This window comes from Merops nubicus, unplaced genomic scaffold (assembly GCF_000691845.1).
Source record: "Merops nubicus isolate BGI_N331 unplaced genomic scaffold, ASM69184v1 scaffold10915, whole genome shotgun sequence".
NCBI lineage: Eukaryota > Metazoa > Chordata > Aves > Coraciiformes > Meropidae > Merops > Merops nubicus.
In genome coordinates this window covers 1-59226 of record NW_008611534.1, presented here as the reverse complement: position 1 = coordinate 59226, position 59226 = coordinate 1, and the positions used below count along the sequence as shown (strand labels likewise).

The following is a 59226-nucleotide window of genomic DNA, read 5'->3' as shown; positions in this document are numbered from 1 at the left end:
AGGGAAGCATATGTGCCCTGCAAGCACCTGCAGCTCCTGCTGCTGCCAGCCCCTAGCAGCCATCGTGCAACCAGGCAGTCATCTAACGTGCTAAATGAGGGAGCCAGGGAGAAGGGCTCATGGGACCAGGGCCTGTACTCCTGTCACGCTGACCTTCCCTCTGCCTCCCCAGCGCAGCCTAGAAATCAAGAACCGAAGGCAGAGCAACCCAAGACCACAAGAAAATCAGCAGCATTTGGTCCTAGAATGGGATCTGCCCAGGGCGACACTAGGTTCACTGACCAAATGAGTGACAGCATCCACTGCCAAGCGAGAAAAGCAAAAGACCATTTGGCCTTTCTCAGCTATAGATTGCATTTTTGTATTTTTTTTTTCTTATTTAACAATACGACGTAGGGTATGAGACTGAAATACGTCAGTGTGACTAAGTCAAAACTCCTCGTACTAACCCACTCATCTGCAAGCTATTCATGTGAAACAGAACAACTGACTGACTGCTGGCCAGCTGCATCTGCACTGCAGGAACTCTGAATGTGGAGGTGGTGAACAAATTGGACGTTTCCACACAAAATAATAAGGCATAGCAACACTTCAACGCTTTCAGTTAAACTCAACTAATATAACCTTACTATTAGCAAACGCTTCCATTGGTTTATGTAGCAACTTCTTTTGTTCTAGTCTTCTATTTTTATAAATCTTTTCAGCCTCCCTCTTCCTCTCTGGCTCCCTGTTTTACTTATTTTCGATGCAATCATCACCTCTTTCTGAAAACCAGGTTACTGGTTTGCTGAAAGGGCAACACCTTCCCTTAGCAAGGACAAGAGATGTGGTGCCCTTTGAGATTACAGTAACTGGCTGGTATGGCCCAATATATGTGGATCCACAGAATATCAATTATCACGCTAAAATCAACATCCTCCCTAGCAGACAAATATGTATTATAAATATTTGTCACTATGAAAATTTCAATTTCCTATTTCCATAGCTTTCCTCTGGAGTAAGTCCTGTATGCGTTTTAGGTACTTCAGTTACTATGGCCTCCATGCAACATCATCAGAGGCAACATGCAATCACAAAGCTGAAAAACTGAGGACTCTGCAATCAAAGACTTTTAGTTATTTTCCAGAAATGCTTTTTTATTTAAGAAATCTGCTTTATAACTTGTTCTGACAAATGTCACGGCTGGAGAAATTCTTCCTCTAAGGGAAGATTTATAGGATAGTTTTCTTTCTCTGCATTTTTCAGGACACTGGATTCATCAAATACAAACTGCTCTTTGATTTGTGTGTCTGCATGTTCAGCACAAAGAAATGAAATACAAGAACAGGAAAAATGACAATAGTCTTTAACTATAGTAACTTTTTGGCATACAAATATCATCTGGTGTGATCACCTGGAAAGTGCTGAGGTACTAGCACAGAATGATGGGGTAGGAACAGGATTTCCCACAGAGAAAATTATGCTTATTCTGTTCTTCATGCTGGCCACCATGTTGGCAGGCACATCAATACCCCAGCAGATGGTTTTGAGTAGGGACTGCCAAAACACTGTACCCAGAAGGTTGCTCTTCAGGGGAGGATTTCAGCCGAGGAACGTCCGTCTCTTGGGAGGTCAGGGTACCAGCTGAAACGTTGCAGGACGTAGCCCAGAGCAGAAGTAAATGTGAGGATAACCTATTTCAGGACTTGTCATGAGAACATAACTCTTGCTCCTTGGGAGTCTTCTCCAAGGAACCAGCAGCAACCAAAACCTGTGACACAGCTCAGTTTTCCTCTGACTGGGTTAGAGATGCCTAGGTAGCTAATAGGCCCATGACTCAAGGCTCAGATTGGCCAAGGGCCACAATACAGATATTCCGAACTTATACTGGCGAGGACTGAGGCCATTTGCACTTTCAAGTGGAGTTTCCAGAGGATAAGCTTGGCCAGCCTGGGAAGGGCAAATACAACTATGACACCTGAGCAAGAACAGTCAATACGGTCTTGAATACAAGAAAGCCTCTGATTAACATTTGTGCTTAAAGCTAAAGGGTTGATAAAGTTCTTCCCTGAATCAGGACTGAATGCCAAAAATACAGACTTAAGAGAATGATGAGGGGTTGTCAGCTGACTTCACTGGCATATGGTACCACCTTTTGCAAGCTGCTTTTTTATTCATTAATACACTGATAGACCCAGAAAGAAGATGAAGGCTACACTGGAAAACATTTAAACATTCTGATCTCTGGGAATCCGTAGTAACCAGCTGGAACCTCCTTCTGAGATGGACCCGATGCCACAGCTATCCTAACTCTAGGTGCCATATTTTTGTCACCTTTTGCTATTCTGGGTGAAGTATCCTCAAACAGCCCAGCCACCCAACTCAAATTAAGGGCACTCAGCATTTTTAAATCCCCGAATGAAACATGGTCTTTGTGTTTTGCACATGAAAAATACAGCTCCTACCACTCAAGGATGATGCTTCAGGTAATGGCATACTCTGCTCTGAAGTCAGATTGCTGCTGCTGCATTACAGTTAGCCCCATAAGTACATGGAACATTTTAAATCATAAAACTGTACTTTACACAGTAGAGATTAAGTAATTTTGAACAATATGTGTGACAAAGGCATAAAGTATTATTTGTTGACTTACAGTTTTAAAATGCCCTAGATAACATTCAAATGTAATCTGATATTCACAGTCTCTGTGCTCATCTCTTTGGTTAGGCTGAATATCATTATTACTGGTAAACAATATGATTTTTTTTTTGTTTTTAAAGACAGTCTTTACGCAATCTAATTGAAAACAAATCTGTGATGTTTTCATATTTGGTGTGTATTTCTTCTCCCACTTATGAGTGTTCCTGATTCATTCTTTTTTAAAAAAATCAAAATTATAATTTGCTGGTAAAAAAGGCAATTGTAGCACATTTCTGGTGCATACAGTATGTAAGACCAGGTAAATCAGCTATAAATTAGTGTGTTTCACATATAAAAATGCTCTTCATGTTTACATTTTAGGCCACAAACTAGCCTCAAACTGTTCAAAAGTAGGCACTTAACCTGCACTTGGCCAAAAATAATAGCCATCCTTTTCTGGTTACTCAATAACTCCGACAGCACTTCTCTTTGCAGCATGCTTATCAGTCCAAGATGCACAGGTGACGTTGGGTGTTAGCAGCCTGAAGTGGAAACTGCAGACAGCTTCAGGCTTCCTTGCTCTTCCTCACTCCGCTCCTTCCAAGGGAAGGCGCAACACACCCCGTTGAAGACAGCGGCTGGGGGCGGTCCCCCAGAACAAGCCCCAGCAGCTGCCTCCTGTGCTTTCCACACCGCCTGTTGCTCCCTCTGCACCACTCGCACCTCCTCAGGCGGGGAGACCCCCGCCCCCGGGCGCAGCCTCGGGCCCTGACGCTGAGCCCTGCTCCGCGGGCACCAACCGCCAGGAGCTGCTGCTCTGCTCACAGGCTGTGCCACCACAGCCCGCCACGGCCTGGAGCGGGCAGCGCTTCTCCTCAGCCTGAGCCACGGCAACCCCCCAGGGGATTTCAACACCTGGCCACGTGCGCCGATGCAGACCCCGTCCAATCTGTCCCTGAGCCAACAGTATCTGTCCCAGCGGCGCCGGCGGGTTCAACAGGCAGCTAACAGCCGCGTGAAGGCACGCAATTATTTCCCTGAATATCCGGGGTACGGGGGGGGCGGGAGACACTGCATCGCAGCCTGTGGGGTGGGAGTGTAGGGCGGGGGTAGGTCAGCTGGGCACTCCATTTCGTATTCATAGCTGTACGGTGGCGGAGCCGCTGAAATGGGAGAGAAAAGAAGACACAGTTAAAAATCTTTTTTTCAGATGCAGGCCCTCAAGTATTTTCTAGCTGACATTCAGACTTCCATACATCAGAGGTAAAGTTTCCTCTCAGTGTGCTCACATTTTTTTCAGGCTGTCATTATACAGTCACTTTATGCCAGTGCAGGTCCCTGCTTACTGCCCTTCCCTTCATTGCTTCCTTCTGTGCTTACCGACCTGTTGTGGTGGTAGTGGCCATATGGCAGATGATTCCAGGCTGATGTGGCAGAGCTAAACCATTTCAGGGAATGAAGGCTCAGTTTTTACCAGATCCATTCCCTTCCACCCTCTTCAGCAGCAACATGGATTTATGTCATCTCAAAATGCCAGGGTAGCCAGGGCTGTTGCTGATCTCCACAGACCTCTGGAACACCCCCTGCATCCCCAGGAGATGTGTAACATGACATGTTGTGTCAAACACAGCAGCATCACAGCTCCCAGGGCAAAAGCCAGACATCTGCCCAGGATGTTCCCAGGGCTCAGGCTGAAGAAGAACAAAGCTTTTGCCTCACTCACCCTAACGGAGACATCTGAGGAAAGACTAATATTTATAAAATGAAAACTGAAACCAACAAAAATATTCACAAACAGATGAAAACATTTTCTCAACTACTTTTATTAACCTTAGAGAAGAGCATTAATTCAGTGATCAAAAAGACAGGAGATGCTGCAGGATGATAGCATGGTAGGAACTGAAACACTCCATATCAAGACCCCATTAGAGCAGTTTCTACAAATTCTAAGGGCCAAAGTCTGCCCGTGCCACCATGTTACTGCTAAAGTCCAGAGTCTGCTCATATCTGTTTTATGCCACCACAGCTGCTTTCTTATCCCCCCCTCCCACCAGGTGTTTCAAGTAGCGTGGCAGTGAAACAGCCCTTGAATAGAGAGAAAAGAGAAACCTACGATGTCTGTGATGGGGGGAAGAGACTCACACCCCAGTGTGCCATGGAAAGCACTCCCTGCTCTCAGAAAACCCAGCCTTTGCTGTGTCTGAGACTGAAGGAAGGACATCCCCTTGCTTTCTGTTCCTTTCCAAAACAGGTAAAGGCAGGGGGGAGGGTGAGTCACAAACCCCGCAGCCAAAGCCAGGTCAGTCATTACAGCAGAAACGTTCATGGCAGCAGGGAACACAGAAATCATTTCAGAGCTCCCCCATCCTCCCAAAACTGCTGCTGCTGAGAGGAAGAACTGCTTGAACTGATGTTTGCACCAGGAATCAGGAGCGTGCAGAGCAGAACTGCCTGGAGGTGGAGAGACAGGGGTGAGTCATTGCAGGAGCAGACTTGGGGAGGGAAAGGCTACAGCCCCGGAGTCTTCATTTTGCTCTTGTTTTTACAGCTTGCAGTGACTATTAGATTCTGAAGTAGCTCTTCAGCGATTCATGGCTGAGCATATTGCAGTTTTCTTTCATTACTCATCTCTCTATGCAAAACAATGTTGCAATGATAAGGATGATTATACAAGGTTTTAGTTTAACTGGAAAGTAAGAGCATGAGGGAGAAAACAGACACTGAGAGCAGTGAATGTGATAAAGGAACACATAGTAAGTATTGCATAGCTTGCCTATAAGTATATATAATGCACCTGGGGTTTGCTGCAGCCTTTGCAACAGGAGGGAATATAAAGGTGGAGGATCTCTAAGGGTGGGATGTGGGGACTTCATCCATGAAAACAACACTGCCTTTTATCACAGTGAACTCTCAAGCTATCCCAAGGTAATCGCTCCTGGATTTGTCATCAACAATGTCCCTGAAGCAGAGACATAGCTGCATTGCATAAGCACCGTTAGGCTGCTTCCAGGGGCAGCTCTCTCTTCAGCAACATGGCCATGTTCATGTGGTAGGGAGTCCAGACAAATAAGCCTTGCAGATCCCAGTTGGCTTGGTGCAGGTACCTCTTTGGTGCTCCTGTACCCCAGCCTTAGACTGGTGTGAGTTGAGAAGCGTGGTGCAGAGAGCGGCTCCACACAGAGCTAGCTCAGGTGCAGCCTGATGCATCAGCTCCCATCCACTATGGGCACAACTGCACTGGAGGGGGGATCCCTACTGTCCCCTGGGGTGCACCAGAGCCTGTGACAGTTTGTTAGCTCAGTGCCAGATCTGACTAAGGCTCTGTGCCTTCCCTGGTGCTGCCCTCCACCTAAAAAAAGATCACATCAAAACCACGTTAAGCCACAGAGAAGCCTGCACTGAGCACGTCCACCACTCGGCTAACTTTGACCAAGGCACAACGGGCATCTCTGCACCATGCTCCAGGCTCCTGTCAGTTCAGGCACAGTGCCAGTGGATGCAGAGAGCTAGCTTAGATCTAGCACTGCATGCCAGCCAGCAGTTCCTCTTGGGACACACAGCCAGAGAACACTCTGCAAAGACCTCCATGTGCCTTTGTAGAGGTCATCTGGGATCCTGCGGCACCCAGCAGGGTTTGTGAACTCTGGCTGAGTACCAGCCAGCTTGGGCTGCGTTAGACTTCACCCGGCACCACGCGAAGCCTTTGTGCTATGATCTACAGACCTTATTGCCCAAGTTCTCCCTCTCTGCGGTATGCCGGGCCCCCATTATCTGAGACAATGAAAGGGAGCAGACTGCGCGTGAACAAGAGCAAATACAAGAACGAGAACACAAAAGAAGAACAACTGATGCACCGCCAGGGAGCCTCTGGCCCAGGGAGAAGGTCTGTCCTCCGCAGCGCAGCAGCACTGGGCGCCAGGTGCCAGCACGCTCCCGCGGGCACCGCCAATCTGGCAGCTGGCCGCATCTCATCAGCCCACTGAGCAGCTGAAGAAACCCACCCCGTGACCAGCGGGGCTCACGCTGAGCTCCCTGCCTCCCTCAGCAGGGAGCCACGCCGCTCCCCTCCGGGCTGAGGAGAGCCTCCTCCTTCAGGCACATTCCCCACCCAGTGCCCAGCCACAGCTGCCCAAAGACCGTCGCCCAGCAGGAAGGCGGGCGGCCGTGCCGGGCTGACGGGGGCTCCTCACCTGGGTACGTGCTGATGGCGTTGATGTGCGTCGTTCGGATGACCCCCACGCGGGTCCCGCGGGTGCTCTTCATGCACATGCAGATGCAGATGGCAATCCCAGCAATCACCCCCATTATGAACACTATGCCGAAAACAATCCCAGCTATCGCCGTGCCTCTGCGAAGGGAATGGAAACACCTGGTCAGTCCAAGCCAAGTGCTTAGAAAACAAAATTCTTTCCTCAGGAGTGGGCCCCATTTGAGAAAAAAAAAGTGCACATTTGTTACTGAAAACGCTGCAAATTTTGATCCAGCTAGGCACCTGAAGAGAAGAAATGCAAGATCTCCAACACCAAACCAAGAAACTCTTTCAAAGTTGCCTTGGCAATCGTGACGGATCACTCTGCTGATTTACCGTACGTTAAACCATCCCATTCCAGGGCCATTTGAATTTAACAACTTTTAAATATTACCAAGAATAATGGCTTCCCTTTCCCCTCATCACACAGTGCATACTTTTTCCTAAAGCATTGGTATGATTTTCTTTTGAAAAGAAAGAGGTTATCCCCAGTAATATATTCCAGAAGAATCCTGATGCACTTGCATGCTGTGCTTCCACAGGAATGGTTTTGCCATTGTTTTATCTTAGATCAAAGTCTCACTTCTGCTGTGCTTCTGCACCCACAGATTAAGGAGAACCTCTCTTCTTGAGGATGAGCAGCAAGAAGCCAAGCGAATGCCCACTCTTTCACACATCTGCTGCTCCAGCCAGCACAAGTATTTGAGGCTTAAACAATCTCTTTTAAGATGGTCCAGAGGAAAGGATTTAGCTCAGCCCCTTAAGCAATGAATCAGACTTTCCCTGACATTACACAGAGAAAGGAAAGGCAGTCTTATTACGCAGACATATGGGAGAAGAACCTCAGCAAGAGGAACTGAATAGCTCCCAACAATATTGAGGGCAAAATCAGCCTTTCTGATGAACCCGAGTTCACTCAGGTTTGTTCTCAGGCGCAGTGAGGGAAGCATATGTTATATGAAAGATGGTATTTATAGTCTACCCTTTTATGAAAAAAAAAACTACAACAAACCAAACAAGCAGCGACTTGCCAGCAATATTCTTACCCTGTGCATCTCTTCATCTTCCAGCAAAGATTTCAAATAGCAACCTTGCTGGCAACTTTTTTACTGGACATTTTAATCAATCCAAACTGATAGTTTGTCAACATGAATAAGCTCCACTAGGAATTATTGCAATGTAGGGAACAAAACAGGCACTGCAATACTACAAAGGCAAATATTAAAAGGAGTCCAAACCACAGTTTAGCTTCCACATACAAGAGTGGGAACACAAAGCAGGCCTAATTTTCAAAATGTGGATAGCCTATTGGCTTCCAAAAAGTCAGCTAGAGTCGGGATGGACTCAATATTTGAAAAATCAGACTTTCTATTAAGGAACTTAAATATGAATTTAAGAGCTTGGTTTTAGGCCCTAACTATTCATGAACTTGGCCAAAATTTGCAGTACAATTACTAAATTGTATAGGATAAGTAAACACAGACAATTTGCTGTCTTACTAAAATACGCTGCCAGGGAGCTAAATTGCTCTCTACTGTTATGTAGCAATGAATGTAGAGTGTGCAGGGAGGGAAAACCTGTTAACATTTTGCAGAATATACAAAGGCCTAATTTAGAAAACCCTAACTCGTGGCAGCAAGCACCTGGCCATAAAACCAGTAGCTCAAAACACTGACGTGATCAGGCGCTTTGGTATTAACCATCATGAGCAACTGAGAAAAACCTCCTTCATCCCTCCACATCCCTGATATGTTGCATCTAACAAAAAGAAAGTCTGATGCTCTTGGAAGAGGTGACCAAGAGACCTCCATTTTTGCCATCTTGCTCTCTCTGGAAATACTGTCACTACCCTGAGAGAAACTACTGTATGAGAAAATACTTTTGTTCAGGAAACACTTTAACACAACATTATTTTAAATTCAGAAAGTTTTCTTATAATATCACAAACAAAAAAAAAAATGGGCATAATACACAGTATCCCCTTTATAAACAACAGGGCATCTCTATTATTTTTGCTGGGGGCACGGCATCCAAGAGTCACAGGGAATTCTGTTATGCTGAAATAATCCCTTTCCCAGGTGGAAGAAGCAGAACCAGCCACTGCTGACCACCAGCCTCAGGTCCTGCATTGCATTTGTGCTTTGCAACGTGGTCCACTGCTGCCCAGCTCCCATAATCCAGGCACACTCTGCCTGGCTGATCCACTCAAATCCCAGAAACCACAACAGCTTCTTGCACTTCTAACCACCCGCACCAAGGAAAACCCAACCTCCAACCCGAAGGCTGACAGAAGAAAACACAGTGCACACGTTACCTTCCCAGTGCTGAAGTAAAGGTTCTAAATGAATAAAGTCCATTTAAAACTAAATAGAGTTTGTCTCATCTGTCTCCAAAGGCAAAGGTGTCCCATTTGTTCCAGAAGTGGTCAGCCAGATGCCATTAGGTCATCTGCCCTGAGCGACGGGTTGCACCCTCCCCGTGCCAGTGACTGCCGGACTCCCCAGCCTCACACCCAAAGCCCACTCTCCCCTCCTACATCAACAGCAGCTGCCCCAAAGCAGCACTGCTCTGCTAATGTAAATGAGGAGGCTGTGAGACTTTACGTAATAACTATCATGAGGGAAAGGGAAGGGAAGGGAAGGGAAGGGAAGGGAAGGGAAGGGAAGGGAAGGGAAGGGAAGGGAAGGAAAGGAAAGGAAAGGAAAGGAAAGGAAAGGAAAGGAAAGGAAAGGAAAGGAAAGGAAAGGAAAGGAAAGGAAAGGAAAGGAAAGGAAAGGAAAGGAAAGGAAAGGAAAGGAAAGGAAAGGAAAGGAAAGGAAAGGAAAGGAAAGGAAAGGAAAGGAAAGGAAAGGAAAGGAAAGGAAAGGAAAGGAAAGGAAAGGAAAGGAAAGGAAAGGAAAGGAAAGGAAAGGAAAGGAAAGGAAAGGAAAGGAAAGGAAAGGAAAGGAAAGGAAAGGAAAGGTCTGATACCATCTTCAAAAGGAGTTTCCACCTTTCCTGAGATATTAAGCAGACACACACCTGCCACCTTGCTCTGGGTGACAGAGCTGTGATCTGAAGACTCACTTGCAGTCCTATAGCTTTTCCTAGTGACCTTTTGGTGGTGTTGGTTAACAGGTGCTATCTTGCCTCTGCAAAGAAACAGCATCGGGGCAAGACACAAGTGTAGAAAGCCCCCCTGTATCTGCCTGCACCTGAAATTCAAAAAAAGCTGCAGTCCCCTGGCAGAACTTCCAAGCTGGAAAACACCTCTCAGTTTAAACACAACTATAGTCTAAAGCAAAAATCATTTCTACCACGATAGCAAACCCAGGTCAGTAGGCACAGTGAGGAATATCCTCTAAAGGACTCTTTTCCTGGTCCCCACCATAGCTCCTGCTGGCATAGCCATGAACCTGAAACAAAAATGGCCACCAAAAAACACAGTCACCAGCTTAGCTTTGCTGACAAAATTGGTAACTGCAAATTTTGCTCACAGTTCTGAAATCAGGACAAAAAGTGGTTTGAATAGCTATCTCCACCGCTGCTTGTGGATTCAGGTTTTCACACTGCAGTGGTAAATTTAGACCACCTATGGATGGTTACGCAAAGAGAACCCGAGATATGGAACAAAAGATGTAGGTCACTTTTTAAATCCAGTTACAGCCTGACTGAGTACCAGCAGAAAGGCACTCACTGGTGTTGGTGGGCTTCAGATCAGATCCAGTGCCACACACATGAAACTGTTTAAGGAATCAAGTGTCTGAGTTGAAAAGGATCTGTTTGCAAGGACAACAGGAGATGCACTCCCCAATACGTGTAACAGCATCTATACAATGCCACACCACTCTCATGCAGTGAGTCGGTGTAAACCTGCCCTGATTCAGACGCCTGCAGTCCAGGCCACTCACAAAAGCTCCCAGTAAAACTAGGAGCACTCTGCCTCTAAACATCTGGCTGCACCTTCTGAGCACTAAATCCTGGCAGGGTGAAGGTCGTGCAATAGCTGTTTTGGGCACACAGCACAAGAAAAAATGCTGCTTCTTTTTGTGAAAAAGCCTGTGGTATGACTAAAATGTATGAAGAATACTAAGCATGATTTTTTATAACATGGCAGTTTCTCTTTGTGCTACTGGGGAATTTTTAAAAATAAATATAAGTAAATATCCCTTATTTTGTAATAAAAAATGCTTGCTTTGTCTCTCTCTCACTAATATTTTAGACTTCTGTATAGATACACAGAGGGTTACGGTGATTTTTCACACTGTCATCACCGTAGAGCCCTTCAAGGGAAAGTGCCTAAGAGAAAATGGACACTAAAGCAAAAGAAGACATAGAAACCACACAGCAGAGTCACATAGCAACTAGGAAATGTGAAATAAAGGGAAAACTTTGAAATGGAACAATTTGAAGGAAAACATTATGCAAAGTCCTTTACAGAAGCAAAGCAAATGAAGAGAAAAAGACTGCCACAGAAAAACCATGCACAGAAAAGTAAAGATGGAGAGGAGGAAAAGTAATTTTAAAGCTGTGGAAATGTCAAGAGACACTGTCAGGGTAAAAATCAGCTATTCAAAGCAGCTTTCCATCTGCCTTTACCAACATCCTGTTGGAAAGAATATAAATCTCATTCAGAGCCTAACACTTCTGGCCCAACAGAACCCTGTGCAGAAGATCAGGCCTTTTGCTCAATGCACCAAGGCTCTGGCAATGCTGAAGCTCCTGCAGCTGGTATGACTGAGGTGCCAGGGGTGAGAGAACCATCTCCTAGGGGAAGCAGCATCTTGGGTGTTTTACACAAGCAGCAAAGTCATCACCAGAGGTTGCTCCAGCCTGTGATAGCTAGGGTAGAGATGACTGCAGAAAAGAAGAGAGGCTGAAGAGCAGTCCTGCTCCTTCAGGTCTTAACGAGTGGGAATGGAGTTTATTTAGTGCCCCTTCTCCCTCCAGAAGGCTACTACTTTGGGAGCTGGGCAAGCAAAGCAGATAACAAACCTACTCAAGATGCATACTGCCTCTGTGGTGCTCTCCACCTTGGGGACTGTGGATCTTGGAGGCCTAAAAATGTTATAGTTCAATAGGCTAGTGTTCCCTCAAGCAAGAATGATTACTGAACAGGCATCAGTTTTTAAATGCATTGAGAAAATCTGGGAGCCAGGTATACATGGCTTGCACTGCTCTATGGCAGAGATTTTGTAGTCCATTGACCTCTGTGTTTCCTTCGTAGGTTGTGCCCTGACTTCATACGTGGTATGGCGTGAAATGTAAAACTCTGCTGGGGAGCCTGTTTTATTAGTAAAGAAAAGAAAAAAAAAAAAGGAAAGTCCCTTTCAGTCTGCTATTCTAGAAACCCTACACACTGCAAGGCAGAATGTTTTAACCCTGCTGAGCCAGTCCCTCCCAAGCCCGTCCCCTCCAGCCCTGCTTCCCACGCCCAGGGATCCCCCGCAGAGGGCACACCCCAGAAGCCGCCCGCTCCGCTGCGGCGGAGGGGTGCCGCACAGCGCGGCCCCCGGGCCTCCTCCTGCCTCTGAGGTGTCCTCAGCCTGGGGGCACGCGCACGTCTAGCCGCGCTTACGCGTCGGGGCAACCCAGGTGAGGCATGGTGGGGCTGGAACACCTCCCTGCAACACCTTTAAAGGCATTCTTAAACTGGAGAAGCCACTAGGGGCAAGTGACCAAAAAGACACTTTGAGAAGAGCATGAGCAAAAGCAGAAAACTTTCCTCCTAGCCTCCAGTGATCCACAGCTCAGCAACTTTCTGATCTAATCAGGGTGGTTGGTTTTTTAACTGTATCACTCAGTGGATTTCTCCCCTTCAAACCTGTCGAGCCTCATCCTGGGCTCATGTAAATTTTAGCACCCACGGCCTCATATGGCAAAAAGCTTCCCAGCTTAATTACGTATCTGAAGAACTGTCTCCTCTGGTCTGCTCTGAACTGAACGCCCCGTAATTTCACCCGAGCCTCCCAGCCCTCAGCTCATCAGCCACCAGCTACCCCTCCTGCACTGCTTTACAGTGGTACAGAGCTTTAGCATCACGCTGGGCAGCCAACTCGCCCCCAGCCCACAGAAGCCCCATCCTACTCGGCCGTTCTGCATACAGGGCTCGCTCCATGCCTTTGGTCACCCCCGACACCCCTCCTTGGCTTTTCCTCACCCTCTTTTCTGAGAGCTGCAGCAGATGCACGTAGGATACAGAGGCACAATAACGTTTGCTGTTTTCTTCTGTTTTCTTCTTAAATACTCCATGGTATTAGGTCTGTTTTTTTTTCCTTGACTGTCAAAGAGTTGGGAACTAATGTTTTATGGCACTATTTACCATAATACCAAGTGTCATTCCTGAGACATAATGTCAGCCCAGAGCCCATCAATGCATGTGGGAGTTTGGGCTGGTTTTCCCTGTATGCATAACATGGTCTTTATGGGCCCTGGATATCCTTCCCTGGTGCCTGGCCTTGTGTCCTTTCCTGGAGGACACAGGCTAAAGCTAGCACAGGTGAACTTAAGCCACTGAGTCTTCCAAAGCCTGGCATGCTCTGTAATGCCGTATCAGTTCAGAACTGATCACAGCAGAAGTGACAGAACTCTGCACTAGAGATGCATTTAAATTGGCATAAAGGTATTTTCATCCTCCAATAGCTCACATCAGCAATTTTACAGTTATTTGGCCAAATGTGGCAAGTTGTTAGAAGTATGTGAAGATCAGTATTCCCACTCTGCTTTTTCTGTATTTCATTACTGTATTAGTGCAAGAAAGATGTGCCATTCTCAGTCTCCACTTTGTTCAGCTGATCTCCTCCATCTCATCATCGTTCCTAATTTCCAGAACATTTTTAGTTCACCAATTAATTTATTGCCAAGTCTCTATGATTTGCTGGCACTGCATCTCTAGAATCATTTTAATAATGATGCACTCAATGCATTTTGGAATACTACTGCTAATACTAATAAATAACCTTTAATTTTTTTCCCCTTTCAGGCATTCAAAAATAAGCTGAGAAGGGATTTTGAAAAACTCATTCTCTGAGATAAAATAAAATTTAAAAAAAATCAATGATCTTTGATCTTCTGATCCAGCCATTGATGTTTTGAGAAAAGTACTCTTTGGATTCTTAATCAGACTTGATGTTCCTCAGAGGGTGGAGGTGCTGGGCAGTTTGGCAAACCCTGGGTTACCTGGACCGACAGCAGAAGCACAGGGAGGTTGCACGCTGTCTCCTCCAGCCTCCATTCGAGCAGGCAGACCCCTTCTAGGGGCCTGCCCCTCTCCACAGCTGTCCCACTGTTTTCGTAAGGGCAAAACCACTTAGTAAGTGACACTCTAAAAGAATGGCTTTGCTGTCCAGGGAATTTTGGATTTATGGCTGGGGTCCCTGGAGAACCCCATGGCAGAAGCTGATGGAGGAGTGACTGAATGAGCCGGGGTACTGCATGGCTTAGCCAGCAGCCTTCTCAATATGGAGTTTTATTGCCCTGGAATGCAGACGCCAGGGTAGCACAGACTGAAAAGCCATCCAGTTTGGGAATCAGTTAAATAGTCAGCTGGCTGCTGCCTCCTGTTTTAAATGCAATAATTAGTTCACAGAGTAGCAACTCAAATGGACCAAGCTTGCCTTTGAGGCTTTACTTTGCAAGTTGTACTTAGACAAAATTAATGACTAGTGCTTCCTTTCAATACACGTATTAATGCATGCAGGAAAGAGATGATTGTCTGCTTCTGTACACAAATCCCGCCTGCCTGTTAAAACTGGGTACAGGCTGTACTTGGACAGCATTTCCCTTCTTTTGCTCCTACTTGGTTGTTATTTAAGTTGTGTTGTTAATGTTTAATTCCATCCAAATAGCTTCCTCTGTGCCATTCCCTCTCTACCTTGTTATGCTGGCAAGATTATTAACTCAAGCATCAAAATATCCCAAGTAGCAGCTGCACAATGAAAAGGAATTAGGTAATCATCCCATTCCTGACCTCCCTCCTCTCAGCAACTTGTGGACAGGTCATCACTTTGAGCCTGCTACATAATCTTGCAGAGGGTTAAAGGACAGCATGTTCAGTCTCCCAGCGTGGCCAGGGTACCTTCTACAGCTTGTTCAAAGGCTGCTGAGCCACTGAGGCGTAACTGCAGCACACTTGCAAAACCAGAGAGAAAATCAGATAAACTGCAAACCAAAGGGATATGTAATTGCAGTTTGTTCTGGTTGGGGCTATAGTCAGACAGACTTTTCAGAAAAGCTGCTTTTTGAGATATAAGTAGACATTTAATGCCTCCTTCCTTCATGCCAAACCATACGCTTTTCTCCCCACCACACTGCTGGAGGTGCTCCTTGGCTGCAGAGCACTCTGAATAAGCGATCCTGGCAAGGCCAACATAGCTGCTACCATAAAGGCAGAGTAGAGAAAGGGAGCTGTTCCTCTAACTGACGCCCAAACTGCTTCTCCTGCCCGTGTATTACAGGCCTGAGATGCTCCCGCTGCCCGAGGCGGAGGGGCTGGGAGGCGGGATGGCATCGCTTCCACCCTCCTTGGTGCTCAGTGCAGGGCTGGCTCAGAAGTCATTTTATGGACAGAGGGAATGAGGCATGAAATCCAGCTGGGCAGGGCATGCTGCAATATAGGCAGCACAATACTTAATCCACAGCGGTGTTATTAACTGAACACTGCTAAGCAAATACGTTCTGATCAGCCTCAGCCTGCCCAGCATTTTCATCAGCCTAACACGTGCATGTATGAAGATGCCGGTTGTGAAACACTGTTTCTGTCCGTCTGGCAGTTCAAAAATTTCAGAACGTTGCAAGAATGTGAAGAAAAACCTCAACATGCATGTTTAAATTAAAACAAGAGATTTAAAAAAGTCAGAAAGACAGAAGTAATTCAAGGGGGAAGCTTTGGTTTTGACCTTTTATGTGAACAAATTCTAATTAAGATACTGGAAGGTTTCCAGTTACTACTTTTCACCCTCATGCTCTCCTGCTGCTTCTCTGGCCTTGTTTTGCAGCACCTCTTGTCGCCCCACCTTTCCCTCTCAGACATCCCGTGCTGTTCCCTGCAGTCATGACCTTCCCTTGCTCTGCACTGTGCTTCACATGCTTCCCTGGAAAGGAAACAGAAGCCATAATGCAATTTCCACTTTTCAAAATGTTCCTCACTGTGCTTACGAATCCAAGGCCCAACCTGATGTCGACTTAAGTAGAAAATTATGATACAATTGTACCTAATTTGGTTTAATTTAGGGATTTTAATTCTTTTTATGCCTGCAGTTTGCATGGCTGGTTGAGCCTGCCATTTAAAATGCTTTCTGAATCAATAGCAATGGGAGAGGCTGAAATTGCTGCCCAACTTCCAGCCCTTTGAGCATCAAAGTGCATAAGGTCAGTGCGCTTTGACGCTCAAAGTACGGTGGTACTGTGTGCTTACAAGGAGACCACAAAGTTAGTAACCCCCAGTACCAGCTCACTTCTGGCAGTCAGGCTATTTGGTATAAACACTTAGAAGAATCACAGGAATACTATCTTTCTGGTAATTCTTAACATACTCTTTCTGACAGTGATTTTATTTACACTTGACTTTGCACTCTCCATGAGCTCAGTGCAGGAGAAGCCTACAGCTCCCCTCCTGGGAAGCTCTTGCTGTTAGGAGCCTGACAGGACCTCTTGCCTGTCAGATCTTGACATATCTATCAACAGTCAAACCTATCTAGTTTTACCCAGGCATGCATCTAGAGTGTATTCTTACATGGCCTGAAGCCAAACCTGTGAAGTCATGGTTGCCATAAAGGTTGATAGCTTGGCACCTTTTAACTTGCTCTTTTGCTGACTGCTTGCCAACAAAGATATTGTCATTAATGGGCAAAACAATAGCCACATCCCTCCCTCTGGTCTTAAATCATACACAAGAGATCCAAGGTGGCCAGTCACTGGAGGAATGAACAGATTAATACATTCACACACAGCATATGATGCAAAGAGGGGAGCGAGCTGACTCAGAAACCAAGCCATGGAAGAAGGAATAAGCCAGACAATCAGTCCAATCATATAGTAATTACCCAGAGAAAACCTCATAATCCTCTGTCAGGACAAACATCCCCCCATCACTGGGAACTCTACTTGCTGCAAACAGTAAAGGAGCCCTTCCAGTAACTGGAATCCCTGCACAGTACATCTACTGTACAGATAGGCTTCCCCAGCTCCACAGCAACAAGAGCCAGCTCTTAAGTGACTAGCCTGGGCAGGGGGGGGCAAGATGTTAATATGGTGATTCCCTAATCAGTTCCCACCCAAGACTGGCCAGACTCTGGGTGAAAAGCAATCACGAGGTCTTTCTTGCCTGATTGTAGACATCATCCATATGCCAACCCTCATTCAGGGCTGGGGGTTTAAACCCCAGCACTTCACATGCCTACTTGCTCTGCACATGTAATAAACCCTGAAGCCAGCCACATGTGGTGTGATTTTAATGTGCCAGGGAACATCCTACACAGGGCTAAATGTTTTTTGGTAAAAAAAAAAAACAAGTGAAGAGACATTAAGGGAAAGGGCCAAAAGATGGGGCTCTTAACTCTTGCTCCATGATTCAGAGGAGCTTAGGACAGAGGTGACCCACAGGTTACTTAATTTTAAAAAAGAAAGAACCTGTATGAACCTAAATGGCTGTAATTGAAAAGAACAGTTCCTCATAATTTCCAAAGCAATTGGCAAAACAGAGAAGTACATGCTACATATAAAAACCAAAGGAGAGCTCTGCAAGGTGAAGGCTGGTCCTTAATGTATGTAATTTTTCTCCACATAAAACTGTTTCCTTCTCAACAGCTTTGTGTGTGACATCTAACCACTACCCCAAGCACTGCAGCACCAGCCGTAGCTGCTGGCAGAGCTGTGAGCTAACTGTGTCCTCTGCTGCCACATTTCCATTAGCTGGAACAAAGAAAACAATGAAAGAGAATGAATTGATTCTTGGCAGAAAACCCTCTAACCCTTGAGATGACAACCACACCTTTTTATTGCACTTTCTGAAAAATAACAACAAAAATAGTAGTACAACTTCCTGATGTGTTTCACTTGGGTGGCAGGGTGAAAGAGGACAAGCATCAGGGTGACTTTTCTCTGCTATGAAGAACTGGGTCCTGACTGCTGGAGAAGGCGTCCTGCAGGCACTGCCCAGCAGTGCTGGGGCTGGCACGGCAGCGAGCAGGGCCGGGCGGCTCTGAGGGCAGTGCTGGGCAAGACTTCCCCTGCCCACTCCCTCTGGCAGCACAAACTCACACCAAACTCAAGTGATTGTATCTCTGGCTGAAACTCAACAGCCGAGTGACTCGAGGTAAAAACATGCGATTTCTCTGCCAATCTAAACCTTTCCATGACAGGCTTGCCTTTGAGAAGCAAAATGTCACTGCATATAATTCTAAGACAATGTTACTATTTGGTTTGCTAATGAGAAACCTGTTTGTATTATGTAAACATTGCTCTTCTAGGCTTTGACCCCAGGCTTTCTAGGTTCCCCTTGGGGAATCAGTCTCAAAATACTCTAATGGAGGCAAAAGCCCAAACTTGGCATCTTGCATTCAGTCCACGCTGCGTGTAAAACTGCACATTGCTGACTCAAGATCTCTTTCCCAATTATGGAAAAGTTGAGGCCAACAGAAACATTTTTTTTTCTTCCTGGTGGTCAGCTCTGAAGACAAAAGTAACCTAGATGTGGATCTAGTTGCTTATATAAATTGCTACATAAGATATATTTTTAATAGTGAAAGATTTCTGCCTAGATGCAATATAGCCCCAAAATAACCGCTTGCGGAATCACTGCAAAGAAGTGCACTATCAGCCCCTGACAAGGGACAGCACAAGCCAAATAGCTTTCAGAGGAATGAAGACCACAGAGTGCAGAGGGAGAAGCCACCAAACAAATGCCACAGATCAGGTATTACAAAACTGAATGCAGCTCTTCCTTGTGCAAACTAAACTGGAAGAGACCCTCATCCCCAAAACGCTTCCCTGTTCATTCAGCTCATTTTTCAGAAGTCCATCATTCTCCCTCAAGGGGAACCACAGATATTCCTCTGTCGTCCTAGGACATATCCTCACTACTTACTGAAAAGTTTCATGGAACCTCAGATCATGCTAAGGTCTTTTCAGGAAAACACTGTTTCTTCATAAACTCTCTCTCTGTGAAATAAGCACAGTTTTGGGAGAGACCAGTAGGCACCTGAACACAGCAACCCCTGGAGGGCAAACCATATTTATCTACAGCATCACCGGAAAAACAAACGAAGAGTACAAACAAACTGGGGGCTCTGGCTCCCCTCTGCACCTCCTGGAAAGACTGGCAGTGCTCCTGCTCCAGTTAATGGAATGTTGTGTGGACACCAGCACCACGAGGGAGGGAGCACCAGAACCCACTTGCTGAAGCAGCATCAGGGCTGGTGCAGTTACCCAGTGACTCCAGTTACCCAGCAACTAGAAAACAGCTTTGGTATCAAAAAGCCAAGCTCCTTCCAGTTCCTGCAAAGCTCCCTGCACTGACATGCAGTTCATGGTCCTTTCCTAACTAATAGTATTGTTTCAGTTGTACTCTTTCACTGACATTAGTGAACTATAAATTACTCCCGGAGCAGAAGCTTAACTCTTTTTCTTGGAGATTGAGGGAGGAGGAAGGAGAGCATTTTGACATTTTATGTAACAAAAAAAAAAGGAAGATTGTAAAAAAAAAAAAATCCTTTTTCACAACAACAAAGTGAAAATAATATCAAATAAGACAAAGAACCAAAAATCTGAAAATGAACAGATGCCTGCAAACAATACTACTTTATGGACTCGAAAAAAGGAGTTTTGACTTTTTCAGAAATCTGATTCTCAGAACATAAACCGTGGCCTCAACATGCATTAAAGATTTATTAAATTTCAGCTTAAATTGGAAGATTTTACTGCTGTTAGAATTCTGTTTATTAGACAGACAAATGAAAAAGATGTAGGGGTTTCTGGATATTGAATAATCTGAAGTGGTTCCTGAATGATCTGGGAGAAAAAGTCTAGATTAAGAGATTAAAAACCCAGCATGATAAATTATTTGATTCCATCTTAAAAAGAAAATAATAAATTACATCTGCATTGCCTGACTAACAGTGCAATAGCTTTTTAAAAAGGCAGTGCTGGTACTATATATTTTGAGTCTAAATAGATCTATCTGAGCTTTGAATTATCCAGCATAGGGATTTTTCCCTCATATCTTCCAATAAAAATATTAAGACACTGAGAGTTTAATTTTAGAAATTCTGAAGCAGAGTGAAATAAAAGAAAAAGGTTTTTCATCTTTCTCTTTCCATCTCCTATTTTCTAATGTACTTTAATATTCAACTCTTACCCCTGTGAAAGCAATAAAAGAGCCTCTTCTGCATTCTTTTCTGCATCAGATTTATAACACCAATTCAATTTTTCTTTCTTACTCTCTCTTCCCTGGTGCTGTGTCAGATCTTATGAGGACCACAAAGACCCACTGAGTCTAAGCCAGTGGACACTGGCTCTAAATCACCATTTGCAAAAACTTACAATGAACTTGAAAGTATTTACATAAATCATTGCAGGATTCAAACCTTATTATGTAGCATAAGCAAATTATGGTTTTAGTGGTTTGGAATACCCTCATTAAGCATGCATGAAGTGCCATTTACAAATGTAAAAGAAGTTAAGTGCTTGGGTATATGAATCATTTTATGTTTCTGGAGAAAAGGACTATGAGTCAGAAAACCAAAAACCCCTGAAAATTAAACTGTAGTTATAAAAACATGCTGTGGCTCTTATCAGGTTCCATAAAATGATGAAACTTGCTTTATCTGAAGGCAGCTATGCTGAGGATGCAGAAGTCACGATAAAAAGGTGAGCACACGCTACACTGAGTAATGTTGAGCTTGGTTTGACCTCGTCCACCTCAGGAGCCGCTTGGGGGCTGAAGGGGAGCCAGTTCCTGATGATTCAGCAGTAACTTTGCTTGCAAGTGCAGCAAATCCTTGCTCATCTGCCTGCACGGCCCCACGAAGCAGAGGGAAACCCCACCAAGCAGTGAGGGAGAGCAGACCAAGGACCTGGTCCCTTCGTCCCTTCCTGAGGAGACGGGACATTGCTCATTCCTGCAGAGCTATGCAGAAGAGACACCCCCTTGCCCTGGTCCCTTCCTCACAGTTTGGTGTCACTTCACCTTGCTTTTTACACTAATGGGATGTAGCAAATAAAGTGCCCTGATTTCTTTAGGCACAGAGCCCAAAGCCTTTTCTCCTCTCTCACTGGGAAGGTGACAAGTGCTTTCCCCAAGGGCCTCGCTTGGAAACCTCAGGAATGATCTTGAACATATGCTTAGGTTTAAATATCACACTCCCAATGAAGTCAACAGACTTCATGTGCTTCACTGAGAAAAAGCCTAAATCCGCTGCCTGTCAGACAATTAAAATGTTATCCTTCCATTTCAGTTTTGCCTAAGGTAACAGCTTTGACAATGCTTGGCTATTTGAAAAGAAAAGCTCTGCTCCCTCCTCTCGGAAAGGCACGGAAGCCTGGCAGAAGGCTCTCCCATGCTGTGATTATCACATTTGACAGCAGTTAAACACAACTGGGAACACCAGAGCGCAGCCAACCTTCAGGTGTCCTTTGCCATACCCCACGCTCCAGCAAGTTCCTGCTCTTTAACAGGGCTGAGCGCTTGTCATGGCTCTGCACAGCGACAACCGCATCCGCAAGCCAGAAGGGCTCATATCCATGGAAGTATCTCTGGCAGCAAAAATAGAGATGTAGTGACAATCTGAGCTACTTTGACAGAACAATCTGTAAACATCACGTTTTGCGAGTTTTCCTTGAGGCTTTAAGTACTGCTGTTACGTTGTGACCTGTTACTAATCTGAACCTTACACCGCTTTGCAACAGTGTGAAGGAAGTGACTGAATGCTGTTATATGGCTTGCAAATTATTCAACATCAAAAGCATCCACAACCACTAAACTACATATTAAAACAGTTTTCATTAAGATATACAGTCACAAGATCATTTTTTTTCCAAGTGTCACAGTCCATTACAGTCATTTCAGACATATGTGCAACTGTTGGAAAGAGCAGACAGCACAGTGAAGTAACACAGAAGAATGTTTCCTCAGGAAAACAGACCAAATTCTGTCCCTTGGTGTAAGTGAACCAAGTACCCCACTGATTAAAGAAGAACTGCACTACAGAATCAAGAAATGCATTGTAGCCTACACAGTTAACTTATGTACTGAACAGCAACACTGTGAAATATGCAAGGACATACATTCAGCCACGCAGCAGCTCCCCAGAACAACTTCAGTCTGGAAACACCATCACGTAAGAAGGGATCAAAAAGGCTAATTCTCAAGTTTTATATCAAAATGGCATCTGCAGGGTCAATTTCGAGACATGTTACTAGAATTAAGACACCTGTAGAGGAAGCTTGCGAAAGAAAATACTTCCAGCGCCCAGAACGGTTCTGTCATGGCTCTGGAGCAGCTTTCCAGGAGATGCGGCAGCGGTCAGTTACTTCAGCGGTGTGAATATTGAGCTTGGCTCACTTGTGAGAGCAATCATGTGACGGGCTGCCTGTGATCACGGTCGCCGTGACCTGGGAGTGCAACGCAAGCAAAAGCTCTGAATTCACAGCTAAGCTGCAGGAGGTGTGAAAAAAAAATATGCAAAGATATCAAAAGGAGTCAGGTGTCTCTGAGTCACTGCTAAGTCACCAAAGCTCTAGGAAAGCTCTGGGCTTAGAGATTGAGGCAGGGATCTAATTAGCAGCCTCCATTCCAAACTCCTCTAAATTTTCAATTCCTTCCTTTCTGAAGCAGCTGCATGCATCAGCTGTTCCCATACAAAACACAGGAACATGCTTTTATTAAGCGAACATTTACTCCAGTGCAGATATTTTAATGTCATTAGGACAAACTGAGGTGAGACAATAGACCTCGGCCAGTTCTCATGGCATGGGTGTGGCATTCTTGGTCACCTGCCCGATGGTACCAGCAGCATGTCACAGACCAGCCAATGTGAACTGGCAACTCAATTAAACTAATTGTACTGTAGAGAAAATTTTCCAAGGTACAAAGCAGAATTATAGTTCCCAGATCTGGGGGAAGACAAGTGGTAAATGAAAGAACAGAGTGAATGGAAGCAAAAAGGCAGATGGTGCAATAAGGCAAGGAAAGCAAAAAATGGGAATGTAAGAGCAACTACATTGAAGAACCAAAGAGACTAATAAAAGAAAGAACTAATTGGCCCTCTCTGTGCCACGGAGGATCTTTCCTTGTGCTTTTCAGACTTCAAAGGCTACTTGCACTCAAGCAGGGTGAGCTGAATTCAAAGGTCCTGACTCAGCAAAACACTTCATCACTGGGAGTTGAACATATGTTTAAATGCTTTGTGGCACTGGGGCTCCAGCGCTTGAGGGGAATGAGGAAAGCGGGAACAGAAAAACAAGTGGCAGTATGTTGGACTTGGCAGAAGCAGCAGAACTCACTGCACCTAATATGTGACATGAGCTGAAACGGAAGGAGGCTGGGAACAGAGTTAAGAATTAACAGGGTTTTAAGTACCAACAGCCTAGATGACATAATGGCTGAGGAGATCTAATCCTGCAGCTAAGTGAAGCTAATGAGGCGCAGTGATTTCTCTACAAGGGATCAGAATTTTATGAGCAGTGCTTCTCTACCTTTGGATTGCGCCTCGCCTTTCAAACAATGGCCTTGCTGCCTCTCACCCTTTATATCAACAGTGAACGCCTCAATCAGATGGAAGATCTGGGACAGGCGCGCTTTAGGAACAGGGCAGCAATGGCACACACCTTGTGGGAGTGAGCAAGGTGGGGGTGATGAGAATGTCCAAATCCCAGCTGCCTGACACAACAGCATCCAGAAGCACCAGAAACCTGTGTGTGTATCACCTGGCACACACATATTTCCATCACAGAATGAGGTCCTGTCATGGGGAGCCATATGATGAAGATACATCCAGGCACAAATGTCAAAAACGGTGATGGAGAATGAGAACAGCCATTGAGTAAGGTGTCAGCTGCATAAATCATCAAATTAGCCACTCTCATATTTGAGGAAATTTAATCACTGCACAAAAACAAAGCACCACCAGGAACACTAAAGAAAGATTTTAAGACTTAAAAAAAAAGGAGGAAAGCTTAACATTACCGCATATAATGAAGAAACCAGAGAAAACGGGGAAACATGAAGGCGTTCGTGTTCTCATTTTCAGGATTTTGCAATGGACAGCTTACACTCTGATTGCTTTTTTGCAGGTTCACTATTTCATACTTCAGCTGTGTATGTCTTGCCTGAACAAAAACCGTGACTTAACATTCAGGTAAATGAATTTTTATCTGCCTGTCTGTAATGTTACCCTCTTGTCTACAGCACTGAAGAGAAGGTAAAGTTGATAGGAAACCCATAAAGCAAAAGAATACAATGACTGGTGTAAATGACTTCATGGTATAATTTAACGGACATATTTCCTGCCATAAAAATGCACTTGTGCCTTTCTTATGACCTGCCACCTCGTGAGTAATGAAGCATGTGATCTAGCTACTTAATTATTGTAATGTTTCTGTAGTTTGGTTTTGCTTAGGAATTATTTAATAATCCTTCTTTCCACATTGTGTTTCTTCCCTGCTTTATCACATAGATAATTACAAAGAGATTTATTGATCTGAGAACTCATGTGGATAAAGTAACGTACATGCTTGCGTGTTTTTTAAGATGTTAATTTCAAATATCAAGCTATCACTTGACTTTCAGTCTTCATCTCCTGCAGTCATCAAAGATGACAAAGCTTCTAACAGGACCGTGTCAATGACAAACCACCATTATTTTTAAGAAGCAATTTACATTTTTTTAAAGTGGCTATAAGAAAGTAACCCAAAAAGTAGTCTCTCTGTATTTCTAACATCTAAGATACTTAATTTGGAACTACTGTTCAGTACATGCCTCATAGTACAGTCACCACAGTAAGATATAAATATTGCAGCTGCCAAAGAAGTAGTATGAAGTATCCAAGGAATCTTTCAAGCCCCACTGTGCTTTTGCTCTCCTTTATCAGCAACTGACCTTGAAAGGTATTTCATCTATTTCAAAATGTTTTTAAACTCCATCATTTCTTCAATGGATTTGGAGACTACCAACAGACCCTCGCACCACAAGGGAATCAGGTAACGCTCAGATAAACATCTGTTTAGAGAAGTCCTGCTAGACCCATCACCAGATTATGGGTGGTCTGGAGAACCTGCTTTAAACACTAACTTTTGGGAAGCAGAGAAACAGATAAATTAAATAGTTCAGTTTCAAAACAGCAATTTGACAAAGTGCTCTTTCCTGGTTTTCCCCCTTTCAAAAACAGGGTTCAGGAAATTTCAGAGAAAAGGGTTTTCACTACTAATAAGAGGCTTAGCTGAAAGCTCATAAATAGTTTAAACCATTGTGTGCTTTTCTTCATATTTAATTGTCCAAGGGAACGTCATGTTTTAATTTTGCCTTTTCCTCTTGTCCTAATTGCACCAAAAGCTGTTTCATTTAACTTATTTAGTTCCTTACAGAATGAAACTCTACAAAAACAAAACATAAATCATGCTCATTCGTTGACAGTTCAGACTACCAGCAAGCAGTTAGGTCTGATTTGAAAAGTGTAAATGCATATCCAATAAAGCAGTCATGTTCAAACACTCTCCTCTTCCCAGCCTCATGGCTGTGCTGGATTTCCGGAGATGCACGCTCAGACAGGGGCTTTGACTGCCTATGGCTGGCGTTTTGCACCACACTTCTGGCCCCACTACTCATCCTTCAGCCTCAGGTGAACAAGCCATCTCAGGGTGAGGGAAAGCAGGAGGTGGGGAGTTCTTTTTCCCAGCTTCCTAAAGAGCCTCACCTCTTTTTAATTAATCAACACCATGCATGTGTGACAATATTTGCAATATGGAAAACAGCTTCTCCTTTCTTTCCAGAGGACAAAAAAAAAAATTGTTTCGGATCCCCAGGTGGCTTGAGAGAATGTAGGTCTATGAAAGTTGACAAACAGTGCAGATATTCACCAGCCAAGGACCTAGCTCAGAGGGTTTCAGAATGTTTTCTCCTCAGTAGCATTCAGATAACCCTTACTGTACTTCCTCCCTGTGAGACTGTGGTCAATGAGAGAAGAAATAGTTTCTCCAACACCTACAGCACTGTACTGAGCAGGTACCCACACTGCAGCCCATTAAGAAGCACAGGCTGGAGCAGGGGAAGAGTGTGGGGAGGAAGGAGCAGTGGAGACAGGGTGTTACGGACACACCACACCTCCCATTCCCCATCCCCGCTGTGCCACTCAGTGTGGGGAGGCAGAGGAGCTGGGGATGAAGGAGTGAAGATGAACGTGGGATAGAGCCTGTGGGAGGGGAGGAGGCAAGGTGCAGGTGTCTTATTTTTTGCCTTTGTGTCTCACCATCCAACCCTATATTTAACTGTCATTAAATTAAATTAGTTTTCCCCTGGTCAAGTCTGTTTTGCCCATGATGGTAACTGTGATCTCCCTGTCTTCATTCTCAGCCCATGGGGTTTGCAGTCTTATTTTCTTTCCCTGTCACATTCAAAAGAGGGAGAGATGGAGTGGCTGGGTAGGCATCTGGTAGCCATTCAAGGTCATGCCACACTAAGTAGGTAAATAAAATAGAGCCCTAAATCTACTATTTTTCAGTGATCCAGGCTCTCAGAGGGAGATGTTGCAAGATAACCGAATATCCAGCACCTGTGCCAGGAGGAGTTAGATTTTTAGCTGATTAGAAGGGAGGACCTATCTTTGAAACCCCCACTAAGAAAACACAAAACTGGAGTGAGTTTACCTGAACTGCAGGAAGCTTGACTGCCATTTCAGCGCAGGGGGCATATTTTTCCATCAATATCTGGGCTTATTTTGTTTAGTTTTGGTAATGTTAATGTGACCTTTGAATCGGGGCTGTAGAAAGTTCTGTCTCTTCCAAAATTTTCTGCTTGGTGAGAGCAAATACAAAGCAATTCACTATAGAGATGTCAGAACTGGCACAGACCAGCAAAGAATACATCATTTAAAAAAATGTAACACACAGGTGCTCTGAGGTTAAGCTCACCTATTCTGGTCTCAAGCTGACATGACATAAAATCAGAGGTAGAACAGCTCTTGAGAACCAAGCTGAGGGAACAGGCCATTCATTAGAATGTCATAGTGAAACACTGGAGATTAGTGACAAGAGTTTAAATTGAGAGCAAAAATAGCATTAAGGGCAAAAAAAAAAATCCCTATTTAGCAGTCCAATAACATTTTAAAAGACTTGATAGTACCTGGTTAAGCATCATTTCTGGAAAAAAAACCCAAACAAACCAACCACAAAAAGTCTCCATGACTTAATGTGGAAAGAGAGAAATAAAGGCAACCCCAACACTACAAAAGAGAAGAGAACACTTTCTCTGTCTTTAAGGCTAAACTCAGCAAACACCTGTGTATCACCTGTATTTATGAAGATAAAACTAGATCACACCTGTCACAGATACCTGTGCCCACCCTACTGACCTTTCACAGGGCAACCTTAAACCTTAGGGGCTTTTTTTAGTATGCATGCAGCATCCTACCATGAGGAGCTGTATAGAAACCACTCAGCGCTGGGAGGGCAAAGCTGGGAAATGCAGCCAAGAAAATCAGAGCCTAGAAGTTACAGTGGTGGCAGAAAGAAGATTTGCTGCTGTCCCGGGGCTAAGAAGGAGAAGTGGATGATATTTAGTCCTGCCCCATTCTACCAGTCTCCACTCCTGGGGACAGGATCTGAGTAAATTTGACTGAAGCAATCATATGAAATGGAGATGTCACACTGGAACGAATAGCATGGCTGGACAAACGAGAGGTCACAGGCTGCATTTCGCCTCCAGTGCCTGTCTTCTCTTCACCATCTGAGAAGATAGATAAGTGGATTCTTTATACGTTCACTCTTATGTCGCGGGCTTGCTTCGCTGAGATAAACACTAGAAATAGTTGTGCAGGTTGATGCTGGTGTCCCTAACTGGGTTTTACAAATCTTGTTTAGGACAGCAAATTAGCTTTAAAAAAGCACTCCTGTAAGGTAAGTAAGCAACAACCCTGTTTTAGGAAAGAAGAAGAGGCACAAGAGGCTGAACTACAACTGCAGCAGTTCCTGAAAAAGAACCCAGGATTTCCAGCCCTCATACATATTAGCAGCTTTCCACAGGCATCCATCTCCCTATTACAAAAAAAAAGCTTTATAATTTCCAGGTGTTTTACTGCATTGATGTGGGGATACTGAAAAGCAGTGTTAGAGGCTTCCTCAACAGTCAGAGCACAAAGACCTGTAAAGAAATGCAGTTTGATGCAGGCTGTAGGATCCTTTCCTTTCCCTTAGCATGTGCATCCAAAGGGTGTAATACATAAAGAATGTGCTCCAGAAATTGGTGCTGAGCTGAGATTCAGTCTGACTCCAGGCTTGAATTCTCTTCACTGTTCCCAAGGAGTTCTCACCTGAAGAGGCTGCAGTCATAAATAAATGTACAGCAGTTTGTGGCTATCAGCAAATTTCCACAATCCGTTAGTTTGGATCTGGGCTAAATATGAACTGTAGCTGAGGAAGTCATGGGTCAAGGCACTGATGTGTAGGCAAGGCTGGCAATAAATGGAAGAGTTAGGCCTCAGAATGTATTTCGGAGGCCGATTCAACCTCATCCAGGTGTCTCTATTCAAGAATAGACTTTGGGTTTATTGGGTGCTCCTCCTGCCTCAGGCTCTGTGGCTTACAGGACCCATGCTGCAACACTAACCCTTGATGTGCTCGATGCATAAGCACTGAGGGCTGCAGATAAGCTTCCTGCAGCTGCTAGAAGTAGTAAACTTCAGTCATTTCCCCTCTTTTGTACAGTAACAGATTCTTTCTCCCCCTTTGACTGAAGGATGAATGGCATGAGTGAATCCCAGGCAAAGAGTTACGCTGTAGGTTTGGTTGTTGTGCAAAAGAGGGGAAAATGCCTCCAGCTTTCTGAGGCCCACGTAAATGTGGAATACTTCTTTTACTTGGCAGTAAGTCATGAGGGAAGGAGCTATGTGGAATGGAGTCACTCCATGGCAGAAAAGACATAGGTCTTCTCACCTATCTGTTACTAAAGAGGGAAAAAGATCTCGTAGCCCATCCCGCTCTTCATAGTATTTTGCACTTTAATGTGGCCTTTTAAATTTATGCAAAATGATCATAAAAACTCTGCAAATTAGAAGACTAGGAGTTTACATTCACTTTGCTCTTGTATAAACATGTGAGATGAAAAGAATGGGGGGAGGGGGGAAACCATAAATCAGGCATTCATGGTGGAAGTGTTAGGAAAAAGGAGATTGTAATGCTTCCATGAAATCCACGTGGCAGATTGTAGAAGAGCCTTTTAAGCACAGCACTGAGACCTTGCTATGCTGGGACTCCATCACGCCCCACGGGCTATGCATGGCCCTAAGCCCCTGTCAATCTCTGTGATGCTCCTTCTTTCACACAGCTGGTGCTGTAGCAGACGGTTATTTGACAAGCAACATGCATTATTACATTATTTACAATGATCATTATTACATGCTCAGACCTTAAAAATCAGGAGTGAAATAGTGGCACAAATGTAATACAAGAAGACAGTACCCACTCTCCTGGGAATCTTAATGGCACTGCTGTGCACTTTTGAACCAGGCAGAGGAGTCAAGAAGGTATGTAATAAAATATAAGTGAGCTTTTGTAGAACAAGTCTCATCAAAACCCCTGCCAATGTGTTCCCCCCCCTTCAACATTTTGGTGCTTTTAATCTTTGTGTCAACTTCTCCATGTTTCAAATGAACTAGAGACTATTAATTCTTTCATTTCAGGAACCAGGCAGGATCTTGGCACGGGACTTGGTGACTGGAAACAGTTATTTTGCCTCAGCATCGTGTCTGCATGAACATAAAATGCTTTGGAAGCCACAATGGCATTGGCAACATAATTCTTTCAATGTTATCTGTGCGGTGTAAATCCAACCTTTTTTGAAATTCATTGCCTGCCAGGCAAAACTATTCATGCATAATGCATATGTTGGAGTTGGACAGAAGATTACTGACATTGTAGTACTCCCTATTTCCTTTGTCGTGGAAGCTCTGCATTCCTGGCAAACAGAAAAAAAAAAATCATCTCTTATAAAGAAAAACCTCTCTTTCTTTACCATTTTTGAGCACTGACTCGAAGTTTGACATCAGTATAAGAGTTACTTCTGTTCTTCCTTTTCATATAGTCTTGAATTTGTTTGCATTGCTCATAAACTACCTTCAAAATGACATTGAGAGCGTATGCTTTACAAGCAGCACAACCACACTACAAGTAACAGCATCGGTTATAAAGAAGGTATGTAGCAGTCATTCTTGGGGTAATTCTAGCTGTAACAACATAAAAAATTAAGCAACTCCAAGGTAAGCCTGTAATGAGGTTTGCAGGCAATGGAAATTTTGGTCTTACTGTGTGCATGACAGAAGACTAGCCAAAGATGGGTTTGACAGATCATCAAATCATAAAAATCATGGGTTGGAAGGGACTTCTAAAGGTCACCTAGTCCAACCCCTCCACCATATAGAGACATTTTTAACCGGATCAGGTTGCTCAGAGACCTGTCCAGCCTGATCTTGAATGTTTCCACGGATGGGGCACCACCTCTCTGGGCAACCTGAGCAATGTTTCACCACCCTCATTGTTACAAAATTCTTCCTTGTATCTAATCTGAATCTACTCTCTTCTAGTTTAAAACCATTCAAATAATTTCTAGGGGCTAGCAGCAGGTACAATGTGAAAGAAATTCAGCCTTTGAGATAAAGACAGCCTGTAACCAAGTTCTTCTAAGTTGTCCCACTGGCCACTTGGGAGTGTGACTATTCACCTGATCAAAGTTATTTTTAAGGTGTTTCCAAGAAGGTGTTTCTGAGGAAGTCAGTGTGATTCAAACTTTGGCTTTGTACTAGATAATAGTACGAAGAGCATGGTAAATATGCAGAATTAAATTGTGGAGCAGAAGTCAAGCTGGCAACATCTGTTGGCATGGACCTACCAAATATCAAGCCACTGACCCAGGTGTATGGGGTTCTCCCCCAACTGTTCATCACCTTTGAGTCAATATTTTTTCAAGGATTATATGGCGTAAAATGATAGTACCAGGAGTACAATAACAACATTTGTATTAGCAAATTATGCAAAGCGTCACGTGACAATTTCTTGGCAGTATCAAACTAAGGAAATAGAGCCAAGAGGTCTTTAGGGTAGCTTTCCATTAGTGACAACACGTCCACTGATGAAGTATCTGGTTTTCCCATCGCACCACTGTGATTTTTGAAAAAGAGTAATTGTCAAAATCCATTCTCCTTTCACTTCAGAATCCTAAATGATAGTGTTCAAAGATTTTCTTGTCGGTTTGCTTAAATTCTCCTTTCTTCCCCTACACCCTCCTCCTGGATTATACCCCTGCGTGTAGGTCTTTGCCCTGGCAGGATGAAGCGAACGCTCCTACTGCCGAGCCAGAACCCCCCAAGTCATGTCATCTGAGCAGCGGCCGTGGTGCCCCTGGCTGCAGGGAGCAAACTTTTGAAGGGAGTACAGTCAAGTGGGATGGACGTGTGGAGCAGGCCAGCCACGCAACCCTGAGCAACAGCTTCCATCAGTGCAGAGTGAACACACAGCTGTAGCCATCCAGCACAGTTGTATTCTCTTCTCTCTTTATCAGAACTTAACAACCTGCCTTGGGGAGAAAGGGTGAAGGAAAAGAGGAGAAGATGGGAGACCAGGGTAGTCTGCAGGAAGACTCAAACATGATTGCCAGAAAAGGAGAAAATAACTCCTTACATTCAAAAGTTATTTTCCATTCCATTCAGAAGTAAATTCCGTCTTGTATCAGAACTCATTTTAAACATGTCACAGTCTCTGCTACCATTTTGGCAAAAGTGGCTTTTCCTTCTGAACAGCCTTTCAGTCAGGATTATGTCCTGTTGCTGGTTTCTGCGTTTGGCCAGGCTGATCTCCTGCCAAGGGCTGCTCCTGAGCTCCCTATCCCGCTGATCCTCACAGGACCTCTACTACTCTTGCCTCTCGTCTCAGGATCAGGAGCATAACCGTGGCCTGGACCATCGGCCCTGCGAGAAGCTGACCTCTAAACGCACCAGCCAAAGGGAGTCACACCACTGCCAAGAGGGTCAGCAAGAAATCACACTCCACTGCCTCTCACATGTAACTGTTCAAAAGTCCCGGCAGAAATGAAAAACTTCTCCTTCCTACCATGTCCAGTAGGACGTTTCTTACTGATGATGCAGGCTGAAATAAAACACCAGGACCTATGCCAGCACACCCAGAAGTAGAAGCAGATGCAAACCATTCACTGCTCTTCCAGTGACACAGCGACACAAAACCAGATATGCAAGACCAGAATTTTCCATTTAAAAATGATGCCAGCATTTGTAAACCTGATACAGCCTCTGGATTTTTACAGTTCTGATTCATAAATCAGTGATTTCCATCCCAAGGGTGAAGAAAGGATTTATATTTGAAAGCATATTTAGGATTTATTGGCAGGATTTGTACTGTAAAGGCATGGAAGGATTTGTAAAACTAATTTCTCACTTATAAAAGCTTTTGAGGATTTTTGCGTGGTAAATCCAATTAATGTAATTTTAATGTCATGATTAAAAATAAGGCAACCCTGCCCCCACCCTCCCCACCTCCCCCAGTTTCAAACCATGTCACTTCCTCATCAGTGAGAGCCACTGGAATAGTAAGGGTGCCCTGCCATTGGGCGAGGTTGTCTGGAAGAGCCTCAGCTGCCCACCACGGAGACAGGGGAGGCACACAACGCAGTTTCCAGACAGACAGGTGCTGGAACAGAAGAAACATTGATGGCACATAGGTCTTGAAATTTTTTCTTAGTACCTTCTTTGGTTACTCATCACCACCTCCCATGAGCCACAGCAGGGAAACAGCTAGGGCTCCTAGCCCCAGAGGAGGCTGATGGGAGAACACCTCCTCCTTCAGACCCAGCTGTGTCTCCTCTCCCAGATCATCAAGGGCAGCAGATATAAGGGGAGGAAAGGACCTGGTGGATGATCAACCCACAGTTTGGGACAACTGTCTGCAGACCATGGCTGTCTCCAGGCAGATAAACCAAACAACACCTCCTGACTTTCACTCTTGTGGACTTCTCTTCTGTGTCTATCCCTGTTTGGGTCCATCCCAAACACTCAGAGTGACAGGCTGGTTCACAGTGTTCACAGCACTGGCTTCCACCAGCACATCATTACTCCAGAGATGGATTGTGCTTCAGTAAAGATGCCTCCATCAAGCTTATTGCTACTTGAGAAACTGAGATCCAGACACTGCTAAACCTTGAAACGTGGAGTACTGTGTCCAGTTCTGGGCTCCCCATTTCAAGAGGGACAGAGATCTACTCGAGAGAGTCCAGCGAAGGGCTACGAGGATGACTGGGGGACTGGAACGCCTGCCCTATGAGGAGAGGCTGAGAGACCTGGGGCTTTTTAGTCTGGAGAAGACTTAGGGGGGATCTAATTAATGTGTATGAATACACGAGGGCTGGGTATCAAGAAGAAAGGTGCAACCTCTTTTCACTTGTGCCCTGCGATAGGACGAGGGGCAATGGACACAAGCTGGACCACAGGACGCTCCACCTCAACATGAGGAAGAACTTCTTTACTGTAAGGGTTCCAGAGCACTGGAACAGGCTCCCCAGGGAGGTTGTGGAGTCTCCTTCCCTGGAATTTAAGGCACATCTAGACTAGATAGTGCTGCTCTGTCAGGTGGGTTGGACTTTATCTCCAGAGGTCCTTTCCAACCCCTAACATTCTGTGATTTTCTGAAAGCCCAGCCTTCCCCAGCTGGAGAAGATAGGCTGCATTATCTCTGTAGGGTTTATTTTGAGGAATTAAACTTCCAGCGTCAAAATGCTGCCTGGCAGTGAGGGGGAAAGTATGAGAAGCAGCCCTGCCAGCACTGATGGGAGAGATGGAGGTGATCCAGATGCCCCAGCATGAATCCCCTGGAAAGACCACACTGGAGCAGGTGTCCACAATGCAGCTGTGGAGGACCCCACACCAGAGCAGAATATGCCCTGAAGGAAGCTGCAATCCATGGGAAGGACCTATTCTGGAGCAGGTCTGTCCTGAAGGACTGCAGCCCATGGAGAGCCCACACTAGTTCAGGGGAAACATGTGTAGAGGAAAGAGAGGCAGAAATGAACTTTTATGGACCAACTGCAACCCCTTACCGCCCAAAATTCCCCTTGCTCCACCCCTGTGCTCTCTGGAGTGTAGTGGAGGCAGAGGAGTTGGGGATGAAGGAGTGAAGTTGAGCCTGGGAAAAGCCTGGGAAACAGCAGGGTGGTGGGGGCAAGGTGTTTTAGTTTTGTCCTTGTTTGTCACCATGCAACTCTTATTCTAACTGGTAATAAATTAAATCATCATGAAGATGATCAGGGGTTGGAGCACTTCCCTATAAGGACCGTCTGAGAAAGCTGAGGTTGTTTAGCCTAGAGAAGGCTCTGGGGATGCCTTATAGCAGCCTCCTAGTACTTAAAGGGGACCTACAGGAAAGATGGGGAGGACTTTTTATCAGAGAGTGTAGTGGGGGTAACGGTTTCAAACTGAAAGAGGGTAGATTTAGATTAGATATTAGGAAGAAGTTCTGTACTGTGAGCACGTGAGACACGGGAAGATGTTTCCCAGAGAAGTTGTGGATGCCCCCTCCCTAGACGTGTTCAAGGCCAGGCTGGATGGAGCTTTGAGCAACATGGTGTAGTGGAAGGTGTCCCTGTCCATGGCAGGGGGGCTGGAACTAGATGATCTTTAAAGACCCTTCCAATCCAAACCACTCTACGATTTATGAAATTAATTCTCCCCAGGTCAAGCCTGGTTTGCCTGTGACAGTAATTAGTACGTGATCTCCGTGATGCTGACCCACATTTTTCTTTCTTTTTTTGATTCTTCTCTCCACTTGCTGAAGAGTAGGAGTGGTAGACCAGCTGGGTGGGCATCTGGCAGCTGACCAAAGTCAACCCACCACAGACACACAGGAGGTGTCTTGGCACAACTCAGGCTGCTGAGGTAGCAGCACCTGCACTATCCCTTCTCCATCACAGAAGTTTAACATTTCATAATTCTTCCTTGCCAGTCTGTCAGTATTTTTCCTTCTTAACCTAATTACGAGCTTGCATTTTAAAGAAAAACAACAGCCACCCTGTTCCTGATGTTTGCAACAGCCAATGCAAAACAAAAGAATTCCAAGTTCTTAATTATCCACAAGAAGTGAGCTGATTACAGTAACTTTAAAAACAACTAGTATCACATATGCACTTGGATTTAAACCAGAGTCTATTTTCTGCATTCAGATTTGCCAATCAGTCTCCCGTGTCAGCAGCTAGAACACCCTGTTTCTTTTCAAACAATGAAAATGACTTTTAAAGAAACCAGATTCCAACATTAGGGCCAGCTATCTGCAGGGTGAGATCAGAGACGGAGTCCATTAGCTATGCCAGACCCTGCCAACCTGAATCTGGTAAAGACTTGCTTAGAGATGCAGTCAGTGGAGCAAGGGACCAGACATCAGGAGAAATGGGTTGTGAGTGGTGATATAATTCCATCCCTTGCTCATTTAAAATGTTTAGACAACTTGCTTCATCTCATGGTGCCTCACGGAGATGGGGGGGAAGAAATGATTTTCTGCTACTTCCAAAGGAGCTGTAAAGCAGTATCTGTTTCCTAGCCGCTTTGGGATTGCAGGCAGTATAAAATGTGGAGGTAATTCTGATTTAATTTCACTCTTAAATTCTGTCAAAGTGCATCCAGTAAACGGGATATTCTTTATTATGACTAACAGTACCACAGGGTTTCAAGCAAGACTATGAACCTACTCAGCCAAGAAAAAAAGAAAATAAAGAGACAACACACATATGCTCACAGATTGGGGAGCCCTTGATTTCTTCAGTGTGTTTATAGGAGGCTGCCCCAGATGTCAGTGCCAGTGTCAAGAATTTACCTGTGACTTTAGTCCTAATCCAGCACTTCAGCCTGTATTTTCTCCCTGATACTTTTACAAAATGAATGAAAAAGGAGGAAATTTCAGTATTAGCTGAGATAATTATGATGAATCACAAAAATTATGGTCTGGTTGGAACGCGTGTTTCTCTCCAATGCATCAGAAACAGTAATGATGCACAGAATCCCAAAAAAAACCACTGGCTTGGTAAAACGATTAATTACTGACCTTACAAAGGTTTAACATGATAAAAAAAAAATAGCTTGCTAACAGAACAGCACAAGGTACAATTAAATTTTATCTTTTGATGAAGAAACTTTATTTGTATTAAAATATTGGGTGATTTATAATTTCTGTTTCAACAGATTGTTTAAGATTTAACAGATTGCTGAATAAATTGTTTAAATATGCAAATCACCTGGGCATTTTGTAATATTTCTCCAAGGGCTTTTTCCAGTAGTTCTCACCCGATCATGCAAATTACCAGCAATTCAGAAAAAAGAAGCCTATAATATTTTAATTGACAAGAGTGTTTATTTCGGCTCCAATTCTTTTACATCTTCCCCCTCATACAACTAGAAACAGATGACCTCCAGGAATCTCCATATTCTGTGGGGCTTGTGACAAAATCGAGTATTAGGAGAGATGGAGCGCAGAAAATTAAGTGCTTTATGTAGATGAAATGAGCTGACTTGGGGAATACAAATAGTACTAAATTACACTATATAGTCTGCTCTGTACACTTAATTTCCATGATAAATGACAAGCTGTAATGGGAATTCATGCATTCCTCACACGGGGCCCCAAAACTTCATTTCGCCTCTCCCCACATGGCTGTTGGGCTCACCACCACCTCAACACTTGGGGTGGTGGGACCTCCCCCTCCCCCCCCATGGTTTGAACCACCACCCACTGCTGCAGCCAAGCCCCATTGCCATGAAGCACTCCCAAAGTGATGCTCGGGGAATCTACCCTTCCACCCCAAAGCCACAAAAAGGAAAGGAGGTTTTCCTCTTCTTTCCCATAACTGTCTCCTGAGACTAACTCTTTAATTACCCTACTTCACCACCAGCCAGAAATCTGAACCTCTGGGCCAGAAATGGAACGAAAGAAAAAAAGAAAAAAGGTGGGGGGAAGGCAGCTTTTTCATTAGAGGGGGGGGAAAAAGGCAGTTTTTTTATTCATGAGTCATGCACAGATTTCACTCACTGATTACCTGGTGACAAGGGCAATGCATTTGTAATTGCACTACACAGTAACAGCAGACCCAACTTTACTTTTTTGTCCTGTTTTCTTAAAGCTGAACCAACCTAGAGAGGAAGCAACACAAAGCACACTGAGTCCCTGCTAACCAAATGTTTTCCCTCCCGCACTTCTGCTGAGAAGCAAACCCTGCAGTGGCAGATTTGGGTACGCTGGCTTCAGCACAACCACAGCTCCCCAGCGATCCACTTCAATCAGAATCCGAAAGAAGAGATTCCAGCCCTGCAGCGTGGTGTGAGCTCTGCTACCTCCCGCGTTATTCCACCATGAAATATTTATCAACTGGAGAACAGGGGCAGACTCCTTCTTTAAAAAAGTGTAATGATTCTTTTTTTAATGTATGAGCACAACTTGTAAGAATCTGCAACTTGTTTGACATCTTGAGCTTGACAGTCATGTCCCCGCACTTCATCCATACAAAATGAGCCAAGATTTCACCTTGTAACCAATTTCTCTTTAAAAATTGAACTTAGCCTAAGCAGGTTTTTTTATATCTTAGGGCTAATTTTGCTTTGCTCTACGTGAGCTTTCAACACTACACCTGTGTATTTTTTTGAAGAAAAAAATTACGGCATTTGTATCATAATTATCTTTTCCCTGGCAGCAGTTTGTATTCTAAAATTAAAATTGTCACAGTCCACAGTGACACACTGTCACAAAACTGGTCCTTGGAAAGTCACAGAGGACTGACAGTGACAAATTTGACAACTTAAGGGCCAAACCAGTATTTCCAGAATACAAAGCAGTCAGTGGAAAAAGCCACTGACAGGTAGATTCCCTCGCTCTACCAGATTACACCTGTAAAATATAACTCCTATTTTAGCTGGGAACCAGGTGAGACTTCAAAAAAGCTTCAGGTAAATTGGTCCCCTGTGGGCACTGGGGTCCTCAGTAAGTGCAGCAGTCTTATAGCTTGGAGGACTTGGGGCTGCAGAGCACAAATCTCTGCAAATTAACCTTCTGCTTTGACATGTTACTCTGATAACAAATTCTGCTGAAGCAGTTACACAATTGACCTGTTCTCTGTAGCACTGATGAAGATTTACTCTTTTTTTAAGTACAGATTTAGAAATATTTACCAGCAGAGAACTAATTGATTCTCAGGAGAACAAACCCAATTTTACTTCCTTTGAAACATCAGGAAAATAATTCCAGATGCGTAGCACCTCGCAAGCAGGAATACAGCAGTTGTTCCTACCTCGCACTTGTGAAGTAATTTGGTTACAGAATAACTAATTACTTTTGTTTTCATGAAACATGGAGTGATTTCACGTATATATTCAGTATTTTTTATTTGGCAAAACACAAGTTAACTGACCTGACTTCCACTCGGCCCTAAAACATCCTACTTCTGTCACCTGCTAGCACATCCCTCCATTTGTATTTCCTTCAAGCCTGCACTATATAAATAGAGTTCTATGGAGGTAACTGTGTATGCAGAGATCCTTATAAATGCCAGGACCACCATGAATCCAGCCCAGGGGACCAAGGGATGTGTGTGGAGCTGAGGGCCTGAGCATGTCACACGGCCTCGGCCGGCTAAGGGCAGCACAGCTTTCAGAGGGAACGTGCAATTTCTGCCGTGCCCTGGTTTAAACAGATCACAAAAAATGCTTAAGACCAGTGACACAACACTACAAATCAGTTATACTTTGGATTACCTGGGGAATTTTAAATTCCTGGTTCAGAAACTGCACTGTTTAAACATCAGGACAGACGCACCACAGCCAAGTTAGCAGATGCAGATCCTCTGAAAAAAGCCATCTGCATGCCCTTACTAAAGCGATAATAGAAGAGTATTAAAGTGAGTTGCTAAAGAGATTATGCTTTTACTTTAATAAACGTAGTTCGTCTGGCTGCAACCACTTACCTCAGTACAACGAATCTTCCAGGAAATTAACCATTTGCTCAAGTTGATAACTTTCATCCTACCTGGGCTCATCGCTTCCCCCTGATCATTCATTCTCTACAGAGCATCGTCTCCTTCACTGGCAGACACTGCAGTGAAAGGCATTATGTGGGGAACAAAACTCTGTACTTAATCTGTTTCTATCTTGCTGGACATATCCTTACCACCACCAACTAAAAAGGCTCCATCTCACTCCCTGCAGCACAGGCTGTGCTAAACCTCTGCCATCTGGTGCAGATGCACACAGTAAGTACCTATTTAAATTTCGAGAGCAGTTACAGCGTGACCTGCAGACCATGGCAGCAGATACTCATGTCTGGGCAACATTATGTGCTTCCATTATCCTTTGCCTTATAAAGGGAGCCCTAAAGCTGAGAGCACATTAGCTATTTGTGCAGGCGTTTTCTTTGTTACACACCACCTCCTTGGAGCAAATTTAACCAATTCACTGGAAACTGCCAGACATGGGCTATACATTGCAATATTCACTGTCCTGATTTCTGGCATTAAGTGAATAGATTCAAAACATACCAGCTTTAGATCAGAGCACTTCTCTTGAAGCCAAACTCTGCAGTCTTGTCTTTAGTTTATGACTTTGCTTCAGGTTCTAAATGGAGATTACACTGATTTTTAAATGTGCTGCTTGCAAGCTAGAGCCATCCAGAGGAGCTGTAATAAAGTACATGTCCACGTGATCAGTTCAAAAATACTGCTGTAAGATCAGCAGTGAAATGATTTGATAGCTTCCACCCACTTTTTGAACTGAAAGGGATCCAGCTCCCAATAACCACAACTGCCTACTAAGGCACCATAACCAGTGCCAGTCATGATGCTGACTGGTCAACTCAGCAGTAGGACTGAAAAGCAAATGTCATCTCTGCCTACGTGGAGGAGGACAGAATAGTGTCACCACCAGGAAGGGGACAGCCCTCCAATCTCCTCCACCACAGCCCATGAAATACAGGGGGCAACACTCTGCCAATTCCCTGGGAGTGAACTGGGATCCAGGTTACACACCAGATTTTAAAAGAAGTTCACTATGAATGAAACAAGGAAGAAACAATCTGCATGGGCTACAACAAATCCATCCACTCTCAGGGCAGTCGTCTGTACTTACAAAATAAGCAGTACTTCAAACAATACATTAGCCATTGTAAAACGATTCAAGAAATGTTACAATGTGCCTTACCATAAAACTACTCTGGTTCCCACTAAACACAAAGGCTTCCAGAAACTTGTACCAGTGCTGGATAGGTCTTGGGTTCAGACATCACTTGTATATCACAGTAGATGCTTCTTCCTTCAAGATAGCCCAGAAGATGACCTGAAACCACATCCCCTCTTGCCTTACTGACCTCAACAGGGTAAAATGCCTTCTCCTCCTCTTTTTCCTCCTTGCTGCCCTAGGGAGGTGGGGGTAGGAGACACTGGGGATAGGTGGTCAACTCCATGTGGGCATGGGTGAGCCAGGCACACAGAGGCACGAGCTGCCTTCCCACGTGCTGCACGTGCTGCCAGTGCCAGCAACCCAACAGAACGAGGAGATTCATGAAACAGCTTGGGCCATTTTCTCATACCCTGAAAACAGGCCAGGCTTCCAGGAGGGGAATTAGGTGCATGATGCTGTAACCCTTTCAGTCCCCCTCGACAACCCTTTCAGCTCCCACCCTGTGCAGATCGCTCTGCAAGACAGAATAAACACCCCTGCGACTGATATTTATATTTGGAGGATGACAATCTCCACTACCCCTTTCTGTCTCTCCTCGAACATGGAGCACCCCTGGAGGGGGCAAACTCCACCATCACCCCTCATTTCTCATACTTGCCTGCTTAAGCCCTGCCACCACCTCTGCGAGCTCCTCCAGACAGCAGACCATGAACTAATACAATTATGTAAAGTAAACCCAACTGATCACTAGGCAGAGCTATTAAATGGCAAGATGAAGGCAACAACTGATTTGCCAGGGAATAATCAAACATTTTGAGAACTTAAAAAGAAGCAAAACACCAAATTCACCCTGACTTTGGATGGAAGAGGCTTTATTTAAACCAAGGCAACGTTTTCTTAAAGTTGCTAGATCCCTGCATTAAACCATGGGAAAGGCAGTCCCCTTCAGCAGACAGTTTCTGGGCAAATTTCTGGAGCCCATTTACTGTATGAAGTTGGACAGTATGACATCCTGGTTCATGAAGAGATGGAAGAATGACACAAAGACTCTACACTGATAAGGCAGTGCTATGATGACTTGGCTCCAGTCATCATTTCCATCTGTTTTTGTTCAGAGATTAAATGGCACACGTGAACCATGCATGAGCCATTGCTGTGCCTGTGGACCAGAGGCATTTATTACCAGTCCAGTTCTACAACCTCACAAAGATTCCTATTGACTTCAAGATAAATCAAGTTGGCATTTTCATGACCATTGGAAATCTGTTTTCACACTGCAGAAATTAAGCCTGAGACAGACATAAGAAGGAAGCAGATTTCTTTTAAAGACAGTCTTGAAAATATCTTGCTAAAAATACAACTAAAAAAAAAAAAATCTCATTTCACAGATTAAATATAATACTGCTATGAAAAATATGCTAAGTAGCTTAAGAGAATGAATATATTGTTACTGAAATCTATTTCAAAAATGATAGAATTTTTCACTCTCTTCTTGACCTTTATTTGAGAAGATGCCCTGAAACTCTAGGTATTTTGTATTACATCTGATGGCACTAATTCAAAGTGGTTTTCAACCTATACTGAACTATCAGAGATCACAGTGCAATCCAACCTCTCCCCTCCCCCCCCGTTTAATTCACCATCTTGGATAGCTTTCAAAAATAGGAATGCAGTCACATCTGATTAAGAGTTTATTTATTATATTTAATGGTTTAGCAGAAATAATGTAAAGATGGTAGTGGAAAGTATGGAAGGACTGAGAATCAGAGTAATTGAGCAAGCACACAATGCAAGGGCTTTTTAAGGTGTGTTTTTCTTCTTGGAAAAAAAAAATAAATAGGAAAGAGCCATGGTGCTGAGACTAAGAGATGAGGAAGCAAGTGCACTGAAGTCAGCGTACACAAGGACAGGCAGTTCTCCAGTACATGGGTTAACATTTTGATGAGGGAAAGCAAGTGGCCCAAAAGCCAGGGGTGGCTCCACAGGAGAACACGTGCAGAAAGTCCAAGTCCTTGAGGCCTCCCAGAACCTTTCCTCTCTGGAAGTAAGCCTGTTGCTGGATACCTGAAAATGGGACCAGAGATCCCTGAACAATTTGGAACATAGGGGCTTGAAAGCATTTTATTATGTTTTTAATTAGCTCATTTCTCACTCTATTGTCACTGAATTCCTGAAGCACCACAATAAAAATGACAATTAGTATGCTGAATTTTTAATTGTCTTTTCTTAATGTGCTAACATCATAGGGGAACACATCTTGTTTGTGTTCAGATAAGTTATGCCACAGAAAACAAGAAAAACCATGCATCCCTCCACTGCCTTGCTAGTTGTTGTTTGCCCTGGCCCAGAGGTCCTGGCTCTGCAAGCAGAGGGTACACTCAATTCCCTGGCCTTCTGTGCTTCTGGTTTGAGCCATCCAACCAGTACTTTGCCTGGCACCAGCTCTGATGAATTTGGTTGTAACTAGCAGCAGCTGGAATGAGGCCAGCAGCAAGAAGATTTCATATGAGCTGGTGAAGATTTTTACCATCAAAAGCCTGAGCAACATACCAGTCCCAAATCTCCCATATCAGGAACAGAGAGGGGCTTTTCCACTTTTACACGAACTATGCATCAAGGGACCAAGATTAAATCTGTACAGAGGTGTAAATGCCCTCACACATTGAGAACATCTCCGTGGAAGACATTTACAAACGTTACGAACCCACTGCTCTGTGAAAACCATGTAATTGAAGGCTGTACCACAAAGTATACAAAAGAGGAACAAATTAAGATCACAGAAACCCCCTTGAATCTGTCATCCGAGGACTTCCAAAGTGCATCCATTTAAAATGTATCTTTCTCTTACACACATTTAGGAGCAGGGATTTTGCATTTATATCCCAGGTCCTGATTGGCATTAGAGAATTCTCAGTGCTAGTACTAATCCCTGAAGTACCTCACTGCAAACAACACTCATTACACAATAGTTCTTTGCTGCCTCCACTTTTTGACATGTCAGCCACTTCTTAATCCTTGTAACTTCTTAATGAAGGAGTAGTTACACAGCGGCATCATCCCGTGGAAGGTCATCGATCTGTCCCTTGGCAGTACTTCCCTGGCAGGTGATAGGTAAAAAAGGGCTGGGACCCTGCTCGCAGGGACAGGCAGCTCTGGACAAAGACTTTTGGGGAGGATGGGGCTCCCGGGCGTGAGAAGCAGCAGCGGGCACGTGGGGCTGAGCACTCGGGCCACTGCAACGCAGCATCTCCTCTGCAGAGATGTCCTGCTTGCTGCTGGGCTCCCCGGGCAGAGGGATGGACGCCTCCCACCCAGGGGCCGCAGCCCGGCCTGCCTCAGGTGAGCAGACCCCAGCCTCCCACAGCCCTGCAGCAGGAGAGGACCTTCGTTGTGCCCCGGGGGAACAGCAGCAATGATGCTGAGCCTAGGTGAAGAACAGAAGGAGAGCTTTCTCCTCTGAACTGGTATGGTCCTGTGGTGGACAAGCTGCACTTTCTAGCCCAAACAGGTTAGGTTTTTTGGCTCCTGGGCCTGTTAGGAGCTTCTATAGCAGAAAAGCAAATGCCTGGTGAGGGGGCCTCTTCCAATTGAGGTGCTTACAGCTGAGCTTCTGTGTTGCTGCAGATGTCATGGGGGCTTTCCAAGCTCACCGGCAAGCCAGGCAGGTGGGACAGAGACAAGTAGAATCAGCTGGCTACGTTCTGAGGAAGAAGTAGCTAAAACCTACAAGAAAACAGGTCTGGAAACACTTGGTTACCTAACAGGGGCCAGTTTGAAGTTTAGCCTCAAGCAAGTTCTTAAGTAGGTCAGAGCACAAAACTCAAAGCTTAAGATTTGGATTCACAGGAGCAGAAACCTCCAATCCCTGTTTTATGGCACAGGTACCTGGACAGAACACTTTGTGTTTCTTTTGCAAAGCCAGCGTGAGAATTTTGTTGAGCAAACCAAGGAAAAAGGTACTCCTTATACTTGAGAGTGGCCAGTGAAGCACAAGGAATCCTTGCAGTGGTGGAGCTGCTGCAATGCTCTTCTGGACAGCCCAGAGACAGCCCAAAAGATTTGGTTTGTCTATTTTGGAGGAAAATCTCATAGCTCTTCTCATGCTGGATCATATTCAACCAATGCATGTCAGTATAAATCAAGTGGCTTGAGGTTTTTGCCCAGTTAATTGACAGTTTGTATCCCCTGACACAAGTTTAAAAAAAAAATGAGTGTGATAAAAATATAGCAACAGCTACAGCCATGCCACAGTTGGTTATGAAGGAGCTGTTAGTTCTGGCAGTTATTAAAACCATTCAACACAAGTGACAGATAACAGTAACAAATCAGCCGACTTGTTTCACATACCCACACATCCAGTGCTCTTTGTGAGCACAAGTATTCAGCCCGAAGAAACACGAGCACCTCAACACAAAGCCCTACCAGCAACAGCAACGTACATTTAATCACTGACATGTAACAAAGCCCCTCTCAATAAAAGGGCTGTATCCTGATGGGGTGGCTTTGGGAGCCTACCAGGAAGGTGCAAGAAGGCACCTGTGTAGGGAGAGCTTGCCCTCACCACCACGAGGCCTCCATGTCCTCCCCGTTGAGGTCCCAGCCTCTCCTGGTGGGCTCCTCTGGCCACTACCCACTGGCCAAAAGCTGAACTCCAGGCTGGACCAACACACCCAAAACTGTGCTCTCCTCAGAGAGCACATGGGCAGGACAGGGAGGATGAAACGCAGGTGTCCGCCTGGGATGGGCAGTGGGCTCAGGCCCCTGCCAAGTGAGCTCCTAACTGCTGAGGTACAGTCTGCCCTTTTCATTCAACTATGGAGCACAAATACTGTGAACAACCCTCCTTTAAACCCCAGTGTACGACGAGGCATAGCAAGAGAGTACCAAGCAGCAGTTTTCCATCCTTGACACAGCCCTGCTCTCCCCCATGCAGTCTGGGCAGCTGGAAGCTCCTCAGAGAGTCCTGGTGATTTTCTGGATGACCCAGCAAGCCTCCCTCATGGGGAGCAACCTCTCCATGTTTTAAGCAACAAGAACTTCCAAGTAATGCAACTTCTTCACCCAAAAAAAAACCTTTCATGAGAGTCTAACCTAGTCGTTGCAAGCTCCTGGGATTATTTGGGATTGCAAGTAGCTGTGATGACAACAAATCTGGAAGGAAAATATATCAGAAGTACACAAAAACTTAACTGATGCTGTCTCAAAGGTACCTGACTGTGCCAGTACCTGACAGATTTCAGATGGCATGGAGGTAAACTACAGGCAGTATTTTTCTGGACTCCTAAAAGTATCTGACAGTCTAGCAGACACTCAGCACAGAGCCAAGGAAGAAGCCCTGGGCTAGCAATCACAACAGCCTCACTGCAGCCTCTCACTACCTACCTACACAAACGAGATCTCCCAGCAAGGCTTCCCAGCCCTTTGGAAAGGATCAAAAGGATCTTCAGGTGCTTACTGGGGTATCTTTCTGGGCAACTACGCACAGTTAGGTTGAACAAAGCCTCCCTTGTTGGAGGTAAAAAAAGACCCTCCCTCCTTTAAACAAGCATCCACAGCTCAAAAATCAAAATGAAATTGTTTTGTAACTTGATGAATTGAAGTGATGTATACCAGGGCTGTTTCCCTGGCAGTGTGCAGGCCAGTTCACATGCAGAGGTGATTGTCACCACTGGACAAACAAAACTGATCACCACCTCCTGTGCAAATGCCAGCCTGGAGGCCAGCTTGTAAGCACCTGCTGTCAGCCTGTGACTGCAGAGGAATACAGGAGAGAGACTCCGAACCTAACAGCTTGCTGAGAGCTTCAAAATGTTTGAGCAGCCCAGGCCCAAACCAGAACAAATTCTTACGTCTGTGGCTAATGTGGAAAGACGTTCCTAGGTCATTAAATCCATCCCCTGCTAGCACAGGCAGCCAGGCTGTAGAGGCCATTTGATCCTCACCTGCTTCAGAAGAAAGGATGACTGGGGAGGAATGTGAAGAACAAGCAGGAAAAATTTCCTCTCTTGATATGGAAATTTAAAGCAAAATAAACTACATTAGAAGATAGTGACAACGTAAGTTTACGAAATACAAATGTTAAAATACCATCACTTGCCTCCTAATTCAGCACATTATCTTAATGTAGCATATTATTTGAGACATAGAGCAGACATGCCACTATGTTTACAGCACCCCTGTCACACGGTAATTTTGAAAGCATTATTGTCAAGCTGACATTTTATTACACTTCTGGAAATACGATAATTCAACCATTAAGTTTCATTCAACAATTGTGAAGGCTCAGGAACAAAGATGCATTGTGCTTTACTTCAGACTATTCCAAATGTTGTTGAAAATGGAGAATGAGGGCCATAACTTTTCATCCATCCCCCATCCCCTTGAAGCTCTGTTCTTTTGCTCTCTGTTGGAATTTAATATCAAATTATCCCTGCAAGGAGCCACTGGAGGAAAGCGATGCGAGGTAAGCAGATTGGTGCTCCTGTCATCCATTTTCATAATTTTAGTTTATGTAAATAGGCCATCTATTTCCAAGCCAAACACGGGGCTACTGCTGTGGACTGAGCAAACAAAATTAGCTTTCAGCCATGTAAATATATTAGCCATCATCTGACACAGCCTCACTGAGGTCTTTAGGGACTAGGAGCATGCAGCATAGCAAGCGGACGGCACATTGCAGCGTGGGAGAAGCTGTGCCCTAGAGCAGAGGCAGACAAAAATAACTGTTGCCTCAAAAGAATGCAACATTTACACAAGAGATGCTCTGATGGACGAGTTTTGTGGGGAGGTTACTACTCAGTTAGGTTAGGTGAACACAAGTTTCTCACTGACAGCTGAGAGTGCTTTTGTGCCGGACATGGCACACAGGGACTTCACACACAAAGCCGCTCTCCATCCCAAGAGGTTTTCACTGTAATATGCTTATTCGTGGCATAATCAATGTGTATATTCAGACATTAATCTTTGGCTTTGACTAATCAAAATTCTACCCGTAACTCAAAGAATTAATCTTTCTTTGTGGTAGTTTATACTGCTTCTAGAACTAAGGAGCCATCACCAGCAGGAGTACTCGCTGCACTGATGGCAGACAGGCAGTGATACCCAAACCCTGTTGCCTCACCTGACAGGTTACTGTGAGCGTGAGACAAAAACAACTCATAATGGTAAGTGTTCTGAAACCCTTGGAAGATAATATGCTACATAAGTGGGAAGCAAAGATGATTACAAAGAAGCTGTATTCTTTGTAGAAAATACCGCAATAACCAAATTCTTGTTGCTCTTCCAAGAAAATCTCAAAGATTCCAAGAGACACATTTCAACAAGGTCTTGTACAAAACACTGCTAGAGCTGCCTTATTTCTAACAATGAAAAGTTAAGTGTTAAATTTATGCTGGCTGCTTTTCTTCCTCTCCTCTTGGTTTACATTTCCAAAGCAGCAGAAGAGGAGAGGCCCAAAAGCTCAGGGACTTGAAGGATTTCATCCAAACAAAAGATTTAGGAGCTGCTGCTGTGTACCGTTTAAACACGATCATATTATAAGTGCTACTTATATGTAAGTAATTAATTTTCAGTCTCTTCACTGCTTGTCTTCATTTCTGAATTCTCCTCAGTCTGCTACGAGAATATTTCTGCTTCTCCTTTTCCCCAGAGGAGTATTACAGAGGCACCACGACAGGGGAACAAGCGCTCCGCCTCCCTGTTCACCACCCCAGCCGAGGCCTGAGCGGCCGGCCGGCCAGCCTGGAGCGGGCCTAGCAAGGACCCACAGCACCCCGAGCCCCCAGCGACAGGAGCTGACAGCGTGGTGCTCCAACAGCACAGGACCAGAACAGAATCCCAGCGCCGCCGGCATTCTAGATGGGTTCAGAGTTGCAGAAAAGCGGCAAAGTGAATTTCAGGGGAAAATACATTAGAAGATAGTAATGTATGTATACACAGACACAGATGTACACGTGTATGCACATACACACATCGCGTAGGAAAGAAAATAGGAAGCAGCTGCAATCCCCTGCCCTCTCCCCGAGAACCCTTCTGTTCTCACCGCTTTGTCACCCTACCCAGAGGGCTGCAAATTCCTTCTGAGGGGCTCTGTCCTATGAAGCGCAAGGCAACCAACTGCTGGTGAAGTCGGTGCCTCCCCCTCCAAGGAGGGACACGCCACTCTCCAAGCCTCACTGCTTCCCTCCTGTCCCAAATGACTATTTATATTTTGTTTCCTCCACTGAGGATGAGGGGGAATGGAAAGGGCACTGCTTACAACCAGACCCTCTCTTACTGTGCTGTTGGAAGGAGAAAGTCAAATGCACAGCCACAGTGGGAATAAGCAGTACACAGTATGAGAGACCAAAATTGCCATTAATGTGATAGCATAAGCACACACATTTGGGACATCATTTCATATGTTGTTCCTAGTTTACTAACACGGGTGCCCTATGCGCTGCTCAGCAGCTGGAAATAGCTACTGGGCAGCAGTGCCCTAATTATACCTTCATTAGATCATCTTGACCATGGACTGTTTGAAGGACTGGAGTAAAGACAGTTTGCACAGTCCCTTTACGCTTCAATAGCAGCATAGCAAGTCCACAAGGCACGTAAAAGTAAGGTTCACTGCGTCTTGGCTGATGAACAGATGTTTCAACAATAGCTGTAGATCCTTAGTACCTCTTGTGCTTGTGCCAAACTGTACCATGGGCCTCAATAAAGAGTGAGAAGCTGGAACGTTCAGCAATCAGCGAAGTCTCCCTTGTGAGCAAAAGGAGTAACTCCATTTAATGACAGCAGTAAAAATCTCTTTATCTGTGTGGATGAGCCAACAGAGGGAGACACGGTGATGAAACATTCCTGCCCAGTATGTGGTATTGGTGACTCTCCGTCCCATACTAAACACTTATATATGGGGTAGGTCCTAGGAGAAATTTTGTATTTTACAAAAAGAATTCATTACAGAAAAAGAAGAAGAAAAAAGAACAAAAAAAATTTTAAAAAATGTTTTTATGATAGTGGAAGTGATTCTGAAACTAAACATCACAATATTTTTTCTTTTCTGAAGAGAGAAAAATCACTGAGAAAACTTCATTGAATTTCTAAAGATTATATTAACTGTGGAGTTTCTATCTAGTTGTGCTTATAAATCTTGAAGGAACTTGTGACTGCCTTGTGAATTAATAATTCATTTCCTTTAATTTTTAATAACTCACTTATACACACCAAACTTTGCTTCTGTCCTTTAAAGAGGCATGTTAAGATTAGAACGAGGATTTCTCTTTCTAGGACAATACTGTTCAAATATTGAATTAGTGCTAGAGTTCTTATTTGGATTTGCTGCCATTACACTGTGTGCAGCATCAAACGGCCCTCCTCCTGCACAGCTTCTGATCCAGAAGTATCTTCATTAATAACCCTGCTCTGAGTAGGTGTGACATTACTTACTGCAGAGCAACCAGGACAAAACAAAGCAGACTAATTCTCGGAGAATCCAGCCAGCTCAGTGAAATCTCAGAATTAGCCAACACAACAGAAATTCTCCTGCTGGGGATAGGGGAGGCAAGTATGCATTGGATGTGCAGGGAGTGGAAGAGTCAGATGAGGTGGGATTTGCCCTGTGCACCTCCCGACCCTCCAGGACTGACATGTCTGATCAAGCAGTGCTTGAACTGGGAGGAAGGGTGTGAAATGCCAGTGAACATGGAAGATACCATGGTGATTAAAAAAATAATAAATATTTTTTTCTAACACTCAACAAGATACTTCAGCTTACAAGTTGCCCCATTAGAGCCAAGTGCATAAAATCCCCACTGAAGTAATTAGCTTATTGATTTCAACAGGATGAAGACTCTATCCATTGCAGCTACTCACTACCTTGAAGTTACAAATGCAATTAACTTCTTTGCTGAACTATTGCCTAGCAGACTATCTGAATTGTCTCAAAAGCTTTGGAGGTACAGATGACTGGAGAAAGTTACAGATCCTTCTCAATTTCAGAGGTGGACTTTACCTACCCCGTGGAAAGAGGGAAAGGTGTATGAAGGGGTATAAAGTAACAGTCAGCAGATAAAATTCTTATGAAGAAAGGATAGTTCTCTTGTGATCAACACAATCCTCAGGCTCAGTCTTTACATCAGTTTTACTAAGTGTTAAGAAAACATTTATCTTTTACATGACCGAACCTTACGGGAAAATCCTGCAGGCTTCCAAAACAGATCACTGTGAGTGATAAACAAAATTCTCTCTCCTTTTCACTGAAAAATCTTTTCAAAATAAGCAGTGCAGTGTAAGCAAGCTAATTTCACCAAATTCCTTATGAATGTTTATTTCCCCTCCCCCCCCTTAAGAGTTTTCTGTAAGCCACAGAGAGCATTTCACTGATTTATACCTTAATGCTTCCATTTTCAGGCCAAATTCTAACAATGTTTTAAATGATGAAAAACAGATGATCCACAGGGATGTCAACAATTCAAGTTTTAGCACAAAATCATGCTAGCCTTTTTGCTTATGAACAATCGAACTTGCATGTTTACAAAGGCTTACACTTTTCACTAAAAAAATTATTCTAATTCTTCTGGCTACCTCCTAAAATAAAACCCCCTAACCTTCCAAAGAGGATCAAACAAACAAAAAGAACCCAATCCCATTAGTCCCAAACATTTCAAAACAGTTAGTCAGACACCCTCAAAACAGAGAAGCTGGAGACATGAAGTGGGAGTTATCTTTTGAGAGCTGCTGTTTGGCAAGCAACACACTTTTTTCCCATTTTGAGCTTGCCTGTCACAACACAAGGTCAGAAATGAAAATACAAAGGGGTGAAGAAGAGGTGTCCTGTGTTTTAATTCTGGTGCTGACAAGGGTTTCCTCTGCAGCCATCGTCAAGAGCAGATACCGCGCTGGTCGTAAATCTGATTGCTTATTCTCCAGTAAAGGATATGAACTGGGACAATAGGCATGGAACAAAACACAACTGGAAATTCAAACACTTTGCAAAGGTCACATTTCGAACACCAGTTCTCTCTCCAGCACGTCTTACAATGAAAACATGGTCCCAAACCTTTCTCTAAGCTGTGGTTAATCACCACCCTGCACACAGAGAGTTAGACGCCCCTCTTGCAGAGGTTTTCCTAGGTTGAAGCATGGATAGCATTCTTCCACATGTACTCCAGATGCTGAAGACCAAGGATTAAAAGGCTGAACTGCTATTGACCACTTAGAATGAAAGGGAAGTGGTTTTAGCCTAATTATCCGTCTTACCCTTACCACTGACACGTTTACAGGAAGCCCCCAGCACTCAGCACGAGCACCTCAGGCCCTGCCCTGTGCGCTCATTCAGGAAGACTCTCCCAATCAGAAGCCACAACTCAAACCAAATGGAAGACATAACTATTGAACGAAGCCTTTGGCACACCTCTGGCATCATATCAGAAGTCACAGAGTCAGAGGCATGAAATGACAACTGATGGGTAAATTACTGTTTTACATACTGTCCCTAAGTGCTTCAATCATGGGAAATTTTGAACTTTATGTTGAAGAAGAACAGTTTTATTTTAAGCAGAGTACCATACAATTGTAGTGTAGACACAGAACCATCCCCAACCCATATGCTGCTTCACATACTTACTGTGGGATGCCTGAAAGTGCATCATTTTAATTATTTGGAATGTCAAGCTTCTTGATTTTTTTTTTTTTTTTTAATGTGCTACAAACTCCAGAGGCTTCATCTCTATTCTCCTAACTCTTTAAGAGTTAATTCTGTCCTTTGTTGCACTCTGTCTCTATACCTTCCCGCTATCCCACATTCTCATATCAAATGAATCAGCTAAGGTACATTTTTTCCTTTCATGACCAAAAATGGCATTCTCTGAGGTCAGCTGCTTTTCTCAAAAGTACTCCTAGATAGAAAGCATGTCCTTTCAAATGCCACAATCAGATACACCACACACAGCTCCTCCTCCAGTTTTGCAGGCTGAAGCATGCACACAATTTTTCTGCTAAATGTATTCTCTGCCTCTTTTCCTGCCATTCTCTCTGTCTGCCTTCCTTCCTTCCTGGCCACATTGTGCAAGCTCTAGACTTCAAACAAAATGAAAACCCACCCAAAAAACTTGCCCCTTCCAACATACATGGGGTTCATGTAAATAACACCTGATATTTCAGCGGTCACTGAACACGCTTCCTCACTATCCCTGGTAAGACTTTTCCAATCCTTTTTTGTAAATGAGCATCCAATATCTACAATGAGATCACAAATCTCCTAAAGTTTTTATTTACTTTTTCCTTCAGTCACTTTTGAAGTCCTTGGAATCATGTGTTTGTTTTGTTTTGTTTTTTTTTTTTTAAATAAAGTTGCCTTACAGTAAGTAATTCTAAAGTTATTTACCAAGAAACTTCATACAATTTGCAATGCAATGTAGCATCATTGCATCTTTGCTTTCTTCTGCTGCTTAAGCCAATATTGCAGTTTACTGCCCTTAACTGCCCTTAATGACCTACCCAGCAAAACATGGAATAATCACCAGGGGTGAATCTTTTATCAACTAGTTTTCTTAACTACTGTGGGTCATACCTGAGTGTAAGCCCCTTTATTTCCACAGAATATTCAACTGGCCTAACAGTATTCATTTGAATGAACAGCTGGACTATTGTCCTCCTTGCTCCATTATTTACCTCGAATCTGGGATTATTTCACATCAATTCACAGCTGCTGGCCATGAAGTGCTGTGAAAGAGCAAAGGCAGCATCCAGAACCACCTCTGACAGCATTCAACTACTGATGTCTCTGCTGAGAGAGCTCTCTGTGGCTCAAAAGTCACCTGTGAGCAATGATAAACACAAGGCACAATGTGGTGGAAAAGACTAAACTGTAAATCAGCCCACAGCCACCAGGATAAGCATGAGGGCGAGGCAATTCGGGGCCTCTCAACAGGAAATATGAAGAGCACTGTCAGTAACGCTCACACATAAAAATTTGAGTTCTGCAAAAGAACCTTTATCCTTTCATACCAACTCCCACTTCAGAGGAGCTCTGGGGTTTGAGGTTGGAGCTTAAGGCAACAACCAGACGTCTCCAACTCCACTGAGTGACAGAAGGCAAAATGCTGCCAGTTGGTTAGTTAGGGATATGCTGTTGTTGTGGGCAAACCTGGAGCACTGTCACAAAGAAGCACGCTGCAGTCCTCGCAGCCCCTAGCCTAGCAGCAAGCTGCAGACGGAGATGCAGCCCAGGGAAACTGATAAAAGCTCAGTCACAAATGCCTCAACAGCTTAGAAATTAGCTTCTGAGGAGGAGGGTAGTTTGAATTTCTCGACTCAAAGTGCTGGGATGATCCTGAACGGTGGAAGGATGCCTCCCCTCCATGCCTCCTTCTGGTAGGGAGTGAAAAGGTGGGCAGGAGGAAGAGCCTGAGCACTCAAGCATCCCTGCACCTTCATCCCACAGGCACAGCTCCATTATGTTGCACAAGTCCAAACACAAATCTGTAATTTGTCCAATAAAACATTTTTAGAAGGGCTAACTATTAAGCATTAGATGCTGAGCAAATAAACAGAAGGAAATTCATATGCATCAGAGGAAATAATGACAGGCTGTAGCTATTGAAAACTAGTAGGAAAGGAAATATAGCTGGAACATTAACGCTGCAATAACTTGCTCTGAAAGAGTATCATGAAGGGGGAAGGAAGAGGAAGGATGTGTTACTTCATGTTAGAGGTGCTCATGGGATTACAGATGACTCAAATCACAGACCTTCAATGCTTACAGACTACACCTGTACTCCAACTAAAGATGGAGTCACTGGAACACCTCTTACAAGCCCTGAAATTCTAATACTGAAGTGAGCCACTAACTCTTCATCTGTTCTTCATGTGTGGAAAGGAAAACAGGCTAATCACAGATGCACACAGCCTGGAGGATGTTTGCTGAAAACCTCATCTGACTAAAGAAAAAAAAATCCCCAGGTGTCCTAAAAAGATGACGATGATTTCTTAAAATAGAAAGTGCTAAAATTCTATATGGAATATTTCAATGTTGAATCTATTTTAGTGAGAGAGGAGACTTAACTAATCACCTAAAAGCTACAAGCAACTTAAGTATCAACCGGTTATCATGATCTACTCACAGTGACTTTGTTTTAGAATCAGTATATAAGTTATTGCCTGGTGTTTATAGTCTGTTTACACAACTGCTGGCACATGGGTCTAGCAAGAGAAGAGTCAGAGGCGCGAGACAAAGCAGAGAGAATTATTAAAAAAGAACCTACTGCATGCCAAAAGGCTTTTCCAAAATGGCAAGAGAGTTATGCTTGTGGAAAAAAAAAATCAAACCATTAAAACAAACAAACAAACAAACAAAAAAACAACAACAAAAACAACGAAACACAAACCAAAAAACATCCCAGAGAAGACAAAGAGCAGAAACTTCAGAAAGATATGCAGGTTTATAAAGAAAGGAGAGAGAAGATAAATTAGTGTTAAACAAATGAAGAAGGAACCTCTAAAGAAGCAGAGGAGCCAATACACTGAGGACTACTAATGGTGTTGAAGACAGTAAAAAGACATGTCTGAAAGAACCCACACAGATCAAGGTGCAGTCAGTAGGATCAAAAATGATGACTTGGGTAAAGAGGGATATTTAAAGAACAGCATGATGTGGAATTACCAGCACATATAGTTTGTTGGATTAAAAAATACTCTTTAAAATATTTCACAATTGTTAACAGAAAGACGCAAGCAGATAGGTTGCTAATGACCATCTCCAAATTCCAGGGATCATGTCTTCTTCTATTACAATTTTATCAGTTTGTCATATGGAGGTGAGGCAACATGAAACTTCTGCAGGAAAAGCCTGCACATTTAAAGGACCAACATAGTGCTAAATAATGAAAAGGGAAGGTTATTCTCACAGAGCATAGTTAAAGTCACAATAACATCTTCTGCAATGCAACTAAGTGCAAGTTAATAACTCTAACAAAGAACAGTCTGCAGACTTAAAGCAGTAGACATGCTTTGAAGACCATGACTTAAGGGCTTAGAGATGGAACAAACTGCTAAGTTCTCATTTTTGTCTTCTGTGATCATCACAGATAGCTGCTTCAGAAGAGGTACTCAGAGAAAGACACAGGAAAAAAATAAACCTAGCAAGGCTTCTGTCACAACCCCATGCTCAGTCCTGCTAGACACACTTCAAGAAGGTAGTGAAAATACTAGAGGGAGCTCAAAGGAAGGCCAGAGAATTGACCCCTGAGAGGGGAAAGCAAAACAAAGCAAATCCTACATGTGAGGCTGACAAGAGTTCACCCAGCTCAGCAACAAGGTTGAGAGCTGTCATGATGACTATTTAGGGCCACATTTCAAACTCACAGATAAGTTAAGAGCTGACAGTAGGAATTTCAGCCTTCGTTTTTTTTTCCCAGCAATGTTAGTAAATGAACTATAGAACAGTTCACTAGGACAGATGGTCAACTCATCAATGCCTGAAGTTTCCAAAATGAGATGACACACTTAAAGAAGACATGTCCAAAACAGCTTTTAGAGGGGGAAAAAAAAAATATCTATGGCTCAATCATGCAAAACGTCAGGTCAGAGGAGTATAATGACTCTTGACTGGTCTTCAAGTCTATGAATTGGAGTACTTAACCATAAAAAATTAGAAGAATAAAATGTCTCCTTTGAGACATGTTGTGGCAAATGTCACTTGTAAGAGCCCCTCCACTATTCAAAACCATCCAGAAACACACAAATGTGTCAGAGCCACTCACACTGAGCTCTGATTCAATAGCTGTTTACATTTGTTAAATAAACATACAAAAGGCTGGGTGTCAACCTGGTGCTGAAGGCACGGTATGAACATTTCAGCAGTCACTCTGAAGAACCCCCTGCAAGGTCCATCCCAAAGCACAGCTCTGACATCAGGCGGGACAAACGCCCGTGATGTTCCTGTGGAAGTGGGTGACGAAATCCACTTGCTGTATGGGAAGGCTGCTTCTTATAATGTGATATCCTATGCTATTGCGTCCATCACTCCCAGCCACATGCGAGCTGGAATAATGTATTCAAACCCAGCACCTCCTTCCACACACATAGATGAACAATTTTGGTATGAGAAAAGAAAAAAATATCAAAGCAGACATTCCCTAAGGGAGGTGGGGGGGCGGGAGGGGGGATAAATCACTTGTCATTCTCCACCAGTAATCAATCTTAAGTACATGCTTCTTTATTTCCAGAGGAGTGAAAGATTCTGGTGCTCTATCATCATTTTATTTACTTTAGCCCAGGAAGTGTCTCATCTGCTTTAAAAACTGTGGATCAATTCTGTATTAAAGTACCATCACTCTGCCTACTCTTGCAAAGTGCTATAAAATATGCTGAAGGGAACACTGGCATGTTCCCTAGGTGCCATGGTTCAAATAAAACCTGTAACAGAGAAGTCTTTTTAGAAAAAGCAACTACCACCTTCCCACTCACTGCTCCCTGAGCACCCAGTGGTCCATATGACATACTTCTTTTTCCTTTTCTGGTTTTAGTCAAAAATATAAACCAAAACCACATCACAGACTGCATGCTAAAGGTTAAGGAAATTACTGGTGGGCTTGACAAATCAGAAGGTAAGAAGGCCTGTCTTGAAGAACAGCATTTTATGTTTTGCTCATCCTCACACATGAATGTAATTCTTAAGAGCTGTCATTTAAATTAAGCCCAGAGCCTAGAGTCAGGTCCATTAGCACGCAAGCTTCTCTTCCACACTGATACAGAGCTAAAGTGCTGCACTGGAGTCCATGGTTTTAATCAACAGCTTATTCCTGTATTCTTCTCTAGATAGGAAATATTCACAACCACCCCATTTCACCTGCTGTTTTTTTTAAGTGCTGTGAAACATGTTATTCATAATGCAGTATTAAAGAGTCAGACTACCCTCACCTATAATCTATTTAACAAATTCCTCCAAAAGCCGAAACACTATATAACAAAACAAATAAGTCAATAAAAAGGGGAAAAAAACAAGTACTCAAAGCAAAAAGAATCACAAATCTAAGTAATTTGAATAGTGCCTTGACTTACGTATTTTAACAAAGCGTTTCAACAAAACCAAGAATTCTATTCAGGGTTCTTTTCACCTGAAGAGCTTGAAACAAAGTTCTCACTACCTCTAAGCTTAGGTCCACAAATTATACTATTGTATGCAAGCTAAGGACATAACCCTCAATTGTAGCAAGCTTTCTGGTATGCCTCAAAAACATATGCAATGTGAGACTTCAGAGGAATACCAATGTTTGTTCCCAGCAAGAAAAAATCAAACCAAACCCAAAACCTCCCCAAACCCTGCAACTGTTTATTGCCAAAACAATTTCCCACAATTCCAGTTGATATCATGCCCATGAATACTGCACCAGTTTGTTTTTTTTTTTTTTTCCTAAAGCACAACTATACTTACGAAAGGACATTCCCAATGTAGGCATAATATGAGCAGCAGTAGGGAGCAGTCCCATCACAGCAGTAAGCTTTGCAGTCATTATCACACTGAGCCAGACAATCTTCTGCTGAATAAAAATAACATTCATGTGGTCAAATGGCAGCACCAACAAAACACTGTACAGCACAGCTTTAAAGAAAATGCAGTCCAACTGTTCTGCAACAATCACAGGGCTTCACTCGAGGAGCAACCTGACCCTGTAATCTAATGGCAGCTCATTCCCACTCATTCTGCATTTCAGGAGGAAGTTCAGAGTTAGGTGCTTTGTGCCTGGATATTTTGTAGCTGACTCTATCAGTTATGTCTCATATTTCCTAAGTTAAAATTCACAAAAGATCATTTTAAAGCACCAAGACACCACGGATCACCTTTTTCCATTCCAGCAAGGAGTCCAGAGCGAAACCTGAGGCTGGGCTGCCTGTCTTGCTGAGCTGCAGAAGAGGAGAAGAAAGCTGCCTGGGAACTGGCTACCTCCCCGAGTCCCTGCCCAGCCGCAGTCCCGGGTGTAAATCGGAGCGGCCTGGGGCTCCTCATCCCCTGCCAGCTGGCAGCAGCTCCCCTCGAGCTGCTCCAGCTCCAGGGCTATGGCTGCGTGGCATGGCGGTGCCCAGCACGGGAACCAGTGGGGCCCTCTCTGCCCCACTGCCAAAGACTGTCCAGCCCAAGCCAGGCCACAAGTGTTTCCAGCAGCGATGTTCTGCTGGACTGCGGAACAACACAGACTGTGAAACAAGAGCTCTTTAAAATTAAGAAGCATGGCAGAACACAAATCCTTCTGCTGCCGTGAGAAACTATTTTAAAGCTACTGACCTCTTGTGCTGTCGCAACTCAGTGTTTTCAAAACCCTAAGTCAGGTGCCCTCAAGTAAATAACACTGCACAGTCTCTGGGGAGTGCCACTGCACTGTCAAAACACCCTTGGGAATCCCACGCTCCTGGAATCTCATCCTGGGCTCTCCTTCCCCACTGCCAGGGCCTCAACTGCAGCTGGGATGAATCCAAATCCCTGGCCTGCACACCATCACCCTTAGTGACCTCTCAATTCAAATGGACTCCCTGGCCTGCACACCATCACCCTTAGTGACCTCTCTGCCCACACACACAGAGACCTCAAAATGAAGATGACAGACTCTGCTCCTGCCTTCCCAATGGGGAACAGATCATGCTGACGAGTTCCCACTATCCTATGCCCATTGCTGCCTTTCACATGTACTGGCCCAATTTTTGGCATACTGGCCAAACCCCAGCTCATCTCAGCTGCTGCCACACTCCCATTCCAGCCCCCCCTCACGGTGCTTCCCACATCCCACGGAGTCTCCTTCACACGCTGACCGCGTACCAAACGGCTCGGGTTGCCGACCCACCCCCAAACCACCATCGTTCTCGATCAGTTTCAGCAGGTGGGCTCTGGGAGCCCGGTCACGCTCCAGCCCCGCTCGAAGCCAAGCGCCAGGCGGGGGCCGGGGCGCGCTGTGCAGGCAGCTCACCAAGGCAGCTGCGCCCTGCACCTCCGCA

At 44.2% G+C, this 59226-nt stretch overlaps 1 protein-coding gene across 1 annotated transcript; it reads right to left on the bottom strand.

The window, feature by feature from the left end:
- Positions 1-3648: 3648 nt before the first annotated feature.
- Positions 3649-58417, bottom strand: CYYR1 (cysteine/tyrosine-rich 1; the record flags this gene model as incomplete). The annotated part of the gene is made up of 4 exons (XM_008941241.1): positions 3649-3782; positions 6810-6967; positions 57674-57779; positions 58184-58417. Coding segments are annotated over 4 exons (632 nt in total), but the record flags the coding sequence as incomplete, so codon positions are not given.
- Between the last annotated feature and the right edge of the window lie 809 nt (positions 58418-59226).